At 44.4% G+C, this 72,089-nt stretch overlaps 2 protein-coding genes and 1 non-coding gene across 3 annotated transcripts; 1 reads left to right on the forward strand and 2 right to left on the reverse strand.

The window, feature by feature from the left end:
- Positions 1 to 512: 512 nt before the first annotated feature.
- LOC111591009 (small nucleolar RNA Z103) lies at positions 513 to 608 on the reverse strand. Its single transcript, XR_004856777.1, has one exon. It is a non-coding gene; the product is annotated as a small nucleolar RNA Z103 (small nucleolar RNA).
- Positions 609 to 5,264: 4,656 nt separating this feature from the next.
- Positions 5,265 to 7,788, reverse strand: LOC100281276 (ATP-dependent protease Clp ATPase subunit). The gene is made up of 4 exons (NM_001154195.2): positions 7,134 to 7,788; positions 6,732 to 6,884; positions 6,378 to 6,583; positions 5,265 to 5,734 (listed from the first exon to the last, which is right to left on the reverse strand). Exons 1-4 carry the CDS (start codon positions 7,533 to 7,535, stop codon positions 5,527 to 5,529), a joined length of 969 nt encoding a protein of 322 aa, NP_001147667.1. The 5' UTR covers positions 7,536 to 7,788; the 3' UTR covers positions 5,265 to 5,526.
- A 17,032-nt stretch (positions 7,789 to 24,820) lies between these two features.
- On the forward strand, positions 24,821 to 28,576 carry LOC103649073 (uncharacterized). The gene is made up of 7 exons (XM_008673419.1): positions 24,821 to 24,967; positions 25,095 to 25,190; positions 25,294 to 25,325; positions 25,411 to 25,477; positions 26,744 to 27,071; positions 27,855 to 27,901; positions 28,007 to 28,576. Exons 1-7 carry the CDS (start codon positions 24,821 to 24,823, stop codon positions 28,574 to 28,576), a joined length of 1,287 nt encoding a protein of 428 aa, XP_008671641.1.
- The last annotated feature ends 43,513 nt before the right edge of the window (positions 28,577 to 72,089 follow it).

Consider the following 72,089-nt stretch of genomic DNA (forward strand, 5'->3'; position numbering starts at 1 on the left):
GGCTTTGATGGGCACAAACAATTGTCGAAGGACATGAAAAATGTGACCGCTAGAGTGATCACTATGTAGAAGAACACATATGAGTATAGGATAGTCTGCAGTAATTGGTTTTTGCCACTCGAAATGTTGCCTCCTTGTTATAATTGTTGTGTCTATGAATTGTGAATCCATCTAAGTCTATAAAATTTGGGTCTGATGATAATTTTGTGAACTCTTTTCGTTGAAATGACACATCCAATTCATGAACTATGGATCTATCTGAGTCTTTGAAATATAGGTCTAATGGAAATTTTATGAACCCCTTTCGTTGTAATGGTAAATATCAAATTCTCTTGGACAGTCCCACCAAGGTACTGTGAAATCCACCACATAATCACCATAGTATGACATTAGCTAGTTATTGGGGTGGCAGAGCTAGCTATTGAAAATACACTGTCGATTACACTAGAACTTTGGGCACGCTTTGCGCGCCCCGGCTTGGCTCTAGCATTTTTTGGTATAGCACTCAATTGAAGGATCACAATTCTGGTATGGTTTTCTCATATGAGAAATTATAGTGCTCAATATGTTCATTGTCAATCATCTGAGGAAAGGGTCATCATATCCTCATAAGTGTGCAACACAATTAAGAGAACAAAAAAGCATAAAGAAGAGGCAACAAAACAAGCACTACATGAAATTCAAATATTTTTTTGTCACAACAAGATTTTAGCTTTGATTAGACAAAATTAATTCATTCCACATATCTGATTCAAAGAAAGTATGCAGTCTTATTTGGTAATTTCCATGATGGCTTACTGCACTGGATTATCTCATTCCATTCCATTGTTACCAGACGACTCGCTTACCTTCTTCTTGATTAAGCTCTTCATGCTCTCACCATCCAGAGTTGCTGCTTCTAGCGGTGGTTATAAAGAGCAAAACCATAGCAACTGCATTATAAAGAGCAAAATTGTTGTTTTTCTGGTGTGGTTACCTCCACACACCCAAACTGCCATATTATATATCACCAATATACAAGTAGGCCCTTACACTTGTTCTATTTACATTTACACCAACACTCCCCTCAAGATAGGCTAATTATATTCAACATTCCCATCTTGTTACATGCCAACCCATTATCCTTAGGACCTAACCCTTTTGTGAGACTATCTGCTAATTGACTACGAGATTTAATATACTTTAACTTCAAAGCCCCATTATCGATCTTTTCTTTGATGAAGAACTTATCAATCTCCACATGTTTCATATGATCAAACTGAATTGGATTATTTGCGATGCTGATTGCTGCTACATTATCACACTGGAGTAGCATTATCTCATTCTTCAACACTCGAAGCTCCTTGAGAAGACCTTTTAACCACATCATTTCAACAAAGTTAAGGCCACCGCTCTATGTTCAGCCTCCGCAGTAGACCGAGACACCACAACTTGTTTCTTGCTTCTCCATTAAACCAGATTGCCACCCACAAATACACAATATCTAGATGTGGATCTTCGATCATCAATACTGCTTGCCCAGTCAGCATCACAATACCCTTCCAAGTTTAGATGTTGATTTGCTCTAAACTGCAATCATTTGTCAGGGGTTCCTTCAAGTATCTTAGGATTTGATGAACTACCCCCATATGCCCTGTTTTAGGATCATGCATATACCTACTCACCACACTTATTGCATAGACAATGTCTGGTCTTGTATGACATAGGTATATTAATCGACCAAATACTCTATGATATCTCTCTCGATCCTTGAGGTCACCTGACTCAACATAAGTTTGATGATTCCTGTCAATGGGTGAGCCACATGGACGACACCCAAGCATTCCTGTCTCTGCCAACAGATCGAGGACATACTTCCTTTGGGAGAGAATAATTCATTTAGGTGACCTAGCAATCTAAATCCCAAGAAAGTATCGAAGTGGTCCAAGATCTTTTACCTCAAAGGACATGTCGAGTCTTTCCTTTAGTTTCTTGATCTTCTCTCCATCATCTCCAATGATCACTATATCATCAACATAGACAGCCAGAATAGTGATACAAGGCCCCTAATGTTTATAGAAGACTGTGTGATCTCCACTGCATTGATAATAACCCATATCACGCACAACTCGCCTAAATCTGTCGAACCATGCACGTGGGGACTGCTTCAGGTCATAGAGAGACTTCTTGAGTCTGCACACTTTTCCACGGGTTTGTTCATTATTAAATCTAGGTGGAATTTCTATATAGACCTCTTCTTGTAAGTCACCATGAAGAAATGCATTCTTCACATCCAGCTGATGAAGTTATCAATCAAATTTGGTCGCACATGAGATTAAGGTCCTCACCGTGCCCATTTTTGCCACAGGTGCAAAGGTCAAATCATAGTCAATCTCATATGTCTGACTATATCCTTTCACCACCAATCTTGCTTTGTACCTGTCAACCTTTCCTTCAGGGGTCTACTTTACTATGAAGACCCACTTGCACCCCCACCACCTTCTTTCCTTCTGGAAAGTGGACAAGTTCCCATGTCTTGTTCTTTTGAAGGGCAAGGAGCTCTTCTTTCATGGCATCCTTCCACTTTGCATCTTGTTTGGCACACCTCCAATCCTTCGGAATAGATATTGTTTGTAGAGATGCAATGAAGGTTCTATATGCAAGAGAGACACTAGAGTATGGAACATACTTAGTGATGCCATGTTCATATCAATAACGAGAAGGAGGTTTTCTAGCATTTACTCTAGGAACTCTTCTTTGTGCAAGAGGTAATTCTTCATGTTCAGTGATGGGAGAAACATGGATTGAAGGTACATTACCAGTTGGATCTGGAGAGGAGTATGAAGAGAGATATGGGACTGAAGCTTCAACTCATTCTAGTTGTAGTTGCTCCGGCTGCTTCTTAGTCCACCTTCAATAATATACTCTAGGTTGCTCCCCCTGTTTGTTATTCACCCTCCTTCCAATGGAACAATCAGGTTGCTCCCCCTGTTTCTCATTCAACTTCCCTACAGTAGAACATGGGATTGACCCAACCATCACTGTGTCGCCATCCTCTGTCTCCTCCTGAATATCAATAGTTGGATCATCATGATCCCCATTACCTTCATTACTCCTCGATATCTCAATAGTTATCCCCTCCTCCATTTCCTATGGAATCATACCTCCAACAATCACCCCTCCCTAGGCCCACTAGCCTCATCACTACCTCGACCATAATCATCCAGGGCACTATTCTCCCCTCTCTACGGTCCCTTCCATTGACCGGAGAGAAGTCCTCCAGGATGTGATCTAGATCAACCTTCTTCGCGTAGTATGGATCTTTCTCTCAAAATGTCATATCCATACTCACAAATAGTCTCCGACCAATAGGATCCCAACATTTGGACCCTTTCTGAGTAGATGTATAACCCACAATAATACATTTGACTGCTTGAGGATCTAACTTGCTCACCATTGGTCGATGATCTTTTACAAAGCAAACACATCCAAAGACCTTGGGTGGAACTCGAAAGTCACTTTTTACCAACATAAGTTCCATAGGTGATTTCATATCAAGTATTCTTGAGGGCATTCGGTTGATGAAGTATGTGGCTGTCATTACTGCCTCACTCCACAAATACTTAAGCACATTCATCTGAAACAATGAGAGATATTGCTACCTCCAACAAATGACGATTTTTCCTCTCTGCTACACCATTTTGTGGTGGAGTTCCAGGACAAGTTGTTTGGTGAATAACTCCATGTTCTGATAGATATGATCTGAATTTATTATTCACATACTTTGTTCCATTATCAGTCCTGATAACTTGAATCCTTGCATTAAACTGATTTGCAACCAATTTATGAAAGTCTTGAAAGCACTTTAACACCTCGTTTTTATGCTTGAGTATATAGATCCAAGTCATACAAGTATAACAATCAATAAAAGTAACAAACCACTTTGCACCATTCACACAAGTGACTGAACAAGGACCCCAAACATATGAGTGTATTAGAATAAACGATTCACAACTGCGAAGACCAGTACTAGGATAAATGGATCTAGTATGCTTGCCAAGTTCGCATGCATCACATACAATCCTACTTATGTCCATTCCCTTAAACATTACGGGGTACAACCGACTTACGATGATGTAGCAGAATCTCCTTCACATCCCCTTCAACAGCTGCTCTCAATGCTGACTCCTCGTGACCGATGAACCACAACCCATTACTCCTGACTCTAGACCCAATCTTTCTCCTAGTCCTCCTCTCCTGAAAGACACAAGAGGTTTCATCAAATGTAATTGTGCATTTGAATTGGTCAATGATTGAACTTACTAAAAGTTCTCTTTGCCCCGGAACAAGATCTGGATGTCGCCTGGATGAGGGTGAATAGGTGAATAAAAACTAACACTTAAAAACTGGAGTTTGTTACTCTACTCAAAGTTTGGATCGCAGAGGAATGAAGACACTTCAAGTAGATCGCAGCAGAAATGAAGTTCCTGTCTCAAAATATCATGCACCTCAAAGACAGCTTATACCACAGATAAGTATTGAAGTGCAAGTATAAAAACAATAAAGACAAAGAGACAGAACACAACATAGAGCAGAGCATATAGACACATGTATTTATCTCGAGGTTTAGCCAAACCTGAAATGCTGCAAATAGAGCCTTCCATTATGTTGATATCGGTTACAACGATGTACGTTGTGGCTGCTTACAATCTTCTCGACAACACTACGGCAAAATAACAGTGCTTGAGATCTTGTTCTTGCTCTTAGCATCACTTCCCCTCTCTAAAGGCTTATAACCGAACCTCTACACAAACTAGAGAGATACATAAGAGAGGAAGAGAAGGAATATGATCACTTGATGTATGGACTTGTTGGTTGCACGTCTGCTTACGTTAAATGAGCGCCTAGGAGGCCCTTTTATAGCCCAAAATAAGCTCCTAGTTGTTGCCCCTTGTGAAGATCTCAATTCCCTTCTATCTGCGGTCTGTTTCCTTATATGGCTGAGTCGACCTTGAAGCTTTCGGCCACCTAGCACACCGGACAACGACTCGCCCGAGGCCACAACACGTCCGAGGCCATGACTCGCCCGAGGCAGTCACGTCTTCATATTTGGTAATTACCAAATACGGGAAATAAAATTTTAATTTTCGTATTTAGTAATTTAAGTACTAAAATAGAATAAATTGGAGGGACTAAAAATTAGTCTCTAGAAACCAAACACCCTACCAAATAAAGTTTTGGTTTTCGTATTTAGTAATTTAAGTACTAAAATAGAATAAACTCCTACCACGGTAATATCAAATCAACTCCAGATGCAATATCATCAAGTGTATATGAGCAGACAGATTGATTTCTAATCAATTGAACTAGATGGCATCTGCTTGTATTGCTAGTTACAGTAGTTAGTATTTACACTGCAGCAAAAAAAAACAACAAATGCAACAGTCTGAGACACGGCCATATTAGCGACATCTCTGGGTTCTGTTGAACCATGGACCAGTGCCTCGCAGAGATGTGAATGGCTTGTTTCAGAGCTGCAGGAGCCATTCATGATTGCAGATAGATTGCTGTTCCTATCAAAAGGATCCACAAGGTAACAACCACCCATGCACTCTTCTTCCATTCATTTGGCGGTCGCAAGAAAGAGAGGTCTCCAAAGATGTTTGGAGAAGGTTGAACTTGGTTGCTAGCAGCACTCATCTTCCTTTTCTTGTCCTCTTGTTCCTTGATTTTGTCACTCCATGTTCCAGCATACCTGATTCACATAACAAGTATCATGATATAGGTAAGATATTAATGAGATTGTGAATATCTCTACATTGCTTGAAATGAAATCACGGGGATAGGAAAGCAGCATCAATCAAAAAAATGAAAAGGGTTCCATCGAAGGGCATGCTTTGCAGCTGTTTAGAATGATGGTAACTATCTCCACTCCAGTTTAAGCATTTAAAACGATGTATAGTAGCTAAAGAATGATGTATGACAGCTAAAGAATTATGCACAGTAGCTAAATCAGGGGGTAAGAACAGGTCATAGGTTCTAGGATTTATATATAGTTGCTAAAGGGTGATGTCAACAAAGATAATCAGGTAGTTGTATCTTCTCTATGGAAAGATGTGTAAAGAAACAATGAAAAAACTAGAGATTTTTACAAGCTGAAGGGTTCACCATTCAGCTTCAGTCAAAAAGAGAATGATATAGGAATAAACACCATACGAGTGAGATTTCAAGCAGATCACAAGCGCCATACAGGCAAAAATATACAGAAAATAAATTCCAGAGCCATATGGCATAAGGCACCAACTAATTTATGCTCACGCGCACAGAAAGTAAATTCCAGAGCCAAATGGCATAGAGACAGGGAAGGGAATTAGCAGAGTCTCGAATAGATAACTAACCAATCCCAGCTGCTCCCAATTTGTGGTATTGTGACCACCTCGTCATTTGATATCTTCAACTTGGGTGCCTCTAAAATGTATCTAAGCTCAGCTGCCTGGCGCCTGATGTTGATCATGGGGTGGCTACTCTCCAACTCTTTGTACAATGCAATGCAATCCTTGTGCCTCCTATTGGCTTCATATGCCATTGCAAGCCAAATTTGGATCTAGAAGAAGATACACGCTATATATCACAAAGATGTCTACAGGATTTTAGCCATAGACTACATCACAAAGATACCTACAGAATTCAACTCACTCAAAAGACATTATTTGGCATGAAAACTACTGAAATCTCAACTGCAGAGATACTACCTCGCCACCGAGTAGAGAGGAGGGACGTATGATAGTGAGCGCAGCCTCCAAGAATTCAATTGATCGTCCATACATTCCTTTCCCGTACGCCTTTTGACCCAACTCAAACATTTGCTTCGCCGTCTCCCTCCTCTCCGCTTGCTCCTTCGCTACCTGCAAAGCTCGCGCAACAAAATGATTTTGTCTCACTCTACCCTCACCCTCCTGCAAACAGCGCTAAAACTAGAACCAGGTGCATGTGCGTCACAAATGGTAGAGAACATGTGGAACTTGAAGGAGGAGGAGTGTGTAGTAGTGGTATTTGTGTTTGGTGAGGAAGAATTGGCGTGTGAAGTGAATGACTAGTGAGTGTGTGAAGGAAGGCGAGCTCTGGTTACTAAAGGTTAAGGGTAGGAGTAGGACCTTCTGGAGCTCGCGGCGGACACGCTCGCGCTTCTCCTCCTCCGACTCCTCGGGGGCCTCGGCGGCGGCCTGGCTTTGCAGCTGCTCGGCGGTGCGCTCCAACTCCTCCATCTCCTCGGCCTCCTTCAGTCGGCGATTCAGCTCCGCTTCCCACTCCCTCTGCGCCTCATCCTCGGACAGCTCCCCGGGCTCGTCACTGCCGCTCGAGGCGGAGGCGGAGAACCTGGTCACGTGGCCACGGCGGTCGCGATTCTGTGAAACACAGGCGGCCACGCCGAGCCAGACCGAGGGGCGCAGGGGCTTGGAGGCCCAGTTGCGAAGGTAGAGGCGCGTCCTCCGGCGGCGTACGGCGAGGTGGGCCCCCAGGCCGGCGGCGTCGCCGAGGAGGACGCCGGCGCCCATCGCCGGAAAGAAGAGGCCAAGAGGGGGACAAGACAGCTCGATGAACAATCTCCTCTTATTTTCTGCATCAGCTAATTATATGTAGCCTCCCGCACTGCATTAGAGTCTGTGACATGTAGGTCCAGCCGCTGTAGATATTTTTTCGCGGGAGACAAGCGAAGAAAGAAATGGCACGTATTGCAGCAGGAGGATTGGTGGCGGGTGTGGCCGTCTCCGACCACTGGTCGCTGCTGCAAGGCGGACGTCCTCTTCCTCCTTCAGTCCAGCTAAAAGCATTGGCAATGGCAAACGCCGTGGCATATCAATCAGCACTAGCAAAGCCAACTGCTCCGATTACGACACGTGGAGAGCTTTAAGTGAACCGTTACTGAATCACCTGACAATGCAAATAGTTTACGTAATGAAATAATTGAACTAATAGTCCTCCGTCCACACGTGATTTAGTCGTTTTGGTTTTGTCTATCAATTTTGACCGATTATCATAACATTTTACAATATAAAAATAAAGTCATTGAATTCATCATGACTTTAGCCATAGTAATATATAATTCTTTTAGTTTAAAATAATTTAAATTTATATATATTGTTGTCAAAACTTAAATAGTCTGACTTAGAACAAACACAAAACAACTAATTCATGTAGACCTAGAAAGTAGTATTGATCAATCTATGTTACATGTACATACATATCGAAAGGTTGTCAAAACTGGCACCAAATAATTTGGGACACATTTTTTTCAAGTGGAACATCTTACTCATGCAGTCTATTAGTTGTTGTGCTTTAGGTTGTGTCCAGTAGTTACTGAATGCAGATATAGATATTGAGCATTTTCGTATCCTGGTGTAGCCTTCATTGCACGCGTATCCGTGGTCTTCTCTAGCAGCGTACGGATGCGAAGTCGCAAAGGGGAGAAGTCGGAGTGGAGTAACAGTTGCCTTCTGCCAATGGACCCAACCCACCTACCAGTGTGCGATGGTCGACGACAGCGAAGGGCTCTATGCGATAGCTCCGGTCCAAAGTTGTTGGCTCCTCCCCTCCATTGATCTATTATCGTCAATTCCTCATTTGGTTGTGGTAAGCTTCCCTCCCCACGTAACTGCCCCACCCTCCTCGCCCACCCCCTAACACTGTCGTCCCCACTAAGTCCTGGCGTCGACATGTGCAATGTGTGCTTTGGTCACCACAAATCATTTGTGCGTCGAGCAGCTCACTATAACACCCCGTCCACTCCCGGACCAACGGTACTTACTCCTCGCAGTCCTCTAGGATCATAGACTGTCCCCATAGACCAACACGAGTCTTTTGTGTGCACCTTGTCCTCACTCATGCGCACCCAAGAAAACTTCCTGGTCGGTCACCCATCCTGAAATTGCTCCAAGCCAAACACGCTTAACCTGAAGGTTCTTTCGAAACAGGCTTCCGAAAAAGAAGATGCACCTTGTTGATATGAGTACTCTATTAATTCTATTAAGCCTTGGGTCAGGATATCATAATCCACCCCCTTAGAAAACTGATGTCCACGTCGGTCAACCCCAAGCTAGGAACATCTCCTCTTGGCCACGTCTGTATGTCTAGTGTCGTCATATGACATGCCATGTGACCACTCCAGACCCACATGCTCCATGCGCCATATACTCGAACCCGTAGCCCACACACGTTCGTGAAACCGCGAGGGTTGGCTCCGATACCATTTGTAACACCCCGTCCACTCCCGGACCATCGGTACTTACTCCCGGTAGCCCTCTAAGATCATAGACTGTCCCTAAAGACCAACACAAGTCTTTTGTGTGCACTTTGTCCTCACTCATGCGCACCTGAGAAAACTTTTCGGTCGGTCACCCATCCTAAAATTGCTCTAAGCCAAGCACGCTTAACCTGGAGGTTCTTTCGAGACAGCCTTCCGAAAAAAAAGATGCACCTTGTTGATATGAGTACTCTATTAATTCTATTAAGCCTTGGGCCAAGATATCACACTCATGCACCTCTTGGTCAGGGCTTCTCGTTTTATCGCCTTGCAATGTTTGCACATTTCCTAGCGTCGGATCAAAACTTTTAGTGAAGTATATATTATATGTGCCATTAGTTAGGTTAATTTGAACTGATGCCTCAACCCTTGATGTTCCTCGCCTGGTTATTGTGTCTATGGAAACTTGACGTTTCCAACTTTGTAGGGTTGCGATGGTAACCAATAGGCAATGTGGCCTGCTCAGGTGAGCGCATCACATTTCATGCATTAGGAGTTCGTCATAGCTACGCCAATTGTTCAGTTAGCTCAAGAGAAAGATGTCGAAGAAGATGCACATTGTGGTTTTGTAATTAGCCGACAAACATTGCAACATGATCAGTTCGAAGGATACAGAAAGTTGATGTCAGATTACTTTGTTGATTAACCCTCTACAGTGATGAAATTTTTTATGTCCGTAAGCAATGTTTGTGTCTTTATTTCAGTGTTAGCACAATATATACAATTTTAGCGTGATTACAGTGATCTAGCCTTAATGTATGTTTCGTATGTGCAAGGCCATGTTTCTGTACATTTGCCACAACCTTGTGACAACAAATGTCTACTTTCAAATGATACCAAATGTTGTAGGCTTGCATGTTTTCACTTCTATCCAAAAGGTAATCACAACTATATGTATGCTTACTTACGGGGGTGCTGTGGACCGGCTAGATGAGTACCTTCACATGGGTCAAAACAAAATTCTAGAGACTATGGGTGAATTTACTAGGATCATTGTGGCTTTGTATGGCTCAATGTACATTAGGATTCCAAATTCTCAAGATATTATTGTTTTGTTGGCAAAGGTGAATGAGAGAGGATTTATCGGTATGATTGGCATTATAGATTACATGCACTAGGAATGAGAAAAGTGTCCAACTGCTTTGCAGGGCTAGTATAGAGGCCACTACAAGAAGCTAACTATCATTCTAGAGGCGGTAGCTAGCTACAATATTTAGATTTGGCACGCTTTCTTTGGGATGCCGAGATCTAGCATTGATATAAACATGCTTCATCGCTCACCAGTGTTTGATAGCCTGGCTAGAGGGATTGGTCCACAATTTAGCTATAAAGTCAATGGCAAGAATTACAGCATGGGATTCTATCTTGTTGGTGAGATATATCCTCCATGAGAAACTCTCAAAGGCCCCATATCTAGCCCACTTAGAAAAACACAAATACTTCACTACAAAACACCAGGAGTATCGAAAGGATGTAGAACGTGCCTCTAGAGTGATTCATGCTAAGTATCAAATAATAAAGAAACATGCTCGCCAATGGAACCCATTGGATCTTAAGAATATGGTTGATTGCATTGTTATCTTGCACAACATGAGCGTTGAGTAGGAGCAAGGGATGGATCAACTAAGAATTGAAGACTATGATAACGGGACACATCCATGTTTGAATCAGAACCTCAACAACCTAGATGTCCAGTAGCTAATTTAAAATCACAGAAGAATACAAAGTAGAGATTACCATTTCCTATTCAAGGATGACCCGATCGAGCACATATGGAATTTGTATGGGGCTGAGTAGCCCCAAAGCTATTTGGTGAGGTCTTCTTGTCTTTGTGTTTTGATTGCACAGTTATTTGTGTTTACTATGACATTAAAATACTATGTTGCTTCATTTGTAGGGGATAATTCTAAAATCCAAGCGGGGCTATGTGCTTAGGGTTTAGGCTAGTAGGGTAGGTTAGTTTGAAGGGCTTAGAACAATACAATTTGTACTGGGTGATTGCAGACTTTGAGCTTTTCATGAAGCAACTCACTTATTGCTCAAAAGAATTAATGTTACTTATAACAAAAAGATTTTAACGTGCATCAATTCTTGGTGAAACTAGTTACTAGTTAATGAAGACAATGGTTGTGTCATATCTCTTTTTGCGTCCTAAACCATACATCCACAAAGTTTCATGTCCTATTCTTTGTCCTAAAATTGCTCAGATATGCCAAACTATCCTACTATTTACACAATCGATATGCCACTGGTGCCACCTCTGGTGACACACCAGACATAGTGTGTCTGTTTATTTTTTTGGAACCACTCTGTAAATCATGTCTGGTGCCACATACGGTGGCATACCGGACAAGTCTGGTGCATATACATGGGAAATTATTGTATTACACCTTTTCTACTTGCCATGTCCGGTGTTACATATCTGATGTACACCAAAAAGGTAGGTAGTACAATTTTTTGGAACATATATGGGATCTACTAGAAACAACCTTATTATCTAGGATTTAATTTCTTATAGGAGTAAACTTAGGCTAGTTAAAAAATCTTCATTCGTGTTGCTATTCTATCAAAGAGCTACCAAGTTGTGATAGCCTCGGTATTGTTGTAGCCGACATCTCGATAATGGAAGACTTGATTTATCACCTTGGTGATAAACCTGAGCAACCGGAGGAAGGAGTTGAAATAGACTCCAAGTGTTGGAACTTGTCGACACGTGGTCTAGCTAATCCAAACAGTGGGAGAACGGGGATGATTTGATGCTTGTTAACACAGTGTATTAGGGCAACAGTGTTTTTCAGCCTTCCGCAATGGGTACAGTGCGGGGGTATTTATAGGTAACTAGGGGACGGTTTCACCTTATCAAATACAGTTATGCCCTCGGTTACCTATGTTATCCCTGGAATATTCCCCTCTCAAGGGTTATTACAGGTCATTACATCGTGATTAGGTATAACACGGACACACACACCATTAACCCTACCCACACAGTGGCTTGCAAGTGGGACCAAGCGGCCCAGGGCGATTTTACACGGGCCCATAGTCTCAGCAACGCGTGGGTGGCGACATAAGCCTTCGTGCTCCATACGCTAGGTCTTCAACAGTCGGTGAGGCCTTCGCCGTTCCTGGCTCTAACGAGGACCGGCAAGGCCTTCGCCTACTTCGTACGTTCCCTCTGTCTTAGGGCCTTCGTCCATTAGTCTTCGTCTGCCTTCGCTTTTCCTCTGTCATGATTTATCCCTGTCAGGAAACAGTAAAGCGAGGGGAGTGGTACACCTTCGCTCCAACACCAAGCCAGGTTGGCTAACTCCAACGTGGATGTAAGCAAGCATTTTAGGCTTGGCCAAACCACGGGAAAAATCCATCGTGTCTCTTGTCTCTTGTTTTACTTTTCATTTGCACTTCTATTCTTATCATTGGTACAAGTCTTTTTATGAAGTGTGGGATATTTTGAGACAAGGACTTCAATTCCGCTGCGATCTACTTTACTTGATTGGATTCCACTGCATACAACTTTTTGAGTAGAGTAAGAAAAGTTCATTGAGTTTAAGTTTTTATATTCATCTATTCACCCCCTATAGTAAACATCCAGGTCCTTAGTACCACCAAAGGGTACTTTCATTATTATTGATGACTATACATGCTTCACTTGAGTATTCTTTTTCCTGGATAAAAGTGAAACCCATGGAAAGTTGAAGAGATTCTTGAGATGAGCTCAAAATGAGTTCAACTTGAGAATTAAGAAGCTAAGAAGTGATAATGGAACAGAGTTTAAGAACACACAAGTCGAAGAATTTCTTAAGGAGGAAGGAATCAAGCATGAATTCTCTTTTTGCTATTCACCACAACAATATGGACTGGTGGAAAGAAAGAACTGGACTTTGATCGATATGACAAGAACCATGCTTGAAGAGTACAAGACATCAGATCGGTTTTGGGTGGAAGCAGTCAACACTGCTTGCCACGCCATCAACCTATTGTATCTTCACCGGCTCCTCAAGAAGACATCATATGAACTCCTAACCGGTAACAAACCCAATGTTTCTTATTTTAGAGTTTTTCGGAGCAAATGCTATATTTTGGTGAAGAGAGGTAGAAATTCTTAATTTGCTCCTAAAGTCGTAGCAAGGTTTTACATGGTTATGATTCAAACATAAGGGCATATAGAATCTTCAACAAATCCACTGGGTGTGTTGAAGTCTCTTGTGACGTTGTGTTTGATGAGACTAACGACTCTTAAGAGAGAGTTGATCTTAATGAGTTAGACAATGAAGAGGCTCCATGCACTACTTTGAAGAACATGTCCATCGAGGATGTGAAAGGGAAATGTGCCCTTGGGCCATTTCTAAGTATTTTGGTGATTTAGTGTACAACACAAGTGGACTTATGTTAATCTATGCAAAGTGATGGACAAAGTGCAAATCAAGTAAAAAGGTATGTTTCTAAGACTTAGTACATTATTTTGGAGACTAATGTATTGTGTCTAAGTGCTGGAAACAGGAGAAATCAAGTTGGAAAAGAGATGGCTTAGTTCAGCCAAAGACAGCTCGGTCTTGGTGCACCGAACTGTCCGGTGGTGCACCGGACAGTGTCCGGTACGCCAGGCCGGTGTCTGTCAACTGGCTGCTCTCGGGAAGCAATTAACGGCGTACGACTATAAATCACCGGACTGTCCGGTGGTGCACCGGACTGTCCGGTGAGCCAACAGTCGGCCGGGCCAACGGTCGGCCGCATAATTAGCACGCGACGCGTGGCAAGAGCCAACGGTCAGAAGGGGCACCGGACTGTCCGGTGCGCCAACGGCTCCAAAGCGCCAACGGTCGGCTTCGCCAAAGAAGGAAAGAAATCCGCACCGGATAGTGTCCGGTGGTGCACCGGACTGTCCGGTGCGCCAGGCGGCAGAAGGCAAGAATTGCCTTCTTGAAATGCTCTCAACGGCTCCTAGCTGCCTTGAGGCTATAAAAGGGACCCCTAGGCACATGGAGGAGTACACCAAGCATCCTTTGAGCATTGTTGATCACTCACACTTCATTCTTGCGCACTTGTTCGACATTCTTAGTGATTTGAGCTCCGTTCTAGTGAGAACCTTGAGATATTGTGTTGAGCTCAAGTCTTGATCTTGTGTGTGCGTATTTGCTGTGGTTTTGAGTGTGTTGCTTCCCTCCCTTACTCTAGTGCTTCATTTTGATTCTTATTGTAAGGGCGAGAGACTCCAAGTTGTGGAGATTCCGTGCAAACAGGAAAGAGTAAAGTAAAGAAGATCACTGTGGTATTCAAGTTAATCATTGGATCACTTGAGAGGAGTTGAGTGCAACTCTCGTCCGTTGGGACGCCACAACGTGGAGTAGGCAAGTTTTTGTACTTGGCCGAACCACGGGATAAATCCTCGTGTCTCTTGTGCTTGTCCTTACTGTGTTTATTGTGCTAACTCCTAATCAAGTTTGTTGGATTAAGTTTCAAGTTTTTACAGGATCACCTATTCACCCCCCCTCTAGGTGCTCTCAATTGGTATCAGAGTCGTTCTCTTCACGTGAGGGACTAATCGCCCGAAGAGATGGATCCTAAGGGCAAGGGGATGGTGGTCAATGATAAGGAGAAGGAGTCCTTCGTCAATGATCCAAAGGATGACAAGCCTACTGACTCGGGCGCGAGTCACAAAAGAAAAGACAGGAGGAAGAATAAAACGAGGCGCATCAAGGAGATCGTCTACTACGATGACAACGACGAGTCCTCTTCTTCCCAAAAGGACAATGACAACAACGACTACGAGAAAAAGAAGACGGTCAACTCTAATTTTTCTTTCGATTACTCTCGTATTCCTCAAAGTACCAATGCTCATTTACTTTCCATTCCACTTGGTAAACCTCCTCACTTTGATGGAGAGGACTACGGATTTTGGAGTCACAAAATGCGTAGCCACTTGTTCTCTCTCCATCCAAGTATATGGGAGATAGTAGAAAATGGAATGCACTTTGATAGTACGGATAGTCCCATGTTCATTAATGAGCAAATTCACAAAAATGCACAAGCTACTACTGTTCTTCTAGCTTCATTGTGCAGGGATGAATACCATAAGATGAGCGGCTTGGATAACGCCAAGCAGATTTGGGACACCCTCAAGATCCCACATGAGGGGAACGACGTCACCATGCTCACCAAGATGGAGTTGGTGGAGGGCGAACTTGGGAGATTCACAATGATCAGGGGCGAGGAGCCAACACAAACGTACAACCGGCTCAAGACCCTCGTCAATAAAATAAGGAGCTATGGAAGCACGCGATGGACGGACCACGACGCCGTCCGCCTAATGCTAAGGTCTTTTACTGTCCTTGATCCACATCTTGTGAACAATATTCGTGAGAATCCTAGGTACACCAAGATGACGCCCGAAGAGATACTTGGAAAGTTTGTAAGCGGGCGGATGATGATCAAGGAGGCTAGATACGTTGATGATGCATTGAATGGCCCAATTCAAGAGCCTCAAACTATTGCTCTCAAGGCAACAAGGAGCAAGGAGGTGTTACCTAGCAAGGTGGCACAAGTTGAGGCGGCCGGGCTTAATGATGAAGAAATGGCCCTCATCATCAAGTGTTTCAAGACGACGCTAAGGGGTCGCAAGGAGCATCCCAACAAGACCAAGACGAAGGGGAAGCGCTCATGCTTCAAATGTGGTAAGATTGATCATTTTATCGCTAATTGTCCCGATAATGATAGTGACCAGGGACAAGGGAACAAGAGGGAAAAGAAGAAGTCTTACAAGAAGGCTAAGGGCGAGGCACACCTTGGAAAGGAGTGGGACTCGGATTGTTCGTCGTCCGACTCCGACAACGAAGGACTCGCCGCCACCGCCTTCAACAAGTCGGCCCTCTTCCCCAACGAGCATCACACCTGCCTCATGGCAAGGGAAAAGAAGGTAAGCACTCATAATACTAGTACTTACGCTTCCTCAAGTGATGAAGAATCTAGCGATGATGAAATAGACTACTCATGTTTATTCAAGGGCCTAGATAGAACTAAGGTTGATAAAATTAATGAATTAATTGATGCCTTAAATGATAAGAATAGGTTATTAGAAAAGCAAGAGGATCTCTTGTATGAAGAACATGATAAGTTTGTAGAGGCACAAAAATCCCTTGCTTTAGAAATTAAAAGAAATGAAATGCTTTCTTGTGAATTGTCTACATGCCATGACTCTATCTCTAGCTTAAAGAGCATAAATGATGATTTGAGTGCTAAGTTAGAAATAGCTAATAAATCAACATCTTGTGTAGAACATGTTGTAGTTTGCAATAGGTGTAAAGACTTTAATTTTGATGCTTGTAGTGAACACCTAGTTTCAATTTCTAAATTGAATGATGAAGTGGCTAGTCTTAATGCCCAACTTAAGACTAGCAAGAGTGAATTTGACAAACTTAAATTTGCAAGGGATGCCTAAACGATTGGTAGACACCCCTCAATTAAGGATGGTCTTGGCTTCAAGAGGGAAGTCAAGAACTTAACAAGTCATAAGGTTTCCATCTCCGCCAAGGAGAAAGGGAAGGTCCCTATGGCTAGTAGTGCTCAAAAGAACCATGCTTTCATGTATCATGATAGAAGACATTCTAGGAATATTTATAGAAGTTATGATGCTTTTGATTCTCATGCCATGATTGCTTCTAGTTCTTCTATTATGCATGATAGAAATTTGGCTAGGAAAAATGTTGTTCATCATATGCCTAGAAGAAATATTGTTCATGTTCCTAGGAAAGTAATGGATGAACATTCTACAATTTATTATGCTTGCAATGCTTCCTTTGCTATTTGTAGAAAGAATAAGAAGGTAATTGCTAGGAAATTAGGGGCCAAATGTAAGGGAGACAAGACTTGCATTTGGGTCCCTAAGACTATTGTAACTAACCTTGTAGAACCCAACATGAGTTGGGTACCTAAGACCCAAGCCTAAATTTGCCTTGCAGGTTTATGCATCCGGGGGCTCAAGCTGGATTATCGACAGCGGATGCACAAACCACATGACGGGGGAAAAGAGGATGTTCTCTTCCTACGTCAAGAACAAGGATCCCCAAGATTCAATCATATTCGGTGATGGGAACCAAGGCAAGGTGAAAGGGTTAGGAAAAATTGCTATTTCATCCGAGCACTCTATTTCTAATGTGTTCTTAGTTGAGTCGCTTGGATATAACTTGTTGTCTGTTAGCCAACTTTGTAATATGGGATATAATTGTTTATTCACAAACGTAGATGTGTCTGTCTTTAGAAGAAGTGATGGTTCACTAGCGTTTAAGGGTGTACTAGACGACAAACTATATTTAGTTGACTTTGCAAAAGAGAAGGCCGGTCTAGATGCATGCTTAATTGCTAAGACTAGCATGGGCTGGCTGTGGCATCGCCGTTTAGCACATGTGGGGATGAAGAACCTTCACAAGCTTCTAAAGGGAGAACACGTGATAGGACTAACTAATGTAACTTTCGAAAAAGATAGACCTTGTGCAGCTTGTCTAGCAGGTAAACAGGTGGGAAGCTCTCATCATGCCAAAAATGTGATGACAACATCAAGACCCCTGGAGTTACTTCATATGGACCTCTTTGGACCCGTCGCCTATCTAAGCATAGGAGGAAGTAAGTATGGTCTTGTTATAATTGATGATTTTTCCCGCTTCACTTGGGTATTCTTTTTGCAGGATAAATCTGAAACCCAAGGGACCCTCAAGCGCTTCCTAAGGAGGGCTCAAAATGAGTTTGAGCTCAAGGTGAAGAAGATAAGGAGCGACAACGGGTCCGAGTTCAAGAACCTTCAAGTGGAGGAGTACCTTGAGGAGCAAGGAATCAAGCACGAGTTCTCCGCTCCCTACACACCACAGCAAAATGGTGTGGTAGAGAGGAAGAACAGGACGCTTATAGACATGGCAAGGACAATGCTTGGAGAGTTCAAGACGCCCGAGCGGTTTTGGTCGGAAGCCGTGAACATGGCTTGCCATGCCATCAACCGGGTCTACCTTCATCGCCTCCTCAAGAAGACGTCATACGAGCTACTAACCGGTAACAAACCCAATGTTTCGTATTTCTGAGTTTTTGGGAGTAAATGCTACATTCTAGTGAAGAAAGGTAGGAATTCCAAATTTGCTCCCAAAGCGGTAGAAGGGTTTTTGTTAGGGTATGACTCAAATACAAAGGCATATAGGGTCTTCAACAAATCATCGGGTTTGGTTGAAGTCTCTAGCGATGTTGTATTTGATGAGACTAATGGCTCTCCAAGAGAGCAAGTTGTTGATCTTGATGATGTAGATGAAGAAGATGTTCCGACGGATGCAATACGTACCATGGCGATTGGTGATGTACGACCACAGGAACAAAAGGAGCAAGATCAACCTTCTTCCTCAACAATGGTGCATCCCCCAACTCAAGACGATGAACAGGTGCATCAAGAGGAGGCGTGTGATCAAGGGGGAGCACAAGATGATCATGTAATGGAGGAAGAAGCACAACCGGCACCTCCAACTCAAGTTCGAGCGATGATTCAAAGGAATCACCCCGTCGACCAAATTTTGGGTGACATTAGCAAGGGAGTAACTACTCGCTCTAGATTAGTTAATTTTTGTGAGCATTACTCTTTTGTCTCTTCTATTGAGCCTTTCAGGGTAGAAGAGGCCTTGCTAGATCCGGACTGGGTGTTGGCCATGCAGGAAGAGCTCAATAACTTCAAAAGAAATGAAGTTTGGACGCTGGTGCCTCGTCCCAAGCAAAATGTTGTGGGAACCAAGTGGGTGTTCCGCAACAAACAAGACGAGCACAGAGTGGTGACAAGGAACAAGGCTCGACTTGTGGCAAAAGGTTATGCCCAAGTCGCAGGTTTGGACTTTGAGGAGACTTTTGCTCCTGTGGCTAGGCTAGAGTCCATCCGCATTTTGCTAGCATATGCCGCTCACCATTCTTTCAGGTTGTTCCAAATGGATGTGAAGAGTGCTTTCCTCAACGGGCCAATCAAGGAGGAGGTGTACGTAGAGCAACCCCCTGGCTTCGAGGATGAACGGTACCCCGACCACGTGTGTAAGCTCTCTAAGGCGCTCTATGGACTTAAGCAAGCCCCAAGAGCATGGTATGAATGCCTTAGAGACTTTTTAATTGCTAATGCTTTCAAGGTTGGGAAAGTCGATCCAACGTTATTCACTAAGACTTGTGATGGTGATCTTTTTGTGTGCCAAATATATGTCGGTGACATAATATTTGGTTCTACTAACCAAAAGTCTTGTGAAGAGTTTAGCAGGGTGATGACTCAAAAGTTTGAGATGTCGATGATGGGCGAGTTAAGCTATTTCCTTGGGTTCCAAGTGAAGCAACTCAAGGATGGGACCTTCATCTCCCAAACGAAGTACACTCAAGACTTGATCAAGCGGTTTGGGATGAAGGACGCTAAGCCCGCAAAGACTCCAATGGGAACCGACGGACACACCGACCTCAACAAAGGAGGTAAGTCCGTTGATCAAAAGGCATACCGGTCTATGATAGGGTCCTTACTTTATTTATGTGCTAGTAGACCGGATATTATGCTTAGTGTTTGCATGTGTGCTAGATTTCAATCTGATCCAAGGGAGTGTCACTTAGTGGCCGTGAAGCGAATTCTTAGATATTTAGTCGCTACGCCTTGCTTCGGGATCTGGTATCCAAAGGGGTCTACCTTTGACTTAATTGGATATTCAGACTCCGATTATGCTGGATGTAAGGTCGATAGGAAGAGTACATCGGGGACATGCCAATTCTTAGGAAGGTCCCTGGTGTCATGGAGTTCTAAGAAACAAACCTCTGTTGCCCTATCCACCGCTGAGGCCGAGTATGTTGCCGCAGGACAGTGTTGCGCGCAACTACTTTGGATGAGGCAAACCCTCCGGGATTTTGGCTACAATCTGAGCAAAGTCCCCCTCATATGTGATAATGAGAGTGCTATCCGCATGGCAGATAATCGTGTTGAACACAGCCGCACAAAGCACATTGACACCCGGCATCACTTTTTGAGAGACCACCAGTAAAAGGGGCATATCGAAGTGTTTTATGTTAGCACCGAGAACTAGCTAGCCGATATCTTTACCAAGCCTTTAGATGAGTCGACCTTTTGTAGGCTGCGTAGTGAGCTAAATGTCTTAGATTCGCGGAACTTGGATTGATTTATAGCATACATGTGCTTTATGCCTAGATCATGTTCCTTATGCATTTTGTTGTTTATGCATGGTGCTCAAGTTGTACAAGCACTCCCCGGACCTCAAAAGTCCTTGTGTAAGTGATGCACATATTTAGGGGGAGATGTGCTACAACTTGACCCTTTGAGACTAACCGTGTGCTTGAGTTTGCTTGACTTAGTCTCAAAGGTGGATTGAAAGGGAAAAGGTGGACTTGGACCATGCAAGACTTCCACTGCACTCCGATGAGAGGGTAACTTATTCCAAGTTCATCTCCATGCTCTTATTGCCTTTGTACTCTTGTTTGAAGATTTTGGTGAGGCAATGGGGTTTATGGGCCAAAATTGATCCGTTTTGGTGCATGATGCCAAAGGGGGAGAAAGTAAGGCCAAAGCAATAAATGGATCAGCTACCACTTGAGACTAAGGCCAAAGCAATAAATGGATCAGCTACCACTTGAGACTTGAGAATTTTGAAAATAGTAGAATAGAGCTTTTTGTTTGTCAAAAATCTCTTATTGTCTCTTTTGTCAAAAGTTGGCATCTTGTGGGGAGAATGGTTGATTATGGGAAAAAGGGGAGTGTGTGACATCTTTGATCAATTTCTCTTGGAATACTTTTCTCTATGCTTCAATAAGTGAATTTGACTTAGAGATAGGAAATTGAGTTTGATTTTCAAAAACAAACCAAGTGGTGGCAAAGAATGATCCAAATATGCCAAATCTGATTCAAAACAAATTTGTGTTCTCATTTGAATTGATGTTGCACTTCTTTTAGTTGCTTTATGTTGTGTTGGCATAAATCACCAAAAAGGGGGAGATTGAAAGGGAAATGTGCCCTTGGGCCATTTCTAAGTATTTTGGTGATTTAGTGTACAACACAAGTGGACTTATGTTAATCTATGCAAAGTGATGGACAAAGTGCAAATCAAGTAAAAAGGTATGTTTCTAAGACTTAGTACATTATTTTGGAGACTAATGTATTGTGTCTAAGTGCTGGAAACATGAGAAATCAAGTTGGAAAAGAGATGGCTTAGTTCAGCCAAAGACAGCTTGGTCTGGGTGCACCGGACAGTGTCCGGTGCGCCAGGCCGGTGTCTGTCAACTGGCTGCTCTCGGGAAGCAATTAACGGCGTACGGCTATAAATCACCGGACTGTCCGGTGGTGCACCGGACTGTCCGGTGAGCCAACAGTCGGTCGGGCCAACGGTCGGCCGCATAATCAGCGCGCGACGCGTGGCAAGAGCCAACGGTCAGAAGGGGCACCGGACTGTCCGGTGTGCACCAAACAGTGTCCGGTGCGCCAACGACTCCAAAGCGCCAACGGTCGGCTTCGCCAAAGAAGGAAAGAAATCCGCACCGGACAGTGTCCGGTGGTGCACCGGACTGTCCGGTGCGCCAGGCGACAGAAGGCAAGAATTGCCTTCTTGAAATGCTCTCAACGGCTCCTAGCTGCCTTGGGGCTATAAAAGGGACCCCTAGGCGCATGGAGGAGTACACCAAGCATCCTTTGAGAATTGTTGATCACTCACACTTCATTCTTGCGCACTTGTTCGACATTCTTAGTGATTTGAGCTCCGTTCTAGTGAGAACCTTGAGATATTGTGTTGAGCTCAAGTCTTGATCTTGTGTGTGCGTATTTGCTGTGGTTTTGAGTGTGTTGCTTCCCTCCCTTACTCTAGTGCTTCATTTTGATTCTTATTGTAAGGGCGAGAGACTCCAAGTTGTGGAGATTCCTCGCAAACGGGAAAGAGTAAAGTAAAGAAGATCACCGTGGTATTCAAGTTGATCATTGGATCACTTGAGAGGAGTTGAGTGCAACTCTCGTCCGTTGGGACGCCACAACGTGGAGTAGGCAAGTTTTTGTACTTGGCCGAACCACGGGATAAATCCTCGTGTCTCTTGTGCTTGTCCTTACTGTGTTTATTGTGCTAAATCCTAATCAAGTTTGTTGGATTAAGTTTCAAGTTTTTACAGGATCACCTATTCACCCCCCCTCTAGGTGCTCTCAGGATGTGTGTCCACAAGATCCTCAATAAGAACAAGATCAACCATTCTTTGTCCAAGATCAATCCCATCTCAAGATGAAGATCAAAACAATCAAGTAGATGGAAATGATCAAGGGGAGAAAAAGAAATTCAAGAAAAGGAGGATGAAGAGGAGATTCAACCACTAAGAATTGCATTTTTTGTAAACCAAACTATTCAAAGTTTTCTCAAGTGTGTGAAATCTTTGATCAATTTCTCTTGGAATACTTTTCTCTATGCTTCAATAAGTGAATTTGACTTAGAGATAGGAAATTGAGTTTGATTTTCAAAAACAAACCAAGTGGTGGCAAAGAATGATCCAAATATGCCAAATCTGATTCAAAACAAATTTGTGTTCTCATTTGAATTGATGTTGCACTTCTTTTAGTTGCTTTATGTTGTGTTGGCATAAATCACCAAAAAGGGGGAGATTGAAAGGGAAATGTGCCCTTGGGCCATTTCTAAGTATTTTGGTGATTTAGTGTACAACACAAGTGGACTTATGTTAATCTATGCAAAGTGATGAACAAAGTGCAAATCAAGTAAAAAGGTATGTTTCTAAGACTTAGTACATTATTTTGGAGACTAATGTATTGTGTCTAAGTGCTGGAAACATGAGAAATCAAGTTGGAAAAGAGATGGCTTAGTTCAGCCAAAGACAGCTTGGTCTGGGTGCACCGGACAGTGTCCGGTGCGCCAGGCCGGTGTCTGTCAACTGGCTGCTCTCGGGAAGCAATTAACGGCATACGGCTATAAATCACCGGACTGTCCGGTGGTGCAACGGACTGTCCGGTGAGCCAACAGTCGGCCGGGCCAACGGTCGGCCGCATAATCAGCGCGCGACGCGTGGCAAGAGCCAACGGTCAGAAGGGGCACCGGACTGTCCGGTGTGCACCAAACAGTGTCCGGTGCGCCAACGACTCCAAAGCGCCAACGGTCGGCTTCGCCAAAGAAGGAAAGAAATCCGCACCAGACAGTGTCCGGTGGTGCACCGGACTGTCCGGTGCGCCAGGCGACAGAAGGCAAGAATTGCCTTCTTGAAATGCTCTCAACGGCTCCTAGCTGCCTTGGGGCTATAAAAGGGGCCCCTAGGCGCATGGAGGAGTACACCAAGCATCCTTTGAGCATTGTTGATCACTCACACTTCATTCTTGCGCACTTGTTCGACATTCTTAGTGATTTGAGCTCCGTTCTAGTGAGAACCTTGAGATATTGTGTTGAGCTCAAGTCTTGATCTTGTGTGTGCGTATTTGCTGTGGTTTTGAGTGTGTTGCTTCCCTCCCTTACTCTAGTGCTTCATTTTGATTCTTATTGTAAGGGCGAGAGACTCCAAGTTGTGGAGATTCCTCGCAAACGGGAAAGAGTAAAGTAAAGAAGATCACCGTGGTATTCAAGTTGATCATTGGATCACTTGAGAGGAGTTGAGTGCAACTCTCGTCCGTTGGGACGCCACAACGTGGAGTAGGCAAGTTTTTGTACTTGGCCGAACCACGGGATAAATCCTCGTGTCTCTTGTGCTTGTCCTTACTGTGTTTATTGTGCTAACTCCTAATCAAGTTTGTTGGATTAAGTTTCAAGTTTTTACAGGATCACCTATTCACCCCCCCCTCTAGGTGCTCTCAGGATGTGTGTCCACAAGATCCTCAATAAGAACAAGATCAACCATTCTTTGTCCAAGATCAATCCCAACTCAAGATGAAGATCAAAACAATCAAGTAGATGGAAATGATCAAGGGGAGAAAAAGAAATTCAAGAAAAGGAGGATGAAGAGGAGATTCAGCCACACCCAAGAGTACACCAAACTATTCAAAGAGATCATCTAGTGGACATGATCCTTGGAGACATACATAAGGGAGTAACCACTCATTCTAGAATTGCATTTTTTGTGAGAACTACTCTTTTATGTCTTCTCTTGAGCCTTTTTGGGTCAAAGATGCTTTGAAGGATCCAGATTTGGTGATGGTTGTGCAAGAAGAGCTCAACAACTTCAAGAGGAATGAGGTTTGGAATGTAGTACCACGTCCTAATCAAAATGTTGTAGGAACCAAGTTAGTCTTTCACAACAAGCAAGATGAATATGGTGTTCTGACAAGGAACCAAGCCTGACTTGTAGCCAAGGGGTACTCACAAGTCGAAGGGTTGGATTTCAATGAAACTTTTGCACCCATGCCAGGCTTAAGTCTATTCACATTTTATTTGCCTATGCTACTTGCCATGATTCCAAACTCTTTCAAATGGGTGTGAAAAGTGTATTTCTCAATGGACCCATCAAGTAAGAGGTCTACATTGAGCAACATCCCAACTTCGAAGACAATAAGGGCCTGATTGGTTACCTGCATATTCCCCATCCATGCTCATGGGATGCAACCTATGGATGATTGGTTACCTGGAGAGTCTATTGGGCCTGGCTCTCCCAATGCACGAGGCACTCCTCGGCCTGGCCAGCGGCGTGCGACCTTTTTCTTCGTTTCTCGCGAGCCTGGCCGCTGCTGAGCGCGTGAGGAGCGCTGGTGAGCTCGGCGGGAGGCGAAAAGGAATTGGCGCGTGCAGGCGGGAAAGCGCTTGGGTTACCGCCGGATTCGCGCCATCACCTCCCTATATATGGTCACCACTGCCTCGTGAAGTCCTCGTTCTCCGCCGCCGAGCTCACCAGCGCTGTCTCCGCCGCCGAGCTCACCAGCCCTTGTCCGCCGGATTCGCAGCCCTTCTCCGCCGCCAAGGTGAAGTCCCCGTTCTTCCTTCCACTCTTCTTTCTTGCGCAGTTTGTTGAATCTACTTCTTCCTGTTCTGATCTCTCCCCCTCATGCTTTTGGTTTGCAACAGGTTGTCCTACGCAGATCAAACCTCCTAGGCAAGTAATCCTAACATATGTTCCTCACTGCTTGCCACGTGATTGCTATTGCTATTAATCTTGACCTATTTCCTCAATATGGATTGCAGATCTGTTGTGCCTTTGTCTGCTCACACCTTCTTTGCTCTTCCGACGGTTCTTGCTGTTCCTGCATCGGTATAAAAATCCTAGACCCCTTCTCCTCCTCCCGACCTCTGTTTGCAGTGCTCTATTTTACCTAGTATTGAGTGCGCTAATGTATTTGAAAAAAATGGTCTCTGCATCTGTATTTGATATTTTTATTTTTGAAAATATGAATCCATGGTTGTGCTTGATAAATCATTCGTCTATCTTTTTACACGGCAGTAAAGTATTGTTTCTTGGTTTGATTGAATTAGATTGGTCCACAAGAGAGGAGACAGAAGCTCATTGTTGAGGCAGCTGCTCTAGTCAGTGCTATGTATGCCTTGCTTATGGCTAGAGTTAGACTTTTTCAAACCAGTAGACCAGAAATAACCTATGCCCCCATGAGCGCCATGGATGAGGAGAGGCAAAGAAATTTGGATAAAATTTACAACTGCAATGATGTAGAGTGTGTGAACATGTTGCGCATGAGGAGGGCACCCTTTTTTAAACTTGTGAACCTGCTTAGGGAAAGGTCCCTCCTTCAGGACAGTATACATTGCACAATTGAAGAACAAGTAGCAATGTTTCTTCATGTTGTTGGGCATTAGAGCGCCATGATGGGTTGTAGGTCCCGCAAGGTAAACACCTTGACTAGGAAACCTAAATAATGAATAAAATTAACACTAACTAATGTGTCCTTCATATAGGTAAATTCTATCTAGTAGATGCTGGATATGCATGTCGGCCTGGTTTCCTACCTCCTTATCGTGGCACTAGGTACCACCTAAAGGAACACGGTGGTAGGAACTACCCCACTAACCCAAGGGAGCTATTCAACTTGAGGCATTCAAGTTTGCGTGTGACTGTTGAGAGGGCATTTGGTGCATTGAAGAATCGTTTTCGCATAATTGACAACAAACCTTTCCATCCTTTTAAGACCCAAGTCAAACTTGTGCTTGCTTGTTGCATCTTACATAATTGGATACTTGGCCATGGAGTTGATGAGGTTGTTCCACTTGAGTCTTCTTGGGTGCCAAACACTAGTGCACCCGGTGGCCATGGGGTTCCTATTGATGACAATGCAGCATGGGCTTCAATGAGAGATGAATGGGCAAATGATATGTGGGCCAACAAGGGTCACTGCCACATCTAGTATTATGTAGTAGGAACTTGTGTTCTATTCTAGTAATATGTTTTTATGGCTGTCTGCCTGCTGGAACTTGTGTTCTATTTATGGTTGTCTGCCTGCTGGAACTTGTGTTCTATTGTAACATGCTGTGATGAATGTCTTAATTTGGGTCCATGGCTGGGTAATAGGAGATGGCAGAAGGTCATGAACTGCCTATTGTGGATCTTGGGGATGATGTTGAGGTTGCAGGGCAAAGGGCAAGGGCTGTCATGAGGTGGACATCAGCCATGTCTTCTTTTGTCCTCCGTCGCATGTGTCAGCTGATCACCACTGGTGTGAGGACTGATAAGGGCTTCAAAGAGGTTCACCTAAACCAAGTTGCCAAGGCTCTCCAAGAGTTCTCAGGCAATGAGGTCTCTGGTACCCAGGTGTACAACCACTTGAGGAAGTGGAGGCAGAGGTGGGTTAGGATCACTAAGCTTAGAGAGCTCAGTGGTGCACTTTGGGATGAAGACAATTTCATGATCACACTTAGGGATGAAAACGAACGGGAACGGGCGGGAAACTACCTCTCCCATTTCCGTTACCATTTTTTTTACCGAAAACGGGAGCGGGAGTGGAAAAGGCGGTAGCAAAAACGGTTACGGAATATATGGGTATACGAAAACGAACGAATACGAACGAATATTCACCGAAAACGGACGGTAGCCGGACAGTAGTCGGAAAAACTACATGCACACAACAGTGACAACACACAAGCGTCGGAACAAAAAAAACAGCACACTACACAGTACACCCACGACCAACGCGAGGTTAGCAGTAGTCCAGCATCCAGGCCAGCAACTTTACTTATTAGGGTCCCTAGCTCCATGAGGCACATGCACATTACAGAGTCACACAGGAAATAGAGCTACAATGTCTCAAGGCCTCAAGCAGACAAGCACAGATGCATTCATCCAGCCGAGCAGAGGCAGAGCTGCTGCACACACATAGGATGTATATTCGTGCACTTGAAACTCCCTATGGGAAACGACAGTGACCAATGGGCCAAGAATTCATGGGCTTTGATACATGCACACGATCCGCAAAATGTAAAACGGGATAAAACGGGAAATTCCCGTTACAATACGGGATACCGTAAATACGGGCGGGAAACACCTTCAACTGTTTCCGATCCCGTTCCCGGATATATCTATCCCGGTTCCCGTACCGTTTTCACATTTTCCCGATAAAACGAAAACGGACGGTTTTAAACGGGAATACGGGACGGTACGGGATGGTATAATTCCTGTTCGTTTTCATCCCTAATCACACTTGAGGATGAGCACTACAGGGGCCATGTCAAGGTATGCCACATTGACTTTAGGTAGTAGTCAATGTTATATCTATTTTGCTTTCAATGCCTGCATTATTTTGTTGTCAGTGCTGACTTATGTATTCTAACTATGCAGACACACCCTAAGGATGCTGACTTCCTAAACAAACTAATTGAGAACTACCAGCAGATGCAGATCATCTTTGGCAATGGTCTAGCAACAGGCAAATTTGCCATGGGTTCAAATGAGGCTCTTGGTTCACCATCTGACTTTGTTGAGGGCGCACTGCTGGGTGAGGGACACAAGAGTGGACTGAAGACAGAGGATGTGTCCAAGCTCTTTGAGGAGGGAACCAAGAATCATGAGGAAGCTGGTGGTAGTAGCGGCTCTGGTGGTGCAAGTGTTGGACAGAAGAGAAAGAGAAGTATGCTCAGTGAAGAGGACACTATTGTGCTTACTGGGATGACAGCTGCTGTGAACAATGTTGCTGATGCTATTCGTCACACCAAGGTTGATGAGATCCACCCTGAGCTCTATGGGGCTGTCATGTACATGCCAGGGTTCACTGAGGAAGCTCTCCTATATTCCTTCTCCCATTTGGTGGACAACAAAGCTCAAGGGACTGCATTTGTTGGGATGTCTGAGGCTCACAGGGTGCTTTGGCTGAGGACCTTCTTGACTAAGTGCCAATGGACTGGAGCTTGATGCTCTGATTCCTGGTTGATCCATCTTTTGTGCAGTCTGACCCTCTCACTTGTTGCCTTCCCTAACAATGAGCTTCATGCTATCCTGTTGGATGTGGTACATAGGGTGCTTTTGTTTTGGTGGATCCTTTTGTGCAGCCTCGACCTGAATCCACCAACGCAGCAGCATATTTTGTACAGCTGGTCTCCTAGCCATAGCTGACTTGATCTGGTAGTTTATTGGCTTCATATGCCATAGTAGAGCTGCCTACTTCTACTTACTAGTCTAGCCTGATATGGATCAACCATTCATTACCACTTGTTATTGGCAATTTGAGCTTGTGTGTTGCCATTCATGAACACTTGGTATGCTATATTTTTATTTGGCATTGTGCCCATTGCATGTGATCTATTAACTTCAGTCTGAGCTTATGTGCACAGCCAATGATGCTTTTTTTCTTTGTTGCTTACATGCTGTTTTATTAATTCTGATTTTGTGTCTTCCTACTCTACTTCTTTGATCTTGAGATCTCATTTTATTCGCCTTGTGCAGCTGTGCCCATTGCATATGACTAGTACCTTAATCCTGAGCTTAGATCCACAGCCAATGATGAATCATTCTTGAGAAAGCTAAGGCATCCATCAAACCAAAAATGTTGCTAATGCTTCTTATGTAGGCAAACAATGACCTGGTATGTTGTTTTCTGCGGAAGAAAACAAGGAGTTTTCTCAACATGGAAGGAGTGCCATGATTAGGTCAGTGGTTACCCTGGAGCATGCTTCAAGGGCTACAGATCAAGGGATGAAGCTGAGGAGGCCTTCCAGCATGTGCACAACAAGTCAGATTTCAAAATTCGAGAAGAGCCTATCAAGAGGATAAAAATATTTACCTTCTCAATCAAAGATGTAATAATATTAGTCCAGTCACTAATCATTCTTTTACTACTTTGGCAATTGATGTAAAATGAGTGTAGTAATCTGTTTTTTAATCATGCCTCTCGGAGGTGTATGTTCAAGCTGCCGGTGGTAACCTCACCAACCTATATGCATGGTGATTGAACCACATGTACAATTGAACTACCAAACACCTTCTTTGTTGTCCAGGTGTACTACATCTTTAAACCAAACAACATCTCCTGCAACCAGGCCGGTGACAGCCAGTCATCCAAACATACCCCTTTTGCATGCACAGAGCATGGCCTGCTGGGTCCTGGTTCCTAGATACGGGACAGGCTACTCTGGGAAGACAACCAATCAGGCCATAAGTATACTAACAATGTCTTTAAACTCTATAAGGAACTCTATGGTCTTGGCAAGCACGAACATCATGTAGGATTATGATCAAGAAGTTTGAGATGTCAATGATGGGGGATTTGAAGTTCTTTCTAGGATTTCTAATTAAGTAACTCAAGGATAACATCTTCATTAGTCAAACGAAGTAAACTCAAGACATTTTAAAGAAGTTTGGAATGAAGGATGTCAAACCCATCAAGGCACCCATGGGAACAAATGGACATCTAAACTTTGACATAGGAGGTAAATCGATTGATCAAAAGGTATACTAGTCTATGATTGGCTCACTTCTTTATTTATGTGCATCTAGATTGGATATTATGTTTTCTTTATGCATGTGTGCAAGATTCCAAGTCGATCCTAAGGAATGTCACCTTAGGACTATTAAAAGAATCTTGAGATATTTAGTTCATACTACTAACTTTAGGATTTGGTATCCAAAGGGTTCAAACTTTGATCTCATTAGTTATTTTGATGTCGATTATGCCAGATGTAAGGTAGATAGGAACAACACTTTAAGGACTTGCCAATTTTTGGTAAGATCTTTGGTTTCATGGGCTTTAAAGAAACATAATCTTATTACCCTATCCACCGCTAAGGCCAAGTATGTTGTTATAGGACATTGTTGTGCACAATTACTCTGAATGAGGCAAACCCTCAAGGACTTTGGCTACAATCTGAACAAAGTCCCCTTCTATGTGACAATGGGAGTGCAATCCGAATCGCTGATAAACATGTTGCTCACGACCGCACTAAGCACGTAGACATCCGGTATCACTTTTTGAGAGATCACTCATAAAGGGGAGATATCGTTATAAACCATATGAGCAACCATAAATAGTTAGTCTTTATCTTCACCAAGCCCCTAGATGAGAAAAGATTTTGTGAGCATAGGAGTGAGCTAAATATTCTTGATTCTTGCAATATAGATTGAAATATTATACACATTGCTTATTTTTATAGATTTTATCATTAGAAGCTCTTTTAAATGGTACAATTTTTGTTTGTTCATATTTTTGCTCGTACCAAGGTTCAAACTGTAGAAAATCATCCATGGGCCTCACAAGTCCAAGCGCATAGATTAAACAAGTATTTATCACTTGTGTGCACATATTTAGGGGGAGGACGGCCTACAAATTGAACTTTTGAGACTAACAATGTTTTCAAGCTTAATATGTGTGGTCTCAAATTAAAAGGGAAATGGAGAATTTGGGTAAAGGGAAGAGCTTCCACTACATATTTGTCGGTCAAAGACCCTTTTGTCCAATTCATATTTTCATTGCCCCAATTCATGTTTTAGTTGTTATATCTTTTGGGGAGAAATATTTAAAAGGCCACTTGATTTTTTCATTTTTGGTGTTTGATGCCAAAGGGGGAGAAATTATACAACCCAAGTAAATGGATTGCACCACCACTTGAGTTTTAAGTTTTTATGTGTTTTAAACTTATCAATTGGTATAAAATCCTCTTGACAGCTAAGAGGAGAGTCTCTTATGAAAATTGGTAAAAGGGGGGATTTACCAAAAATTTCCTTTATGTTCTTTATGTCAAACAGGGAGAAAAGCTTTTTTGAATTTGCAAAGGGGGAGAATTTCAAAACAAAAGATTCTTTGACATAGTTAGAGGTAATTTTCAAAACTTTGAAAATAATTTGATTTGAAAAATCAAAAGCATGTGGTGGGTAAAAATGGTCCAATATGTTAAAGTGTCTACAACCCTACATCCAACTTAGTTCTGAAATTCAATTTGCACCTTATGAACTCATGTTAAATAGCAAACAAGTTAATGAGTTAGATTGTTTATATTTGTTTTGGTTGTGTTGGTATCAATTACCAAAATGGGGTAGATTGAAAGGGAAATGGGCAAGAGATAGTCATTCTAGATTGGTTCTTGATAGTGCCTTGTGTGAGTGTGTTGTGTTATTGCGTTCTTGTGCTTGGTGTTTCATCGTTGTTAAAGCTAGCAAGATGCTCCGAGTTTATAGAGTGCCACGCGGAGACTCTGTCTCCATCTCTCCGGATCTATAGGGCTCAAGCTTGATCGTTGGAATCGCTTGAGAGGGTTAAAAGAGACCTTGTTCTTAGGGACACCTCAACAAAGACATATGTTCTTTGAAACCAAACTTTGGTAAATCAAATTGTCGTGTCTCTTGTGTGTATTTTATTTCGCTTGCGATTTATTCTTTCATCTCCTCTCTAAGTTCTCTTGCATCGATTTTGATTCAATCTTAAGTGTTGATTCAAAGTTAATTCCACAATTGTTTGGAGCACACTTTGCAAGAAGGATTCCTCTCCCTACTACTTTGATTCTGTTTTCTCTTGCTCTAACAACCAATTGGGATTCAAGTTTTTGTTTTCAGTGCATAATTTTCAGGTGTCGTCTATTCACCCCTTTAGGTGACTATCAATGTGGCACATAAAAAATTGTTTGACTTTGTTGTCTGTAGCATAACAATTCCATTGAAACTAGATTTCTCGAGTATGAACATATAAACAATCATGTTGTAAATTGTAATCCCCTTGTTGTAGCTACTTTACATGAATGTATCTAACAATAACCATGGATTTTACTGTTTAGATTGGAGGGACTAAACACAATCATAGGATTACAACATTCCTTGGTGTGTTTGTTTGCCTGTACGCGTGGAGAAGTTACATCTGCATATTCTTTAAATAGTGTTTGTTTGATTCGTGAATTAATGTAGGGAAGCCCTAGTGATGCAAAAAGGACGGCTCAGCCTGCATGAGCACGCACGACCATCAAGCGTTTACGCGCGTGCAACATGTTGGCATGCAGTGTCATAGGAAATGAGACATATTTTAGTTCGTTTTTTCCATTATATATTTTAATTAAAAGTTTCAATCATCGAACTGATTTTATATTTATGTCCAAAAGATTTTATGAACAAAACTACACCGCTCATACTCTAGCTATATTTTTATTTAATTAATTAATTTAAAATTTTATTTTAAATTTATTCACATCTTTATGACAACCAAACAACGTGTACACCAATCTGTATTGATCTAGACAAACAACCAAACAAATTTATATTGTATTTGTTTAAACTAGTGTTGTCCATCCTGGCTTGGCTCCTTGTTAGGCTGCTATGGGCAAACAATCAGATGGTATCTTACTGCACTTGTCCAACTGTAGGAGGCTGATCAAACTTACATGTGTTGTTAGAATTGTTTCCTTTTCGGTCCCTTGTATGGATTGTTTGGATTTCAAGACTAACAAATGATAGCACAAACCAGCTATGGCTCTATTTGTTTACCCTCTAGATTATATAATCCATCTTAAGCAAACAAACAACACAGATTATTGGGGTGAATTATATAACCCAAGCACCTAGATTATGATAATTCATAAGCAGCTCATTAGGTGCTTATTTGAGATTATTAATTTGGCTTTTTATTCACTGCCCTTGCAAATTTGGAGAATATTACCCACCAATGCCATTATGAGGCCTTCTCCAGACGTGCGTACGATGTACCCCTTTGATTGAATAGAGGATCAGCCTCTTTTTTGACTTCTCCTCTCCAAACCAGAGAACCCTAGCATCAATCTCCACCAAATTTGCAAAACTCGACGAATCTTAGGCGAAGAGTGGATCTGTGGGACGACTACGACCTTGTTGATCCCCATTTTGTTGCTGATGTTGACGAGCTTCATTGTGGAGTTGAATAGGGCACTGGTGTGGGCGACCATGGCGTCGTACGTGGAGCAGGCTCGATAGCTGGCATCCTTGGCAGTGGACTTGGAGCGAGCGGGGCGGGAGCTGGGCCCGGTGCGAACCCCGACACATCCGTGGTTGGGCGCAGCTTTGGCGCATGGCGGCGGAAGTGTGCGGACCGATCTCAGCCATGTCCACAGGTGGGCGGCGGGAGTTGGGTGTGGATCGACCTCAGCCATGTTTGGGGGTGCACGCACTACGGCGGCGGCGGCAATCGAGCGCGAACAAGGTGCTGGTGCTAACGCGAGCATCAACCAGCCGATAATCCAATGTAGTGGAAGCAGAGGGCACGACCTGGCAAGAGACATCGTGTTGGACGATGGAAGCCAGTCTGACGGCGTGCGCGCTGTGTCACACCCGGATTTAAGGGCAAATCCAGGCGCGAATCAAATATATGTTAAGATCAAGTCTCACACATATGATGACTCATGGTACAGAAACGAATATCATATTTTTACTATATAATAGGAGTTATGTACAAAATCTCTACTACTATTATGTGAGCACTGTAGGCGTCCACTTCGCGCGGTGCACGTTCTACCGCTCCGCTCACGCCCGCGGCCGAACGCTCCGCGCAGCCACAACCGCGATTCCCGCCGCCTCACCGCGCATTCCATCCTCCGCGCAGCCATAGCCGTGATTCCCGCCGCCCCGCCGCGCATTCCATCCTCCGCGCAGCCCTTCCAGCCCGCGGCAGAGTGCTCCCCCGCGCCTGACTCCTCTGTTCCCAGCGCTGGATGCGTCCCTCCCGCAGCGCCCCGCCCCGCCCGCGCATCCCTCCCGGCCGCCAAGCCCGCTTCCCGAGGCCGCAAGGGTTTCCATCCCGCCACGGTTCTGCCTGCCCGACAGCCCGACGCTCCCTAGATCTCGGTCACGCTTTCGTCGCCGCCATCATCGCTACCTGCCCCTCAACATCCTCCCCCACCACGCCACGCACGCCCCACGTCGCGCGTCCCCACCACACCCGTCGCCGCCAGATCTCACCGCTCCACATGCGGCGCGTCCGCGGTCCATGGAAGGGCGAATTTGACGGCGAGCGAGGAAGAGGTGACTGTTGCCGAGGGCGTCCGCATCTGGCCGTATTGGCTAGACGATGCTGCTCGGCGCACCCCCCCCACCCCGCACTCGACCCGCAATGGCCACCGGCCGCAGAATCGAGACAACCGCCGAGTCTGCAAGGGTCCTCGGCCCACGGCTGCGCCCTGACGGCGGACGACCTCGACGCCTGTGGGAACCAGATCCCACCGTTGCGCGTCGGTGGCCAGATCCACCTCGACGCCTGTGGGAGCGGTAGGAACCATGTCGACGCCCTGACGGCGGACGGCCCCGACGGTGCTTCCGTTCTCTCATGCGCGTCTACTCCATCGTCTTCAACATGGTTCCTGCTGCTCCCCTTTGTCTCCCCTCCACACCATCCACTAGCGTGGGAGGCTTACCAAGCACATGCTCACTATTGATGCAGGGGGTGCATGGCCTAGGGGCCGGAGGAGGATGGCGATTAGGTTCATCGACGGCGGCAAGCAGCTCGTGTTCGACCACGCGACACAGTTCTTCACCGCGAGCATCCGCACCGCTGCAGGTGCTGCACATCATCGGCAAAGAGGATCGAGTTCAGATCGATGATGCAAGGCGGCTGCATCGTCGAGCTCGCGAGGTAGGTGGAGAAATTAGCGTGGACCGATCCAGTGGCACGACTAGCGGTGAGTGCCACGCTAAGCAACACTGATCCCGTCATCAATTCCTCATAGTCTGCCTCCCCTACTCATCAGCACTGCGCGATGTCGGTGAGTCGTCCTCAGCTGCCGCTCCTGCTCATCTTTTGAGGTCCTTAACCATCTCCCTAGAAAAAGTAGCCAGTAAAAGTTGCAATGCTTCATAGAGATTATTTGGTTAATTCGTGTTTTTTGTGACTGTTTATATAGTCTTGTAAAATCTGTTCTGTACACTCGGTTTTGCCATTTGACTATATTTGAGTCTTTTAAAGGCCATCCAACACTAAGTGTCAGATACTAGAGTTTAGAGTAGACAGATTCATTTTTTACAAAATCAACCAATCCTTTAGTTGCAAAATGGAAGTATTGTTAGACATATCACAAATTCAAAATTTTGTTAAACAACACTATGTGTTGGATAATCCATCCATCAGAAAAACATACCAGGATCTATTGAACCAGCAGCCTTTGCAATTGAGATTTGACCACCGGATTTGGTTTTAGCATGGATGCACCGCCCCACATCATGTGGTTCTAGAGCATATAGTGGTCTTGTAGCGCCTAAAAGTTTTAGTAGCATCAAATGTCAGAAATATATCTTCATCTCCAGAAAATATTAGTACTTCATAGGATGAAAATTGTTCAACCTAAAATAATTTATTTCTTGCATCCTTCAGGTTGTATGCAAAACCACTGGATTGAATAATTCGAGAAATCTACAGAGGCAGTCGTGAACAACTATATATGCGCAAGATTGAGCCTAAGGTTTGTAGACCCTTTAATTCAGACAAGGGCATTGCCATTTCCCCCGTAATTTCGATGCAGCTCCTTTAGCCATATAACAATGAAAACCAGCGATCCTGCAATCCTGAAAGGGTGAATTTATGGGAGAAGTGTACAACTCCTTTAGCCAATGATTCCAATAAAGCACCAGCCTACAAGAATAAGATAGATAAATTAACAAGGTATAAAATTGATACTAACCACATGTAGTAAAAGAAACTTAATCCTTCCACCGCATCACGTATATGTGAGTGCTCCCTGTTTTTTCATTACAGTCTTGTGATTTCCATTTTATGCTCGATGTAGGTATAGGCATCTGATGGAGGACGTGTTGTCTCTACTCCCGCATGTGAAGAAGGACAACCAGGACAAGGTCGAGTCCAAGCAGAGCAAGGGGAACACGCTGAACAAGCTGCTTGAGCTCAGGAGCTGCTTCAGCTGCCTTTCTTCGAGGTATAGATATTCTACTGTGCCTCCACACAGCTGGTGGAAATTTTGTTATCATAGATACTATGGCGGCTGCTTACATGTGGGAGTCTTACACTGTATAAGTCAGTGGCGCAAATCAAATCTCAAACTTGGGCTTGGTCCACCTTTCGTGAAATGAATGTTTTCTGGGCTTTCAGGTATTGAGTAAGGAGCTCCCATTTTGCTCTGGTGCCAAATTCTCTACTAGGCAATTGAAGTTTTTACTGCATTTGTGACATCTGCCATCCCACAACTATAATTGTTCAATATATGTATGCATTAGACTTCTCAATTTTATTAACTTATTGAATTGTATGTGCATGAAGTTTTTTCTTTCATGTATTACACCGCATGACATAGTTCTTTAACTAATGGCAGTGTACCTTTTTTTAACCTTTAGATGGCTGAATTCAAGGGAGAAGATGATTTATCAGCAGGCTCTATGAGCACAGCTGCAAAGTCAAGACATAATTCTTGGGCCTCTGCAGGTGATTCTCACCCCTACTCTGACATTGCTTGCCCTTCAAAAATATTCAGTCAAGACAAAAAAGAACTTACTAATCAAATGTCATTATCAGTCAATACTTTAAGATAAGTAGAATCGATGTCCCATACGACATTCTAGCCACGCACTTAAACATGTGCCAGATATGTTCAGATCTTGTGATTCAACAGACCTCGACGCCGACTTTCATGTATATCTTTTAGGTTGAAGCTTTTGCTTAGTTCAGTGTTGCTATCAGAAAGCTAAAATTATTTTCTTGCCACCTCCTCTGCATTTTTTACTGCTTCAGCTCCTGGTGCTTCTAATCGAGTACTATAGAAAGCATCTCCCTTGATAAATCGTTGTGTGCAAATATAGGGTGCTTATATAATCCATCATTAGAGTATGAGGCGTGCTTTATTCTATGTGCTTCCCACAAAAAGAGTAGCCTATTATAAACTTTGTATTAGAGCACATGACGTTCTAAGTTTTGACCACATTTCTCTACTATTATATTGCAGCCATAAAGATTCAATTTTTATGTTGGGCACCATAAAGATGTTTGGCACCATTCTTCCCAAACATTTATCTACTATTATAATGCATGCTTTATTCAATTTTTAGTATTGTTAGGGGTGAAGTCTTAGTCTCAAGATAGCATATTGTTGTTTGCCTACTCCGACGACTCTGACGAGGCTGCTGCCCCGCGCCAGGAGGGAGGTCAAGAAGCCTAAGAAGCCCAAGGTGAAGCAACGATTCTCGCGGATGCCGCACATGTTCTGTAAGACGCTCACGGCCTCCGACACCAGCACACACGTCGGCTTCTCCGTGTCGCGCAAGGACAGAGCAAGCTATGTCATGTGAAGCTATGTCATGTGTGGTCCTTGGTTTCTGATGAATATGCATATGAATGTGATGCAGGGCAGCCCCGCAGACACCTTTTAACCACTGGATGGAGTGCCTTTGTCAACAAGAAGAAGCTTGTCTCAAGGGACGCCGTACTATTTTTGAGGTAGGCCACAACTAACATTGGAGATAATTATCACATGTTGGTGTTGGCCCTTTCTGAAGGTTCCTCATAATTTTCAGGGGTGATAATGGGGAGCTAAGACTTGGAGTGCGCCGTGCAGCTCAGCTTAAAAATGGATCTGCTTTTCCAGCTCTTTATAACCAGTGCTCAAATCTTGGTTCACTACCTAATGTTGCACATGCTGTGGCCACCAAAAGTGTGTTCCACATCTACTACAACCCTAGGTGATGATGAATATAGCGGTTTCACTTTAATGTTTTTGCATGTTCAATTGTTCATGTGGTTGGCACTCTTTTAGATGATGTGAATTGAAATGTGCTTATTAACTACTCTTTCAATTGACGGGGATTTGAAATTGTGTCATTGTGTGTGATATCATTTCCTGAGTTGTTTCGAGCTATGTAATTCATGATTCTTACTGCAATTCAACATTAAGTGATATATAATTACTTTTTGAATTGATATTGTCACTTACATTTGGACCCTTCAATATAAATCTTTCCAATTAATGCTCTTTTTATCCACTCTTTGTTGTCAAGTTTCTGCAATTTAGAAGTATGCTTTCTTTTGTATTTAATTCTTTTTAGGCCACAGATTGTTATTTCTTCATGCCATAATTTCTCTGTTTTATTAGTCATAGTAACAGAAATATTTTTCAATTGTTGTGGCGGCTGGCCTTGACTGCTATGGCGGTGGCCGGACTGGCCAGCGATGGCGGTGGCCGGATAGCACCGCGAGAGCAACGTCCAGAGGCTAGCAGTTCGTTGGTTGTTGAGATTTGTACCAATGATTATCTATATTTAGAGTTGTTGTTGGATACACCCATCCATTTAGTCCTTGTCTATCTTTTACACAACCATCTAAACTATAAATTTAGCTAGGATTATAAATAAGCTGTTGGAGTTGCTCTTAGGTGGCTCCTCCAATATAGGATTAGTCCATTTTTCTACAAACTTTGATGTGAATTGAGTTTCTGCCAATCATGTTATATATGCATATGTGATGTGAATTGAGATTCATTGAGCAACACAAGGATTCTGTGTTGGAGATGGGGTCTTAATATTTCTATCATGTAATATCTTTTGGTAGCTTGCATCATATTAATAAAATATCTTTGGTGGCCTCAGGTCTGGTGGTAATGCTTATGTGATTGGTGATTCTGCAAAGCCTGAGCAGAAGTGGCACGCCTACTATGCCACTACTGAGCACCCCTGAGGAGCTTGTTGTTACTCTTAACATGTGCATGACTGGGCTGGACAAGAAGAGAGCTTCTGTCTTCTTCTAGGCTTCTGCTGATGGTTACACATCTTGTGCTAAGGAGATGACCAAGCTCTCAGGTATCTCGGACATTATCCTATAGACAGAGATCTGCGACTAATTTGTTAGGTTGGTTCTTCATCATTTTGTAGATGCCCTTCCTTCTCGCTACATGAACTAACTAATGACAGAGGGTGGAAGTGACCCATGAAGCTTGTCGTCAAGCTCACTACATGAACTAACTTTACTTGTCGTCAAGCTCACTACATCAACAATATGAAGCTCAATAGGGTGGAAGTGGACCTTATAAGGCTGTTGGAGGCTACTTTATGGCAGCAAAACAGGTTAAACTTGTCTATGTATGTAGATATAGCTAATATGAATATCTTAGATCATTTGTTTTCCATCCCGTGTAACTGATTTAAAGGAAAATAAGTAGTGCAGCCTCATTCTATTCTTATTAGTGATAGAGAACAATCTCAGAGACTTAGATTGTTTTGTTTTAGCACATGATGTCTGATTCTTCTATCAATCTGAGTTGGGTTACAGTATTAGTGGTGTGGTGGCTATTTGTGCTCCCCCAAATGCTTTTAAGGTTCCCTTGTTTGAATGAAAAAGAAAAATAATCTTCTATATGACAACGGCAAACAAAATTGGGAAACTATTAATACATAATCCACTTTTTGCATTTTGCATCAATGTAAAAACCTGAAACATGTACATAGAGTATTGGTCGTCAGTTAAGAGTACATTCTGATAAGCCTTTTGCATATTGCTGCTATTTACAGAGGTTTCAGGATTCAGGATTTTACATTAACACAGGTTTCAGGATTCAGGCTATCCTTGCATTCTTATCCACGGAATTCGATTTGGCTGATACTGGCATTGGGTTTCAATATTTTGTTAAATCTTTATGACTTAACATTATGATGAGCGACAAAACGGCCCAAAATGATAAGAATGAGGGCTTTAAGTGCTCCACTAACTTAGCCTCTAGGAAAATCAGTCAGGCGCATTATTTCAGGGTTCAGTCGGTCTCACAAACTGGGTTCTTCAGGTAGGTGATATTAAATTCCGTGGCATGAAATGCTTTAATATAATCATGGCAATAAGCAGTATCTGCTTCTTTCTTAAATGTTTATTTATTAAAAAAACTTGAAAAGATGTCTAGAATTGTATGGTTTGTTGTCTATGCTAATCATCTTTATTGATAAGACTTCCAATATTTTTTGACACATAAATCTGGGCAAGCAGCACAAAGTCGACCATGGCAGATATTATTGGTATCGATCTAGGCACACCGAATTCATGCGGGTTCCTGAAGGACAGATCGGCGGGTTCCTGAAATGGCAGGTGCGGGCGGCGGGTTCCTGAAGGACAGATCGGCGGCACTGGCGCCGCGCTACGCCGAGCTGGTGATCTCGATCGAGCGGATGGCACGGTCGCCGCTGCTGATCCGCCATTCTCGCGCCCTTGCCCCGACACACGCTCACCACCAGCCCTCGCCAACCTCCGACCACGTTCCCCACACCGCCCTCGCCAATCATTAGAGTAGTAGAGATTTATTTTATAATGCATGCCAATAGTCAGGTTGCAGATAACTGTTTTATTTTCTTCAACAGTAGTTCATCTTCAATGATTTTGTACATGCTGCTAGATTATTCATGGTTATCATCTCCTGCACATGGCAATATCTGGTGTGATTGAAGAGTTTATTCAGTGCTATGATAGGAGTATATGACTTAGTGAAAATTGTTAACGGTGGATATCCAACCAATGTTCCGTATTTCTATTGAAAACAGTTACGCTTGTATTTTATTTTGTTTGACACTTGTGCTTGTATTTTATTTTGTTTAACATGGGCACAAACACTTACGCAAGATCTAATTTTCCCCCAAGACCATGCCTTATCACACATGGTACCTCTGGGTTGTGAAAAATATTTTCATTTTTGTAAATGTGGCTCAAGTCAATCGTTTGAATTTTATCAAGTCTAAAATACTTATTTGTTGTTTGTTTACCATGGCCGACAATAAGAAGTTAAGAACACTACAGGATAAACTGGAACACTTCAGGTTCAGCCTTGAGTGGGTTTGGTTTTATACTCCTATGGAGTTTGACACCGTCTGCAACCATTTTCAATTGATTCCGAGCTTTGGTAAAGGTTATGGTGAGTAAAGGAGTGATATGGGAATTGGGAAAGGCCAGAGTGCATAAGAAGCCGACAGGTCCCTGCTCACGTGCTTGTCGCTGGAGGAGCCCGCGGACGAGGATCCCCTTGTTTATAGACCTCGCCTTGGGATCTCTACATCTTGTACAACTACACTGAGATTCTATTTTTGGATCATGAAATGGACCGTATGTTGCATATAACTTTGTATAATTTGCTAATAGCTTTGTGAAGGCAAACGGTACCATGTGATCTTCTAACGCCACACACACCAACATGTCACCTATGTGATAACCATGGTGATGCTAGCACTATTCGCCCCTTTTTTGCCAAAAAAAACTTGGACAAAATATTCAATGGTATTGTTAGCATATTACCACGCCGACTTGGTCATTCAGTAGTATTTACTAATTTGTGAGGGGTCTGTTCTTTTTTAACAAAAAAACTAAGATCGGCATGCTCATTACAGGTGAAAAGAGAAGCACATGAAAACTGAGTAGCGTCACAGACAATTCGGTTGCCAGGTATCACCAATGTTCAATTTACCATGCTATTTTTCAGAGTTTATAATGCAGATACTAGCTAATGAAGAGTTGATGCAAATAGTACCTACATGTTCTCTTGATTTTTTTTTTGATAAGGGAAATTTTATTGCTTCAAGATAATCATAAGTCACAACTCTCTTGAAAACAAAAACCCGACTACATGTTCTTTTGATACAATTGTCTTTTAATGTACCCCAGACGAAAACCTGGAAATGCGTCCCCGTCCCCATCCGTGGTTAGCTTGGCGCCGACAGCTTCCTCGTCTCCTTCTCCTTCCACGCGCCCAACGCCGAGGAGGACGGCAGCAAGGTCTAGGCCTTCCTCGCGGAGATGGAGAGCGCCATCAGGGACCACCCGCTCTGGGCCAACGCCACCGACCAGGAGATCGACCACGCGCTTGAGGTGAAGCGTTGCCCCTCACTGAATCACTGTTCCTTGTTTTTTGCCTCCGTGTACCTGATGAGGCCTTTTTTGTGCGTTAGGGCCTGGAGAAGTATGTCATGACCAAATTGTTCGACCGCACGTTTTGGACTTCCTAATCTCACATTTCACGGCTTCTGTGGAACAATCACTTGCTATTACTGACTGACATGTCCACTCCTCATATGTGAGATATTGGGGTTGATATATATGTTGTTCGTTTCCATGTACTTGTTGTGCACTAACATTTATCGAATAATTTGTACACCGTCGCAACGCACGGGCACTCACCTAGTAGCTAAATATGAAGACAACGATCCTCCGCAACCATAGTTGACTGGGAGATGACGGCCTAGACCTCTCACGAACTCATCGCGACATCCTTCGGGCTCCTCATCTTGTGGTACCTGTTCTTGACCTAGGGGTGTGAGTACAGCAAGGGTGAGCTCACATACGTTCATCGTTCAACAATATGTGGGGAATAATGAGCATGAGCTCACTTACGGTGGGGCTCATGTGAAGTGTAGGGCTTACCAAATGGAATGGTTAAGGCTAAGCATTGCTTTTAACAAGTTGGTAAAATTTTTATTAGCAGTTACTAAGTATAAGTAGATACCAACCCAATTAGATAATTGGTCACAATTGATAATAATTCCCACAATGCAATGCAAATGACAGATTAAGTTTAAATTCCATAAGTTAATCATGTGAGTGTTCGGGCCGCTCTTGACCGTGAGCATGGCTGATATACCAGTTTTACACTCTACAGAGGTTGCACATCTTAACCCACAAGACGTGTTTCCCGTTTAGCCAGGTTTAGCTAGACTTTTAGACACTTCCAAGGTGAATGGCTAGGGATCCACTATGAGGCCTTTCCATAGTTCCACTAGTTCGAAAAACCCCGCTACTAGATCAGGAAGAAGAAAGCATAGGAATCCCACGTCTGAAAAGCTTTACAGACAATTTGACCCAAGGACCTCTGTATACTCTGCAGCGATGCACTCCCCGGTTGCCCCTTTCGAGTAAGGTAACCTCTCCGTAACTTTCCTAATTACTTGGCCAAGGGCGTCCCATTCCACCGTTGTGGTAGCACTGTTTTCTTGGGTGATTCTCCTTGTTCTAATTAACACCATAATTTTATCATGAACAATAATTAAACCAACAGTATTAATGGAACATGATCATAATTCAGATATAACATTAATCCCAAAACCAAGTAGAGCAATAGCAAGTCTACCCAATAGTTCATTTGTTTGCAAGGTGTAGGGTGAACAAAACTAGGGTAACCTATTAGGTCTCGTCAAATTAACCTAAGCATGTCACAGTGATTAACATGAACATTATTAGGAAAAGAAGAGTGATCAAGGGCACAACTTGCCTTTTTTGTGCAACTCCAGGTACTTCTCCAATTGATACTTTAGGTTTCTCGTCACCTCGCTGTTATTCATAGCAATACATACAAATAGACAAGCACTATATAAAAATAACATTACACCAAACATAAGAACAAACTGTGTAAGAATGTTCTACACGCCGCTACGAGATTGTAGGTTCGAGAACTATTAAATTCGGAGTTTCGATTAAAAATATATGGTTTCCGAAAGACCTAAGTGATTAACCAATTAAATATAGGTCTTATGTTGATTTTATAAATCATGTGATAAATATATTATAGAAATAACTATTTCAACTTTAATCTACATTATACTTGAGTAGAAATCATATTTTAATCATAGACAGAGTTACTTTGATTAGGGAGGTTAATCTATTAAACATAGGTTTAGACAATATCCAATTATAAAAATAATGATATGGTATGAATGATGTTGTTATAGTTATCGTGTAGATAATATTATTACGAAGCTAACACAACTTGAACAGATTAATTCGGAGTAAAAATGAGTAAGTTATGGGTTTCATAAGTTTCTAGGTGTTTTTATATTTATTTTACACATGAATACATTTATAAAAAGATTTTCTATATTTTTACTAGATTTAATTATTTCTTTTAACTAAAAATTTACGGTGGCCACAGTTACTCATGAGTTCAAGGGATGTTTTACAAATTTCAGGGACTTGGATGTAGGGATCCCATATTGCCGAGGACGGCGGGTTCCATATAACAATAATCTAGGGTTTTTTTGTAAGGTTGCTACGATGAAGGGTATCCTGTCATATGAACCGTTGGATACCCAATTTGTGGTCCACATTAGATCTCCTATAATACTGAATCGGTATGTGACTTGGTTCGCACGATCAATCGTCTACGGCTCGGATTCTATTAAGGCGCGATCTGATCTCCACCTCTCGATCAAGAATCAGTGACCTAGATTTAATCTCATGAAAGGGTACGCTCCATCTAATCGCAATCGTCCACTCTAGATCAGACGGCGCTGGGTCCCTTTTCTTGACCTCACCCATCAACCCCCAGGGCATGGCGGCGCGCCGGCCACCCCACGATGGAGGCCATGATCGGAGTTCCCTTCTACGTGCTTTCGCACCCTATTTCGAGCTCGGATAGACGCTACACATTGCTCGGCACGTGGCGAATGGGGTGGATGGTAGCTTACCGGAAACCGAAACATGGGTGATGATGTCCATGGAGAGGAGCGACTCTGTGGCGATCCACAAGCACCGGTGAGAAATTCCCACCACTCTGTCGCATCATCCTTTGAATTAAGGGTTGCCTTGCCTTCCACAAGCGCTATCGGGACCCAGGGATGTTCTCTAGGGATGAATCAATGGTGTGGCCACAGATTGGATGCGGGCGCCGCTCGGCTCTACTCCTCCATCTTCTCCCGGCGCGTACGCCAGTGAAAGGGAAATAGGGTTAACCTTTTCCCACAATTAATTTTGGTGGTTGAATGTCCAACACAAATAAATGGACTAACTAGTTTGCTCTAGAATACATGTTCTACAGGTGCATAAAGATTCAACACAAACCAATAAATATTCAAGTTTGGGATCCAATTTGAAGGAGCAAAAGAAACTTGAGTGTGCTGAGGAACGACGCACCGGACTGTCCGGTGTGCCACCGGACAGTGTCCGGTGCACCAGGACCGTACAGCTCAAACTAGCCACTCTCGGGTTTCCGCAGGTGCGCTCCGCTATAATTCACCGGACTGTCCGGTGTGCCACCGGACTGTCCGGTGAATCAGCGAGAAACGGCTATCTGCGTGCAACGGTCGACTACAAAAGTACCTGACGCGTGAACAGTGCAGCGGTAGAGTCAAAGGCGCACCAGACAGTGTCCGGTGTGGCACCGGACTATCCGTTGCCACAAGAAGACAACGGCGCCAACAGTCGACTGCTCCAGAACCCTAACGGTTGGGTGATGTGGCGGCGCACCGGACAGTGAACAACACCTATCCGGTGGCGCACCAGACTGTCCGGTGCGCCCATCACCAGCAGCCTTCCCCAACGGCTTATTGGTGGTTGAGGGCTATAAATACCCCCAACCACCACAACTCCAAGCATCCAAGTTTTTTTAAGTTCTCATTCAATACAAGAGCTAGTGCATTCAATCCTAGACACAATTCAAAAGATCAAAGCCTCTCCAAGTCCCAAATTCATTCCAACCACCTAGTGACTTGAGAGAGTGTGTGTTCGTGTTCATTTGCGCTCTTGTTGCTTAGATCGCTTTCTTCCTTCCTCATTCTTGTTCAAAAGAGACTTGTAATCAAAGCAAGAGATACCTAAGTGTGTGGTGGTCCTTGCGGGGTCTAAGTGACCCGTTTGATTAAGGAGAAAGCTCACTCGGTCTAAGTGACCGTCTGAGAGAGGGAAAGGGTTGAAAGAGACCCAGTCTTTGTGACCACCTCAACGGGGATTAGGTTCTTTGGAACCGAACCTCGGTAAAACAAATCACTATGTTCATTCGCTTGATTTCCATTTGATTTGTTTTCCCTTCTCTCCCGGACTTGATTTAAGTTCTAACCCTAACCTCGGCTTGTAGTGTGTGTTTAAAGTTGTAGATTTCAGATTACGCCTATTCACCCCCCCTCTAGGCGACTTTCAATTGGTATTAGAGCCTGATGCTTCATTAGAGTCTAACAACTCGAAGTGATGTCTGTTGGGGGTATGCTTCGTAGCCGAAGATTCTAAAGAAAGATAACACCTTCGACAGATCCTATTAGGAGCAGCGCCGAAGCTATCACTTATGAAGCTTCGACACAATAGTAGATCTCGAGACGAAGGGGTGAACCGACTTAAAGATGAAATGACCTGAAGACCCAAGATTTTTTGTGTCATTATTGTAGTCGATTGTAAAGGACACAAATGTAATTTTACACAGGCTGTGCCCTGTGCCTATAAATAGGTGAATAGTGCCCCTGTACTGTTCACGCAATCTTGTCACGGTTGGCACATTACGCTAGAATCATTACCTTCTGTCAAGACGAAGGTATAAATAAATCTAAATGTTATGTTCTAATATTTGAGTTCATATAACAAATAGGTGAATAATGTTATTTATTTTCAATATATTCTCTTATAATGTTTCATGCTTCGTATTTTATTTCATATTATTTTATAAGACTGATCACGAAGGTGAAACCTTCGTGATTTTTGCTCATGACCTTCGTCCGAAGCTCATTAAATCCTTGGGGAGATAATGCTTCAGCGGACGAAGGGCATTAATATTTAACAATTTATGTTGTCTTGTTCTTAATTCGAAGCATTTGAGAACAAGTCCCCAACATTGGCGCCCACCTCCGGTGAACTCACTTCCACTTTTTTGAGCTAATGGCTTCGTTCAACAATCAAGCTGGAGCTGCTTCGGCTCCGAAGCTGGTACTCCCGATAACAGGCGGTTCATGCTCAGAGCCAGCCAACAAGAAGCAGAAGAAGGAGGCACAGAAAAGGGTACAACATGTCAGGGTGCAAGGACCTTTCATCAAGTCAAGATGGTCCCACATCCCAATTACCTTCTCCCAAGAGAATTACCCTCACAATGATGCTATGGTTATTTCTTGTGTTATCAAAGGATTTCTGGTCCACAACGTTCTAGTTGATACAGGCAGTGCAGCGGATATTATATTTGCTAAGGCCTTCAGACAGATGCAAGAGCGAGAGGATAAGATTCATGATGCTACACACCCTCTTTGTGGCTTCGGAGGAAGGCAGATTGTAGCGCTTGGCAAGATCACGATGCCAGTGACCTTCGGATTTGTCAACAACACAAGAACTGAGCAAGTTGTGTTTGATATTGTCGACATGGAATACCCCTACAACGCAATCATTGGTCGTGGAACACTCAATGCTTTTGAAGCAATTCTTCATCCAGCATATCTTTGCATGAAGATACCTTCCGATCAAGGGCCTATTGCTATTCATGGAAGTCAGGAAGCTGCCAGAAAGGCCGAAGGAAACTAGACAGATTCAAAAGCAATCCATAATATAGATGGAGCTGAAGCTTGTGAGTAATACAAGTACAGAAGGGAGAAGGCTACTTCGGCTGATCAGCCGAAGCCCATGCTTTTATGTGAAGATATAGCAGAGCAGAAGGTGCTGCTGGGATCTTAATTGTCTGGAGAGCAGGAGAAAACCTTGATAAGGTTTCTGTTCAACAACAAAGATGTCTTCGCATGGTCAGCTAATGATCTCTGTGGTGTCAACAAGGATGTTATTGAACACTCGCTCAATGTTGATCCATCCTTCAGACCCAGAAAGCAGAGGCTTTGGAAAATGTCTGATGACAAAGCCGAAGGTGCTCGGAACAAAGTGAAAAGACTTCTTAGCACTTGAGTCATCAGAGAAGTAAAATATCCAGAATGGCTAGCTAACACTGTTATGGTGAAGAAGGCCAATGGTAAATGGAGAATGTGCATCGATTTTACTGACCTCAACAAGGCTTGTCCGAAGGATGAATTTCCATTACCAAGGATAGACTCTCTAGTAGATGCAGCAGCTTCATTAGAGCTCATGAGTCTATTAGATTGTTATTCAGGCTATCATCAAATCTGGATGAAGAAGGAAGATGAGCCAAAAACCAGCTTCATCACCCCTAGTGGTACATATTGTTACCTTCGGATGCCTGAGGGGCTCAAGAATGCTGGAGGAAGCTTCAGCAGGATGACCGCGAAAGTCCTTCATTCTCAGATAGGCAGAAATGTGCTAACATATGTTGATGATATCATAGTAAAAAACACGAAGCAAGAAAATCACATTGCTGATCTACAGGAAACATTTGCTAACTTTAGGCAAGCTGGCCTGAAGTTGAATTCAGAAAAATGTGTCTTCGGAGTAAAGAAGGGCAAATTCCTTGGTTGTCTAGTTTCAACAAAAGGAATCGAAGCTAATCCAAACAAAATTGAAGCCATTCTTCGGATGGAGCCGCCAAGCACAAAGAAGGGGGCTCGGCGGCTGACAGGTAGATTGGCATCTTTGAATCGATTTATATCCAGATCAGCAGAGAGAAATCTACCATTCTTTGAAGTGCTGAAGTCGGTCGAAGTCTTTCAATGGGGATCAGTTCAGTAGAAAGCCTTCGACGAGCTGAAGCAGTATCTGATCGATCTAACGACGCTAACTCCACTAGCGCCAGGGGCTCCTCTGCTGCTATATGTGGCAGCTTCGCACTCTGCAGTGAGTGCGGCACTTGTCCAGGAGAAGCTTGAAGGACAAATTAAAAAGCAAGCCCCAGTGTACTTTGTCTCCGAAGTTCTCAGTTTATCAAAGAAAAACTATACAGAATTGGAGAAGGTGCTATATGTTGTCTTAATGGCCTCCAGGAAGCTTCGTCATTACTTTCAAGCATACCATATAATTGTTCCTTCATCACAGCCTTTGAAGGATATTATGAGAAATAGAGAAGCTACTAGAAGAATTGGAAAATGGGCTACAGAACTCAACGAATTCAGCATTGATTATGTGCACAGATCCTCGATTCAGTCCCAGGCGTTAGCAGACTTCATCGCTGACTGGACGCCAGGGGCTCAGGAAGAAGCAAGTAAAGATGCCGAAGCCTGGACAGTATTCTGCGACGGTTCCTGGGGAACCTTCGGGGCAGGGGCAGGTGCTGTCTTAGTTGCACCTTCCAAAGTTAGAACATGCTATGCAGTGAAACTTGATTTCAGCTGCACAAATAATATTGCTGAATACGAAGCTTTGCTTTTGGGGCTTCGCAATTTGAAGGCAATGGGGATAAGAAGGGCGGTTCTCAAAACCGATTCCCAAGTTATTTCTGGTCATGTTGACAAGAGTTGTAAAGCAAGAGATCCGAAGCTTGAGAAATATTTGGATACAGTTCGAAGGCTTGAAGCTTCCTTCGAAGGATTTTCTGTCAAGAATATCCCATGAGGAGAAAATGAGCACGCTGATCTGCTAGCCAAGTCAGCGGCACAGGGGCTGCCTTTACCTTCGGATGTATTCTTTGAAACAATAAAAGCACCTTCGGTGGAACTTCTTGAAAGAGCAGTGCTCAATATATCTCCTGTTTATAGCGAAGATTGGAGAACCGAGATCATGTCTTTTCTCCAGGGCAATTTCCTTTCAGATAACGAAGCTTATAATAAGAGAATAGAGGCAAGGGCCCGACCATATGTGATAATAGAAGGGGAGTTATATAAACGTGGAGTTTGTTCTCTATTGCTCAAGTGTTTATCCAGAGCTGAAGGTATAGAATTGATGAAGGAAATACACGCAGGCTTGTGTGGTTCTCACATCGAATCTAGGCCTTTGCTAGGAAAAGTTTTTCATCAAGGATTTTATTGGCCGAAGGCAGCTTTGGATGCAACAGAATTAGTCCAAAAATGCGAAGGCTGTCAAAAATGTGCAAGAGATCAAAAACAGCCTTCGTCTTTGACTCAATTAATACAGCCCACTTGGGCGTTGCAAAGGTGGGGCCTTGATTTGCTAGGCCCACTTCCACCAGCACAAAAAAATATAAAATATGTTGTGGTGGCAGTAGAATATTTTTCTAAGTGGATTGAGGCGAAACCTTTAGCCACAATAACTTCGGTCACTGTCCAAAAAATTTTCTAGCAAAATATTGTCTGTCGCTTCGGAGTGCCGAAGGCTATTACTGTGGACAACGGAACACAGTTTGATGCCGAAGCTTTCAAAGAGTTTTGTGAACAAATTGGCACGAAGATTCATTTTGCATTGGTTAGACATCCAGAGTCAAATGGACTTGTCGAAAGAGCTAACGACATTATAATGACAGGAATAATGAAGTTAATCTTCAACCAGCCCAGGGGAAAGTGGCCCGATGAATTAATCAAAGTGGTGTGGAGCCACAACACAACAATGTCAAGGTCAACAGGTTTTACACCATTCAAATTGCTGTTTGGTGACGAAGCAATAACCCTAGAAGAAGCTAAAGCGGGATCAATAAGAACAGTGGCTTCGGTAGAGGACGAAGCTGATTATTCTGTGGCAAAAGATGCTATAGAAGGGATCAGGCTTTAGGCTGTGGAGAATATCAATAAATATCAAGCCGAAACAATAAAATGGCGTGACAGAAAAGTTCGGTTAAAAAATATCAAGCCAGGACACTTGGTACTTCGGAGAGTTGCCAACCCAGATAAGTAGGCAAGCTACAGATAAAGCGGGAAGGACCCTTTCTGGTAGTATCTTCGTCAAGACCCGGTTCTTACAGATTGAAGGATATGGACGGCAACGACATTCCTAGATCTTGGAATGCGGATGAGCTTCGGCGATATTATGTGTATCTTGATGTAATCTTTTTTATTTTTCCTACTTTTTCCTATGGCACCCTTTTCCTTTCTAAAGGGGAAGAAAGGTTTTTAATGGGGCCATAGCATGTAATTTCTCTTTTTCTTATATCAGCTCTACAAGAGCAATATCCCCAAAAGATGTAAATGTAAAAACTGAGCATGCACCATCGAGTGCAAAGAGAAAAGAAAAAACAGGGAGAAGCTCGAAAGACGTCCCTAAGGGGATGCAGAGCACAACGAAGCTATAAAAAGCCATTCCTAAGGGAGCGCAGCGTAAGTTTTCTGCTCAAAAGTCGTTCCTAAGGGAATGCAGAGCTTACAGCGAAAAGTCAACGCTGATTCCACCAAAGTATAAGGTGAAGCGCGAAAAGTCAACGCGATACCGCCGAAATAGAAGGCGAAGAAGTTCAAAAGACGTTCCTAAGCGAATGCAGAACTTACAGCGAAAAGTCAGCGCTGATACACCGAAAAAAAAGCGGTGAAGCCGAAAAATAAACGGCAAAGAGACTTTGGTTGTTCCCAAGGGAACGAAGGCTTTGGTTATGGCTTCGTATGTGTGGGTTTGGACATTCATTTACACGGTACATTACATCATACATTTGCATTCATAAACATTCGTTTAGACATACATAGGATCATCATCATCATAGCATAAACAGTTACTTCGGTTCTAAAGAGAAGGCTTCAGAAAAAAGAAAAATAAGCAGTTTTATGCTTCGCTGTGTACGAAAAGAAGGGAAGGTGTTTTTCGCCTTCGACTCAAAAATGCTAATTTCGTTCACATCAAAGCACTTTACACATTGATGGAAAGGTAAGAATATATTACAAGGTATGGACAAGGTCCACGAAGTAAAATTTAATTACATCATTCTTTACACAAATTATTACAAGAATTTTTAGAGTTTTTCTACAGACTATTCAAGCTTCGTCTGTGTCCATGGAGCTTCGTCTTTTTACTCCTCAGCTTCGGCCTCGGTTTCGTCATCCTGTACATATTAAAGTACTATAAGCAAAATTCACTTTCGAAGGAAGAGGTAGGTACAAGGTATGATTTCGTTACCAGCTTAAGGTGACTTCGAGCTTCATCACCAGCTTTGCTTCGTCCACCCTTTGTCTATACTAATTTTATAAATCTATTGGCTATGCTTCGGGCAAGGTTGGGAATGTTATCCAAATCTGCTGGTGATAAGTTGAAATTGGGTCTATTAATAATCTTTCCGTGTTCGTAGCCAGACTTCAGAAAGGCAACAGTTGTGCCCAGAGAAGCTACCAGGGCACAGAAGTCACCATGTCCAGCTATAACTTTGTCAAGATCATCAATTTCACCTTCAATATGCTCGAAGGCACCTGGCAGGTTTTCAGCCGAAGGAGTAAATTTCTCGCTGCTGGCTCCAAAATAGAACACCTGCTTCAGCCGTTGAACGCATCGATTGCTGAACTCCAGACATTTATTCTGAAGGCTTGTCAATGATTTTTTTCAACTCTGAACTTTTTTGGACTTCGGCCTCAAGTTTTGCATTAAGCTTCAGCTTTTCTTGTTCGAAGTTTTCTGATTGAGAGAGAAGCTTCGAATTTAATTCTGTTATTTTAGCTTTAGCCTCCGCTAATAAGCCTTCGGTTGTTTGAAGCTCGAAGTCTTTCTTTTCGATAGCAGCTGATTGCTCTTTTATCTTGCTCTCTAAATTCTCAATTATAACTTCGTGCTTTTTATCTTCTAAGTCCTGCTGCATTTTCAAAGCTTTGCTCAGCAGCATACTCTGTACACAAACAACCTTCGTTAGAAAACATCTTCGTTACTAAAAATAATAAAAGTCAGAGAAAAGTTGTTTACCTTGAAATTAGAATAAAACAAACTACCGACGATGTGATGTCGTCGGTAGCGGCTGATATCTGTTTCGAGCTTCAGGAAGCCGATACTCTTTGATAGAGTATCGATAACCTTTGCACCAGTTTGATCCCGCACGCAGCCTAACCTTTCGTCATCTATCCCACCAAAGAGAAGTGCTCCAGGCCGGTATCCGCAAGATATTGCATGTTCTTTCAGCTCTTCTTTTTCAGCTTTTGTCAGTTCTTGACCAACTAAGTTTTGAAACATAAAAGCTTCATCCTCCGAAGGGTCTTCGGTTATTTCTTTCTTTCTCTCGGGCTCTGAGGCCGTAATCTCTTCGGTGGCTGCAGCAGCCTCTTCTGCGGCAGCTTCTTCCGCGGCCATGTTTAATAATATTTTATCTATATCAGCAATCATGCTTTCTAAATTAATGTCTTCGGCTCCGACAGCTTCGGCATTTGTAGCTTTAGTAGTTGTTGTGCTCTCAACAGCTGGGGCCTTCAGAGCCGAAGCCTGTGGTGGTGTCCCTTCGATGGCTTCTGTCACTATAATGATTCTTTGCTTCTTTGGCCTACCTACCTTCTTCGTTTTCACGGGCTCCTTGTCCTTCTGAAAAAGCTTCGTCAGATATGGCCCTAAGGGACTCAGCTTGACAGGCAAGGATTCAGTCATTACCTTCAAAATTTCCTCCACATCGGTCGTAGAGGGTGATGCAGCAGTTTTTTCTTCTTCGTCAATTGCTTTTTGCTTCGGAGTCGAAGCTTTTCTCTTCTTTGAAACACTTGTTTTTGGCTCAGGTTCTAGTTTTTTCTTCTTTGGTTGTTCTTCATCGTCTTTATTCAAAACATCAGCCACTCTTTTCCTTTTTTGTCCTTCGGCACCCTTGTCTAGCCGCTCGTAATCAGGATATTCAAAGCCTAGTGCATCCATTACTCGGTTTAACCTTCGCTTCGGACGGGTGCCGAAGGCTGCAGTCATCAACTGATCTTCTTTTTTAGAGTAATTGCCAAGTATTTCATTGCACATTACTTTGATTGTGTCCAGCCATTCTTGGCAAGGCACTTTGAAATGTTTCTTGAATTTGTAATGGTAAGGCAACCGAACAAGCTCCCCTTCCTTCTTTTTTCCTTCAAGCTTCGGCATGGTCCACTCTTTCATAGTTGGAAACACTTTGAAAGCCGAAAATTCTTGCACTAGGTCCCTAGTGCTGATGTGCTCCGCAATAATTCTAAATTCAGCTAGAGCAATTTGTGTTGGACCCTCTGGTGTCATGTTGCACGGTGGTCTGGTTTCTCGAAAGATCAACTCTAGCGGACTCTGCACTAGCTTCTCCTTCTCTTCGTCAACTTTGACGTAGAACCATTCAGATTTCCAGTCAGCTGGCCACTTGATTCGGTAACTGATCACTGGAAATTTTGTAGTCTTGCGGTAGGCAAAATTGTAGCAGCCGAAGTTTTCATGTAGTCCATCTCCCCTAGCCTTGGCTTGATAATGAAGTTCGTGCACTCGGCAGAAACCTTCGGCAAATGGTTCCACCCCTTGGCTTCGGAGAGCCCAAATATAAACGCTAATCCTAACGATAGCTTTAGGAGTTAGCTGATGAAGGTAGATTCCAAACTTGTTCAACACATCAGCGATCATCTTGTTCAAATGGAATCTTAACCCAGCTTTAAAGAAACTTTTGAAGATCACTACTTCATCTTTTTCTGGCTTTGGGGTAGTTTCTTCCCCACCAAAACGAATCAGCTCTTTCTTTGCTTCACTTAAATAGCCCAAACTCAACATCTTACGTAAGTCACCTTCGGAGATGGTGGATTTTCCAAACTCCAGATGTCTGGGTTTACTTGGCACCACGCTGCTGTAATCATCTTCAGACTCAGTCTCCTCAGCATCAGCCTGCTCTGCCTCAGCGGCAGGTGCATCCTCCGATGTTACTAGCCCAGACCGCTTCATCGCTTCGGAAATCGGAACAGTCTCAGTAGCTTCGGTTTCATCCCCCTCACGATCAACCCTAGCAGTGGAACAAACTCTTGCCATTTGATTATGAATTTCTTGAAATTTTTGTTGTTGACTTTTTTTTATTTTTCTGAAGCTCTTTCTCTTGTGACTGAAGCGTCCCGATCCTTTGGGACTCAAATGTGATACAATTACTAGTCCCAGGAGGCTAGTAAACACATTCCTTAATTCAAATAGTACAGAGTTTAGATAAAGGTTATTACAATACCGGGGTACAAGCTCTAGAGAGCCAAAATAAGAAGCGCAGTAGGAAAATATACTAGCCCAAGCAACAGGCAGAACTGGGTGCAGACACAGCCCTCTCAATCAAGCATAGCAGAAAAGAAGTCTTCGGCTGCCGAAAAACATAAATAAATCTGGGTGAATACACTAGGTATTCCGCAAGCCCACCCCGCTCCCGTAGAGAGAAAGAGACCAATAATATACATGCTTTATTTGGTGTAGTTGAAGTCACTCATCATTTTCCTAGAGAAAGGCAGTTGTTGTAAGGTTTTTCCCAAAGTCGTGAAAGTAACAAAAATACTCAACCACCACTGAGCTTCCCGCTCCCGTGGCCTTAGTTTCTTTCTCAACACCCACTTACCCACACATTTCCCTGTTCGAGGAACTCATAGAAAAATCTCTAATTGTCATACCATACCAGACTCGTCCATACCAGTGGACACAGACTATTCGAATAGGTTTCAACTCTGCGCAGAGGGGTACACTTTACCCACTAGCCCGGTTTCTGCGATCTCACCGTCGCGAGACCCGAATGCCGGATCCCTTTCCTTCCTCGTACGTCCTAACCTTAACGATTATCCGGAAGGAATCAGGCCACCACCATGTCCAAACCGGACAAAACATTCCCCCTCCTTATCCTCCCGGTGCTCCCCAGCCTTCTTAACCCTGGGGTTGGACCGCACGAGTTCGGATTGAGTGACTGCCCACACAGTCTCAAGTGGTTGTACTATAAAGGAGTACAGGTAGTGAAAATGACAAGCCGGTCCTTATATGAGGGGACAATCCTTCTGCTCACGCTTAAACCAGCTGAGCCAACACCTTAGGCCCTCCCCCAAAACCAGGGAGTCCTTGATCATCCCACTCCCAAGGTGATGAGGGTAAGTACTCTTCATCGCATAACTTTTCGAAAAGAGACTTAATTTGAAGAAACACATTGCCCTTCTTCCCGATCCATATTACATATCTAGAAAGTATATGTCAATGCGGGCCATCTCTCACTCACAATGCAATTTTCCCCCTGAATTCCCGGCCTAGGCAGTGGTAGAGAGGGAATAGGTAATTCATGCATCAAGGGAAGGATGGACTTGCCTTCGTCGAAGCTTTCCTGGCACAAAAGATCTACTTCCGGAAGATCGGGCTCCGGCCCTTCTTCCGGGGCTACGGGTTCCAGATCCGCGGTCTCCACTTCTTCTATTAAAACAGTCAATAAACAATACATCAACAGTAGTCTACTAATTGTAGTGTGTCATTTACCAACATTATTATCACTTAGGACTTTTTAGAAATTATTTGGATAATTTTTGGTGCATAAAATATTGAAGAAAACTAATTAAATGAGAAAAAGGTGAAGAAAAGAAAAAGGAAAGGGATTTCTTCTCTGCTGGGCCAGGGGGGATTTTTGGCCCACCCGGGCGCGAGCGCGCGCGCGGGCGTGCTTACGGCCCAGCTGCGGCCCACGAGCGAGGGGAGACGGCACGGGTGCGCGAGGACAACGGCGTCGCTGCGGGCCCACTTGCCAGCGAGAGCGGAGGGGGGGAAGCGGCGTTACGGCCAGACGGCGTGGGCGAACCGGCCGAGCGAGGGAGAAGGGTCGGTCGCCGGTGGGCTCGACGGCGGTTTGCCGCCGGTGGCCCGGTTCTCGGTCCAAGGGAGGGTGGTTTAGCACGGGCAGAGGCTTGCGATTCTAAGGGTAGGCTCAATTCGGCCAGAGGGGGTTGGGAGGGGGCTGCCCACGGGGAGGTGGCGGAGTTCCGCGGCGGGGATCGCCGCCGGTGGGCTCTGGGTGAGGGACTGGGGCTGGGAAGTGGTGCTTCAGGTTCGTGGCCTTGTGAGGGAGCTGTTTGGTCCACTTAATTTCTCGCTGGACCAACGGAGAGGGAGGGAGAGGAGGGGGGAGGACTCACCGGAGAGGGGGAAGACGGCGACGCTCTGCGAATTGCGCTCGGGCGAGGGGAGGAGGGGAGTGGCCGAGGCCGATGCAGGGAAGGAGGTGCCCGGGGCAGCCTTTTTATAGGCGCCCGAGGGGAGGGGAGCGACGGAGCTCGGCGGGCGCCGGTGAGGTGCACAGCGCCGGCATTAATGCCGCACAGCGCCGCCGATGAGACTCCACGGCGGGGCGGTACCGGGCGAGGACGTTGGTCAAGCGGGGAGGACGGGGCGGTGCCGAACTCTTCCTGTGCGGCGAGGGGACGGCGGAGCGTCGTACGTGAGGAAGACGACGCGGCTGACCGGTGGGGCCGGTCTGCCAGTGAGGGAAAGCGCGCGAGCGAGAGGGGCTGGCAGGTGGGGTTGGCGTGTCAGCGAGAGGGAGCGAGGGGAGCGCGCGGGCGACTTCGCGCGCGAGCGGGCCGGCTAATGGGCCGAGGGAGAGGAATGCGCGGGCGCGCGAGAGGGGAGGCAGCCGCGACATGGGCCGGAATTGGCCCAGCAGAGGGGGGGAAACTCTTTTCCTTTTTCTTTTTAGCTTCCCAACTCATTTCCTATTTGTTTCTTTTTTTCTTTTTGCACAAAATTATTTAGTGGATATTCTAGGTGTTGGAAAATAAAATCTAAGTGAGGTGCTTGTGATCAAACAAAGTGTATGCATATGATGGGAAAAATCTAACGGAGTTTTGGAATTTGAGGATGAAAAGAGGGGAGGGGTAGATTAGGGTTTCAAACCTAGTTTAGGATTTTGGGATGTTACAAACCTACCCCACTTAAAGGAATCTCGCCCTCGAAATTCAGACGGGGCTCGAGAAAAGGTAAGGGTATTCCTTCCTCAGAGAGTCCTCACTTTCCCAGGTGGCTTCCTCTTCTCCATCTCTGCTCCACTGAACCTTACAGAGTCTCACTTCCGAGTTGCGGGTCCTTCTGACTGCTGAGTCGAGAATCTTCACTAGCTTTTCCCGGTATTGGAGATCCTTTTGAATCTGAATTGCATCTGCCTCGATGTGGTTTTCTGGTACTTTTAGGCATTTGCGGAGCTGAGACACATGGAACACATTGTGAATATGTGACATGGATTCTGGTAGCTCAAGACGGTATGCTGCGGGTCCCACTCGGCTAATGACGGGGTAGGGACCGACGAAACGTGGTGCTAGCTTTCCTTTCATTTGGAACCTTTTGACACCACGCATCGGGGAGACCTTGAGATAAACGAAATCTCCTTCCTCAAATCTGAGTTCTCTTCGTCTGTTGTCTGCGTAACTCTTTTGTCGACTCTGAGCTTCAAGTAACCTCCTGCGGATCAAGGCAACTTTCTCTTTGGCTTCTTTAACAAAGTCGGGTCCTTCTAGTGTCCTTTCCCCTACACTGGACCACATTAGGGGAGTCTGACATTTTCTTCCATACAGTGCTTCGAACGGTGACATTTTGATGCTGGCTTGATGGCTGTTGTTGTATGAGAATTCGGCGTACGGCAAACTGGACTCCCAATCCCTGTCGAAAGTTAACACACAGGCTCTTAGCAAATCTTCGAGGATCTTGTTGACTCTTTCTGTTTGGCCATCTAACTGGGGGTGGTAAGCGGTGCTGAAATCTAGCTTGGTGCCCATTGCTTGCTGGAGGCCCTTCCAGAATTTTGAAGTGAACTGTGTTCCTCTATCTGACACTATCTTCCGCGGAATGCCATGGAGCCTAACTATCTCCTTAAGGTATATTCGGGCAAGGGCGGCTCCTCCAAAAGTGGTCTTTACTGGAACGAAGTGGGCCACCTTGGTGAGACGATCGATTATTACCCAGATAGAATCATTGCCTTTCTGCGTTCGGGGCAGTCCGGTCACGAAATCCATGCCTATTTCTTCCCACTTCCACTCAAGTACTAGGAGGGGTTGCAGCAGGCCTGCAGGCTTCTGATGTTCGGCCTTCGTTCGCTGACAGGTGTCACACCGGGCCACATACTGTGCTATTTCCTTCTTCATCCCTTTCCACCAGTATCTGGCTTTGAGGTCCAGGTACATCTTGGTGGTCCCTGGGTGGATGGAGTAGGCTGAGTTGTGGGCTTCATTGAGCAGGACTTCCCGTGCCTCTCCCATCGGTACACACAGGCGGTTCTTGAACCAGAGGACTCCTTGCTCATCTGTCCTAAGATCCGGAAGTTGCTCCTTGCGAGCTCTCTCCATAAGTCTGGCTGTCTCTGCGTCGAGGCGTTGAGCCTTGCGTATGAGATCTTCTAGAATTGGCTTGACTTCCAGGCTACCGTTGTCTCCCAGACATGCATTTAGCTGAGCTGATTCTTTCTTCCAATCTTCTAAGAAGTTGGTTCCTTTAATCCCGAAAGGTTTTCGGCTGAGGGCGTCTGCTACCACGTTGGCCTTCCCGGGGTGGTAGTGCATTTCGAGGTCATAATCCTTGATCAATTCAAGCCATCTTCGTTGACGGAGGTTGAGGTCCGGTTGCGTGAAGATGTACTTCAGACTCTTGTGATCAGTGAAGATGTGGCATTTGTTCCCGATCAGATAATGCCTCCATATTTTCAGGGCGTGAACTATGGCTACCAATTCCAAGTCGTGGGTAGGGTAGTTCTGCTCGTGGGGCTTGAGTAAGTGGGATGCATAGGCAATAACTTTCTCATTTTGCATCAAGACACACCCTAAGCCTTGCCTTGAAGCATCACAGAAGATGACGAAATCCTGGTGTATATCTGGCAGTGTCAAAACTGGCGCGGTTGTAAGCTTTTCCTTGATGATCTGGAAACTTTCCTCATATTTTGGAGTCCACACAAACTTATTGTCCTTTTTGAGAAGCTTGGTCATAGGTTTTGCTATGCTGGAGAATCCCTTGATAAAGCGGCGGTAATACCCCGCCATTCCCAGAAAGCTTCGTATTTCACTGACGTTGGATGGTTGTTTCCATTTTGAAATGGCTTCCACCTTGGATGGGTCCACTTCTATCCCTTCTGCAGTCAAGATATACCCCAGGAAAGCTATCTTTTCTAACCAGAACTCACACTTGCTGAGCTTAGCATAAAGTTGATGTGCCCTGAGTCTTCCAAGGACGATTCGAAGGTGACGCTCATGGTCCTTGCGATTGTTGGAATAGATGAGGATGTCATCGATAAAAACCACGACAAACTTATCCAATTCTTCCATAAATACCTTATTCATGAGGTTCATGAAAAAGGCGGGTGCGTTTGTTAGCCCAAATGGCATCACTATGAATTCATATTGCCCGTATCTGGTGACGAATGCAGTCTTCTGAATGTCTGCTTCCTTGATCCTCAGTTGGTGATACCCTGACCTGAGGTCTATCTTGGAGAAGTATTTAGCTCCCTGCAGCTGGTCGAAGAGGTCATCGATCCGAGGGAGAGGGTACTTATTCTTGATTGTAACTTCGTTCAAGGATCGATAATCAATACACATTCTCATACTTCCATCCTTTTTGGTAACGAAAAGGACGGGTGCTCCCCAGGGAGACGAACTGGGACGGATGTACCCTTTTTGTTGCAGTTCTGCAATCTGGAGTTTTAATTCTGCTAACTCTGTGGGGGCCATGCGGTATGGTCTCTTTGCGATGGGCGTAGTGCCAGGAATGAGGTCTATGTAGAACTCCACTCCTCTTTCGGGTGGCATTCCAGGAAACTCTTCCGGAAATACATCCTCAAACTCTTCGATTACAGACATGTTTTCTGCTGCCAGGTTAAACATCATTGGATCGATGGCGGGCGACTGGGCTTGACAGGAAACTGCTTTTCCTTGGCGATCGGTGAGAAGGACGGTCTTACTTGCGCAGCTGATGATACCCTTGTGCTTAGTTAGCCAATCCATTCCTAGGATCACATCAATCCCTTTGGGATGGTAAGACGGTTAAGTCCACCAGGAACACTACCCCACTTAAGAGAATTCTGACTTGGGAGCACCTGAGTTGGCATAGGAGGTCTGATCCCGGGGTTCGGGTGACCAAAGGGATGGCTAGGGGTGTAGAGGGGATGCCATGCTTTTCCACAAACTTATTGGCTATAAAAGAATGGGATGCTCCTGAATCAAAAAGCATAGTAGCGGGAGTAAATTCAACAAGGAACTCACCGAGCACTACTCCCGGGGCTTGCTGGGCTTCTTGAGCGTCGACGTGGTTGACTCGGGCTCTGCCCTAGTACTGAGTCCTGCTCTGCTGGCTGTTGGAAGGAGGTGCCTTGGAGGTAGGTGCCGAGGGAATCTTGGGGCCATTCACCGAGTTGGAGTAGGTTGGTCCGGGTGCCTTCAACTGAGGGCAGTTATTCTTGAAGTGACTGGGGTCTCCGCAGTGCCAACAGGCATTTGCTGGCGGTTGGTTGCTTGCAACGGAGGGTGCTTGAAGGGAGCTCTGACTTTGCTGACTGTAGCGTGATGGAGTGGGTCCAGATGGTTTATTGAAGCTTGGTCCCCTGGGTGGGAGCCCAAAGGGTCGAGCTCTCTGGTGACGTTCTTGCTATTGAGCTCGGAGAACTTGGAATTTCCTCTTGAGGTGCCCTTTTTCTTCCTATTTTGCCCTTTCCACTTGGATAGCTTTGTTGGAGAGGTGAGAGAAGTTGAGGAAGTCTTGGCTGGCGAGGATGGTCTTAAGCTCGGGTCTTAGTCCTTTCAGAAAACGGGCCATCTTCCTGGACTCGGTGCTGACATCGTCAGGCGCGTAACGGGCCAACTCTGTGAACTTGTGCACATACTCACTGACGGTTCTCCCGCCCTGAGTTAGCTCCCGGAATTCATCCTCCTTGAGTTGAACTATCCCCTGGGGTACATGGTGCTCACGGAAGGCTGTTTCGAACTCTGCCCAGGTAGCATCTCTGACGGCCTCACTGAAGGTGTCCCACCATGCTAAAGCCATTCCTGAAAGCTAATGAGCTGCCAGTTGGACACGCTGGTTTTTGGGGCATCCGATGGCTTCCAGTTTCCTCTTGGTCGTGTGAAGCCAGTCATCTGCATCGAGGGGATTGCTGGACCCTGCGAACGTGGGAGGCTTGAGTCTCAAAAATTTTCCCATCCTGTCCTGTGGCCTTCCACCACCTAGGCGTTGGTTTTCCAGACTTCTAGTGAGGACTTCAATGAGCCGGGTTTGATTGGCTAGAACTTGGGCTAGGTCTAGTGGTAGATCTGGAGGTGCGGGGAGGTGGGTCTCACTCCCTTCTCCGCCAGCTTCTCCTTCAGCTCTCAGAGGACAACCTGCTCCAATCCCGGAGGCGGTAGGCGTGGTTTTATCCGAAGCCATCTGCCATGGGAAGAGAGTCACTATCATGCACATGCCATTTTTTTAACTAGTTATTTTATTCATTACATCAAGCCATTACATAATACAGCACACAGCTACCATAAGCTCATCACACACGAGTGCTATCTAGGGTACTCCCGAACTCCTTCTCTAAAGTGTCCCCAAATTCCTTGAGAAGATCATCAAGGCTGGCTAGGGACATCTCCTCGGTGTCGGACGAGTTCCTTAACCCGGCGGGGGGTAGGGTTGGAGGGGTTTCTTCCTTCTGCTCAGTCTGACATCCTTGGCTTTTGGTCTTCTTGCGTATTTTTCTTGCGGGGGCGAGCTTCTTCAGTTTCTTGTCATAGTCCATCTTTAGGGTGCGGTAAGCCTCACGGGTATTGGTCTCCTCGCCTTCAGCTATTGTGAGGCTCTCTTGAAGGGATGCCAACTCACTTCCATTTCTTGAGCTTTTGAACATCTTCGGCAAACATCACCTTCGTCATGCCGCCGAAGAAGGCTTCAGCGACACGGGCTGCCACTCTGCAGCCGCTGGACCCCAATCAGGACGTCCTTTCTCTTAGGGAGGCCTGAAGCCAAAAGAGGAAGGCCACCAGTCCAACGCCTCCGGAGGATGACTTGGACCAGGAAATCCAAAACCTAGAGATGCTCCAACAACAGGTGCAACGAAAGAAGGAGAAGATGGCTCGTCTAGCTGACCTTCAGAGGCAGATAGATGAAGCTTCAGAAGAGGTTCGTCATCTTGTTCAGGATGACCAGAACCGAAGGCCTCAGCGCAGAGAGCTCCATCAGGAGGGTTTCTACAATGAGGATGATTGGTATGAAGATTTCCATCATGGAAATTTTGCTTTTGATGATGCTTCTCCTCTATCAACAGAATTGCAGGCTACACCATGGCCCCAGTCTTACAAGCCACCTCAGCTCCCCATGTATGACGGTCATTCAGACCCGAAGCAATTTCTGATGAGTTATGAGGCAACCATATCTTCGTATGGTGGCAATACGGCAGTCATGGCAAAGTCTTTTGTCATGGCCGTCAAGAGTGTTGCTCAAACTTGGTACTCCTCTCTTCGACTAGGAACAATTACTTCATGGCAAAAGCTGAAGGATATGTTGATAACCAGCTTTCAAGGATTTCAGACAAAGCCAGTCACCGCTCAGGCTCTATTCCAGTGTACCCAGGACCACGAAGAATATCTTCAGGCGTATGTCAGAAGGTTTCTGCGTCTGAGGGCACAGGCGCCAACAGTGCCCAATGAAATTGTCATTGAGGCCATGATTAAGGGACTTCGGCCGGGACCTTCAGCGCAATACTTTGCCAGGAAGCCGCCATAGACTTTGGAGAAGCTGCTCCAGAAGATGGACGAGTATATTCAAGCTGACAATGACTTTCGTCAAAGAAGGGAGGAAGCATTCAGGTTTTCTGAAATGACCAGGGGCTTCGGAGGAAGATTTCACCCGAGGCACGTCAGGTCAATTCATAATTCTACTCAAAATGACGATAGAGGGAGTCAGCAGCAAAAGCCACAATATTCTTCACAAGCTTCGGGGCAGCAGCAAAGCTCTTTTCGGCCGCCAGTGCCAAGGGGCAGAGGCGCCAGGGGCTTTGGGGGAAGATTTGGAGATCAGCCAAGAAAGATTTACTGCCTATTCTGTGGTGAAGATAAGGGCCATACTACCAAGATGTGTCATGTTACCATCTAGAAGCAAAAGGAGATAGCAGAAGCTGCAGCACAACAAAGTCAGCCGAAGCAAGTCATGCATACTGCTTCGTATCATTCGCCTTACATTCCAGAATATGTAGGCAATCACCCTGCAGCTTCTGTTGCTTCGGCAAGCCAACCCCAAGCATCTTGGCAGCAGCCTCTGCCGCTACCACCAACACAAAGAGGCCAGCAGCCAGAAGGGAGTCAGCGCACTAACCCCCAGCGGGACTTCAGAGAGGAGTCCGAAGCTCGCACAGTCAATAGCACTGTTCCAGAGTCGAAGCATATTTACTGACAAATATCCTACCTCGACAGCAGTTTTTCGCATTTTCACATTAAGTATTGCTTTCTTTTTAATAAGGAACAATTAAGGGTAGTTTTAACGTCTTTTATCGCTTTTCAATTTCTTGTAATAGTTTCGCTCTTTACTGTAATGAAAATATATCTTCTCCATAGGCCTGAGATGCCGAAGCACGAGAATTTATGATTGACAAGGAGGATTTTTGAAGTTATCAAAAATTTGTTCTAAGGAACGCATTGCAATTTATTCAAAGCAGCAAAAAGTCGTTCCTAAGGGAGCGCAGTGTAAGTTTTCTGAGCCAACAGCGAAAAATAAGCGCTGATTCCGCCGAAAGTAAAAGGCGAAGAAGCTCCTAAGGGAGGCTTACAGCGAAAAATAAACGCTGATTCCGCTGAAGTAAAAGGCGAAGAAGCTCCTAAGGGAGGCTTACAGCGAAAAATAAACGTTGATTCCGCTGAAGTAAAAGGTGAAGAAGCTCCTAAGGGAGGCTTACAGCGAAAAGTCAGCGCTGATATAAAAAGATTGTGTGCTTTATTGCAGGGATGTGTGTACTTTCGGCACAAATATCATTTTGCATAACATAACATCATCACATCATTCAGCATAACATAAGCATCATACAACATATTGCATGCGGAACAAGAAGGGGATACACCATTGGTCTTCGGAGGGTGATTTGAAAAAGAGAAAATTGTGTTAAGGCACAAGTTAAATCAAGAAGACGTGTAGCTTCATTAGAGAGGCAACATAAAACAGCTTCGGAGAATATTTCACGAAGCTTGGATATTCCCCATTAGAGAAGTTTGCAAATTCTTGCGATATATAAAAGATTTTCTTCACGAAGCATGAAAAGAAGGGAAGGTGTTTTTTCGCCGAAGGCTCAAAAAAATGGTATGTATGCAAAATTTCATGCATCGTAAAGAATTGAACTATAAATAGATTATATATTACATTCAAAGTTACAATGTATTACACATGTTACGTTCCAAATGTTTCTTCAATAGCATTTAATCCTCCTTAAGAACTATTTCTGCAGCTTCGTTTAGTAGCTGGTCGACAACCTTGTCCATGATGGCTTCGGCCATTTTTCTAATTTCATCGTCCCCCTTCGAGTGGGGGCCCGGAGATGCTTCAGCAGGTTCTGAGGGAGGAGAAGATATGGCTATATTACTATTACAAACCGTGAACAAAGTCTGGAATCAAAAATTAGAATAGAATGAAAACCACTAATTAATACCTATTTGCCCTTCGGGCTCTGTACTTTTCTCAGCAGCCTCTGCTATTTTTCTAGCATCGTGGATGCCTTTTTCGCTCTTTTGAATAATTTCTTGGGCCATTTCTCGGCCGTCGTTGTCCCAGATATCGGTGAAAAAATTTCCGCCGATCATGCTTGCTTCGGCTGAGGGGTCTTTAATGTCTTCGGGGGACAAAGTAGCTTCGGATTGCGCTAAGGATTTTACATGCTCGCAACCTTTCCTCTCCAAAACAGTAGCAATTCCTCTAGCACCTGAAAAAGCACATATGTCTCCGCGGCTATTCAGGATTTCCTCGAAGGCCTCAGCTTCGTGACTGATCCATTCCATCGGACCTTCGGGATTGCCCCTTGAGAAATTCTCTTCGCTAGAGAATGCACCAACGTTGGCGAAGCTGGATTTTATCTTCTGAACGCACACTATAGATTTATCATAGCATCTTCTCTGGGATGCACGAAGCTCTTTAACATTTATTTCTAAATGATTGGCCCATTGATCACTAAGCTCTCATTTTGTCTCTTCAAGTATACGTTCTTCTTTAGCTCTGGCTAGCTGTTTCTGAAGATCTTTAATTTCGTGTTTTTGGACTTCAGCTTGAGCCTTGGAGGTAGCTGCGTCTTCCTTTATCTTGTCCACCAATGTAAGCAGAATTTTATCTTTTTCCAGAGCTTCGTTTCTCAGCTTAATAACCTCTGATCGTAGATTGTTGAAAGCAATATCATAGCTCTCGTCTTCGGCATTCTTTTGCGCTCTCAACGCGTTGCTCAATATTAAACCCTATATATATACAAGAATTAGTATAAGAACAAAAGAATGATTTGAAAATTATAAATTTCTAAATATATAGTTCTCATACCTTTAAACTATTATATGCAAGACTATCTGCAAGATCGTCCTTCGTCATAGCGCAGAGTCCAGCTTCAAGTTTCGGAAACCCCATACTCCTAGCCATCTCCCGGCAGACAGATAATTCTTTATTATCAGGAAGGCAGTATAGGAAGTCATCTTCGTCTGTCCCATTGAACACTAGTGCCCCCTTCGGATATTTTCATTCTCTGGCATAGTGATCAGCTTCATAAATCTCTTCTTCAGATAATTTCTTCCCCGAAGCATGTCGCACAATGTAATCGCGTATGAAGGAAGGTGCTTCGGGGGCAGCAGTGTCAGTTTCTTCAACCAAAATTGGCTCTGACATTTTTTCGGCTTCCAAAGCTGCCTTTGTAGCTTTTTCTTTGGTTTCCAAAGGTTGTTCCTTGGTGGGCTCTAAAGGCCCAGCCTCGGCTTCAGCTTCAGGCTGTTGCTTTGAAGCTTCAGCAACAAAGGCTTCAGTAGACACTCCAGAAGTTTCAAGAGTTTTCTTTGGAGTTATGCTTGAAGATTTAATTGTCTCCAGAACATCTAACACATTAACCATCCTCTTTCTTTTCGGGGTCACTGTTGGACCCATCTGGCTTTTTCCTGTTTCAACCTTTGCCGAAGGACCTGAGACTTCTGATGTTTTTGCTTCTTCAGCCCTTGGTTCTTCCATCTTCTCTGTTGCTGGCACTTCGGCCAACTCTTTGATTTCTGGCAGCAGAGTTGAATCTTTAGCTTCGGTGGCTGAAGAGGTTTCACCGGCGAACTCAGGCACCATGGCTGGTGCAATATAGCGTGGCCGGTGTGTGAGAACCTTTACCCTTTGTCTCTTCGGCGCTGGCTCGCTAGGAGCGGCTGAAGCAGTTTCTTTTGCAGAAGTTATGCCTTTTCTTTTTTGACCCCGCGCTGCATAGCGGTAGTCGGGGTAGACAAACCCAATTGCGTCAAATACTCGGTTGAGTCTTTTCTTCTTTCGGCCTCCGAAGGCCGCTGATAATGCAGTGTCTTCGGCCTTTGAGTATACCCCAAGCAATTCATCACTTACAGTCTCAATGCTCTTTAACCAATCATCATCTGGCTCAACGAACTTGTCTCCGTACTTGAATGTGTACTTCAGCCTGACTAGTCCACCTTCGTCAGTTTCTCTAACAGTTTCTTTCGGCATTTCACAGTTATCTGCAAGTGGCCATACTCTGAAGGCAATATATTCTTGTATTGAATCCCTTGTCCATATAAAAGAGCAGACTACGCCGAAGGCCCTTTGGCACTCTTCGGCTACTTCATCCATTTCTACCTTCGGTTTCCGGAGTCCGAAGCGCTGCCAGATAGGACATATGATGATATCTTTAATATCTTCTCGAACCTTTAAATCATTTCTTACATAGAACCATTCTTTCATCCATTCCCCGGGCCATCTCTTCCGAAAGGTTGGCACAGGACAGCTTGATCCAGAACGAGCACCGAAGCTGTAGCAACCAAAGTTGTTATGATATTGCTCCTTACCCCAGGGCTTCGTCTCATATATTAACTCATGTATATTGCAAAAGCTTTTCGCACTTGGTTCCAGGCTCTGGCTCTTTACAGCCCAAACGAAGACTCCCATTCTTATTAGTGCTTCAGGGGTAAGTTGATGAAGATAAACCTGATATGTTTTCAGAACTTCTACCACAAACCTACTTAAAGGAAATTGTAGCCCAGCTTTAAAAAAGCTTCGGAAGATCACGACTTCATTATCTTCGGGAGTCGGCACAGTCTTCTCTCTGTCATCTGCCCTCACGATGGATATATCTCGAAAATATCTTCCCCTCATGTTTTCAAGATGACTTTGTCCAATAGTTGATTTTCCGAAGACCGAATGGCTTGGTCGCCATGGTCGATCTTCGGAATCCTCACCTCCACTGTCTGCGTCATAGCTATCACTTTCACCAGTATCTTCGGATAAGCTTTCCAAAATTTCCCTAGTAATTTTCTCTGTATTTGTTTTTGCTATTGATTCAATGAAGCCCAGATTTTTCTCCTCAGAAAGGCTCAGCTTCACTCCGGCAACAACTTTCTTTTCCTGAGACATCCCTTCGGAAGTCCTTTTAAAACAAGGGCTTTTTGGTCCGAAGCTTAAAATCTAGAGAGGCAGTCAAATATTTGTGGACAGAGAGCTATTTGAGCAGGCACAGCAAATGGTAAGATAGCGTGCCAAATAAACTTGTGGTGAGCTCATATTTATACACCCAGTAAGTCGAAAACTGGAGGGTCCCGCTTGTCAATGACTGTTGCTATTCTAGCAAAAGGAAGGTGTTTTTTTGGACCTTCGGCTCATAGCCTTCGTCCGTATCGCAATATAAACTTATCTTTACAGTAAATTAATATTGCGAGGGGCTACTGTTGGGGGCCTTCGGCTTCCGAAGGTCCTCAAAAACATGATTTGACAATGTTTTCCAAGAGAAATATGTAAGCAGGTACCTTCGAAGTTAGATTGCGGGTATACAAAAGTACGGTTGAAGACGAAGCTCGACCGGGACGAAAGGCGGTCACGACGAAGGAAAAGACGATCACGAAGCTATGTGCAGAAAAGCTTCGGCATAACGGCAGAAAAGGGGAACCGACTTAAAGATGAAAAGCCAAATTAGACCTTGAAGAATTACTATAGAGTTATTGTTAAATGTAATGGGTATTAATGTAATTTTGCATGGGCTGCGACCCGTGCCTATAAATAGGTGAACAGTATTCCCGTACTGTTCACGCTGACTTGGCATTTGCTTTTGCATCACACCTGTATTCATATTCCTTCAAGCCGAAGGTATATTTGTAATTTACCATTATTTACATGAATAATATAAGTAGAAAATAAATTAATAATAATATTTACAGAGATTATGTTATTTCTTATATTCTGTGTTTAAATACTCTTTATCTTTCGTTATGTTCATGAAGGTTTGTCCTTCATGACCTTCGTCCGAAATCCATTATATCCGAAGGGAAATAATGATTCAAAGGATGAAGGGTTTTGATACCTAACATATTGTGTTGCCTTGTTCTTGATTCATAGCATTTGAGAACGAGTCCCCAACATTCCCTGACTTTTTGCTCTAGGCTTTCCACCCGGGAGGTTAGGTAGGTGCAGTGGAGGGTGAGGTCATCATATTGGTTATCAAGGGTGTGAAGGTATCCAGCCATGTAGACGATGGTGGGATCATCCTCAATAGGATCTCCTCCTGACAGGGCCTGAAGTCTTTTCCTCCAGGTGGGGGTATTCTTGTTGCTGGGTGGGAAGTAGCGAAGGGGGGGTTTCAAAGATCACCTTGTTGTAGTTCTGGCACAGTTGTCAGTGGGCTGTTCGGGCAACATTCTGGCAAGTATCTGGAAAGCGGTATCCGGTAAAAGTGACTTGGAAGGAAGGATGGTTCGAATAGTTTCGGCTTTCTCCCAGGTAGACTGCCATAGAGCATTTCTCCATTCCGCCCTCGAGATACTCCTTCCAGACGTATTCTGGTCTCTTGCGGATTCCCACGCGAAGTGCATAACTTCGCAAAAGGTGTGGGAACCCTTCCACCTCCGAGCAGTAGGATGTCCTAATGGCCAGAGAGTCTTCCATCTGGAATAGGAAAAGAAGGGTCTGTTAAAATCGGGGAGGAGTAGAGAAGACTTTTCTTGGGGAAAGAGGTATTTTCTTTTTAGGGCAAGTTTTAGGGTCAGGGCTGCGACCTACGGCCAGTCCAATGGGCTCTGATACCACCTGAAGCGTCCCGATCCTTTGGGACTCAAATGTGATACAATTACTAGTCCCAGGAGGCTAGTAAACACATTCCTTACTTCAAATAGTACAGAGTTTAGATAAAGGTTATTACAATATCGGGGTACAAGCTCTAGAGAGCCAAAATAAGAAGCGCAGTAGGAAAATATACTAGCCCAAGCCACAGGCAGAACTGGGTGCAGACACAGCCCTCTCAATCAAGCATAGCAGAAAAGAAGTCTTCGGCTGCTGAAAAACATAAATAAATCTGGGTGAATACACTAGGTATTCCGCAAGCCCACCCCGCTCCCGTAGAGAGAAAGAGACCAATAATATACATGCTTTATTTGGTGTAGTTGAAGTCACTCATCATTTTCCTAGAGAAAGGCAGTTGTTGTAAGGTTTTTCCCAAAGTCGTGAAAGTAACAAAAATACTCAACCACCACTGAGCTTCCCGCTCCCGTGGCCTTAGTTTCTTTCTCAACACCCACTTACCCACACATTTCCCTGTTCGAGGAACTCATAGAAAAATCTCTAATTGTCATACCATACCAGACTCGTCCATACCAGTGGACACAGACTATTCGAATAGGTTTCAACTCTGCGCAGAGGGGTACACTTTACCCACTAGCCCGGTTTCTGCGATCTCACCGTCGCGAGACCCGAATGCCGGATCCCTTTCCTTCCTCGTACGTCCTAACCTTAACGGTTATCCGGAAGGAATCAGGCCACCACCATGTCCAAACCGGACAAAACATTCCCCCTCCTTATCCTCCCGGTGCTCCCCAGCCTTCTTAACCCTGGGGTTGGACCGCACGAGTTCGGATTGAGTGACTGCCCACACAGTCTCAAGTGGTTGTACTATAAAGGAGTACATGTAGTGAAAATGACAAGCTGGTCCTTATATGAGGGGACAATCCTTCTGCTCACGCCTAAACCAGCTGAGCCAACACCTTAGGCCCTCCCCTAAACCAGGGAGTCCTTGATCATCCCACTCCCAAGGTGATGAGGTGAGTACCCTTCATCGCATAACTTTTCGAAAAGAGACTTAATTTGAAGAAACACATTGCCCTTCTTCCCGATCCATATTACGTATCTAGAAAGTATATGTCAATGCGGGCCATCTCTCACTCACAATGCAATTTTCCCCCTGAATTCCCGGCCTAGGCAGTGGTAGAGAGGGAATAGGTAATTCATGCATCAAGGGAAGGATGGACTTGCCTTCGTCGAAGCTTTCCTGGCACAAAAGATCTACTTCCGGAAGATCGGGCTCCGGCCCTTCTTCCGGGGCTACGGGTTCCGGATCCGCGGTCTCCGCTTCTTCTATTAAAACAGTCAATAAACAATACATCAACAGTAGTCTACTAATTGTAGTGTGTCATTTACCAACATTATTATCACTTAGGACTTTTTAGAAATTATTTGGATAATTTTTGGTGCATAAAATATTAAAGAAAACTAATTAAATGAGAAAAAGGTGAAGAAAAGAAAAAGAAAAGGGATTTCTTCTCTGCTGGGCCAGGGGGGATTTTTGGCCCACCCGGGCGCGCTTACGGCCCAGCTGCGGCCCACGAGCGAGGGGAGACGGCGCGGGTGCACGAGGACGACGGCGTCGCTGCGGGCCCACTTGCCAGCGAGAGCGGAGGGGGGAAGCGGCGTTACGGCCAGACGGCGTGGGCGAACCGGCCGAGCGAGGGAGAAGGGCCGGTTGCCGGTGGGCTCGACGATGGTTTGCCGCCGGTGGCCCGGTTCTCGGTCCAAGGGAGGGTGGTTTAGCACGGGCAGAGGCTGGCGATTCTAAGAGTAGGCTCAATTCGGCCAGAGGGGGTTGGGAGGGGGCTGCCCACGGGGAGGTGGCGGAGTTCCGCGGCGGGGATCGCCGCCGGT

This window comes from Zea mays, chromosome 2, assembly GCF_902167145.1.
Source record: "Zea mays cultivar B73 chromosome 2, Zm-B73-REFERENCE-NAM-5.0, whole genome shotgun sequence".
In the NCBI taxonomy this organism is placed as follows: Eukaryota; Viridiplantae; Streptophyta; class Magnoliopsida; order Poales; family Poaceae; genus Zea; species Zea mays.

Excerpts from the sequence above, each read along its gene's own strand:
- LOC100281276 (NM_001154195.2), bottom strand. The coding sequence starts at position 7,535 with ATGGGCGCCGGCGTCCTCCTCGGCGACGCCGCCGGCCTGGGGGCCCAC. Across the intron at positions 6,584-6,731 it reads CCTCTCTACTCGGTGGCGAG|ATCCAAATTTGGCTTGCAAT; the intron begins GTAGTATCTCTG and ends ATCTTCTTCTAG. Across the intron at positions 5,735-6,377 it reads ATTGGGAGCAGCTGGGATTG|GTATGCTGGAACATGGAGTG; the intron begins GTTAGTTATCTA and ends TATGTGAATCAG.
- LOC103649073 (XM_008673419.1), top strand. The coding sequence starts at position 24,821 with ATGCTCATGGGATGCAACCTATGGATGATTGGTTACCTGGAGAGTCTA. Across the intron at positions 24,968-25,094 it reads GCCTGGCCGCTGCTGAGCGC|TCCTCGTTCTCCGCCGCCGA; the intron begins GTGAGGAGCGCT and ends TGCCTCGTGAAG. Across the intron at positions 27,902-28,006 it reads ACTACAGGGGCCATGTCAAG|ACACACCCTAAGGATGCTGA; the intron begins GTATGCCACATT and ends CTAACTATGCAG.